Source organism: Gastrolobium bilobum, unplaced genomic scaffold, assembly GCF_033153095.1.
Source record: "Gastrolobium bilobum isolate Gb01-03AN ecotype WA unplaced genomic scaffold, APGP_CSIRO_Gbil_v1 utg7904, whole genome shotgun sequence".
Classification (NCBI taxonomy): Eukaryota; Viridiplantae; Streptophyta; class Magnoliopsida; order Fabales; family Fabaceae; genus Gastrolobium; species Gastrolobium bilobum.
In genome coordinates this window covers 755,513-826,276 of record NW_026899548.1, presented here as the reverse complement: position 1 = coordinate 826,276, position 70,764 = coordinate 755,513, and the positions used below count along the sequence as shown (strand labels likewise).

Below are 70,764 nucleotides of genomic sequence, written 5' to 3'. Positions count from 1 at the left end.
TCTTAATTGATCTAAAGGCAAGGCGTATTCTCTCTGACAATGTTCACAGTGGACATGGTTTCCCTACCTTATCCATTGAAGAACAAAGCGCTGTCATAGAGCTGCCACCGAAATATGGTCCGTTCATTGAGTCAGTGAAGAAGAGAGGCCTGAACATGTCTGAGGTGGTATGTTCTGCTTTCACCATGGGGTGGTTTGGAGAAGCCAGCAGAAGGACCGTTAGGGTCGACTGCTTCATGAAAGAAAGCTCTCCCAATATATGGGTGAGACCTATTACTGGAATCACAATTGTAGCTGATCTTGACAACATGAAGATTGTTGAGTACGGTGACAGAGGCGTTGAACCAGTGCCAACGGCCGAGAATACTGAATACAGGGCTTCATTTCTGAAGCCACCGTTCGGTCCAAAACAGCATAGTATGGCCACCCACCAACCACAAGGTCCAGGCTTCCAGATCAACGGTCATAGTGTTAGGTAATAAGATAGATTATATGATTTTGTTCTATTTATTATTTATTACTGCGTAAGCCATGGTTTGAGATTAACCTATATATTATATATCTCAGCTGGGCCAACTGGAAGTTCCATATAGGATTTGATGTGAGAGCTGGTGCTATAATTTCACTGGCATCAATTTACGATCTGGAGAAGCACAAGTCTCGTCGAGTATTATACAGAGGATACATTTCGGAGTTGTTCGTGCCATACCAAGACCCAACAGAGGAATTTTACTTCAAGACATTCTTTGATGCTGGAGAGTTTGGGTTTGGTCTCTCTACAGTCTCTTTGGAGCCCAACCGCGATTGCCCACCTAATGCACAGTTCATAGATACATATATTCACACAGGTGATGGCAGCCCCAGCCTATTGAAGAACGCTGTCTGTGTATTTGAACAATATGGCGATATCATGTGGCGCCACACAGAAACAGGCATTCCTAATGAACCGGTAAAGTAAAAATCCTTACTACTTACTTATTGAATTAATCTAGCTAGTAACTATATGTCTCTTCTTCTTTTTTCACCTCACGTGTTTTTTTTTTTTTTTTAAACCATTTTATTGTAATTTTTTGACGGAAATAAACGTTATACAAATTGACTTTTGACAGTTCGTGGAGTCTAGAACTGAAGTAAACTTAATAGTAAGATCGGTGGTCACTGTAGGCAACTACGACAATATTATAGATTGGGAGTTCAAAGCAAGTGGCTCGATCAAGCCTGCGGTACGTGTCATTTCACTTTTCATTTGTTTAGATGTTTGCAACTATTTTTATTATTTGTTTTATACGCATATATATATATATATATATATATATATATATAGAGGCAGGATCCTTTGACACCAGTGTCAAATTTAAAGTTTGACACCTCATCTGAGAGCCGTTAGATCAAAAAAGATCAACGACTCTGATTTGTAAGCATGTGACACAAGTTACACTGGTGTAAAATGATCCTAACCCATATATATATATATATATATATATATATACTTTGTCTAAACTCTAATTGCTAGCCTTCTTCAATATATATTTATATATAGATAGCACTGTCTGGTATACTGGAAATTAAGGGAGCGGATATTAAGCACAAGAATGAGATTAAGGAAGAACAACATGGTAGTTTGGTGTCAGCAAACAGCATTGGCATTTACCATGACCACTTCTACATATACCATCTTGACCTTGACATTGATGGAGTAGAAAACTCCTTCGAGAAGACCACTTTGAAGACAGTAAGAGTGACGGATGGAAGTTCAAAGAGAAAGAGCTATTGGACAACTGAGTCTGAATTTGCTAAGACCGAATCTGATGCAAAGATTATAATTGGGGAAACCCCATCTGAGCTTGCAATTGTGAATCCTAACAAGCAGACCTCTGTTGGAAATGATGTCGGATACCGTTTGATTCCAGCACTGCCAGCTCATCCCCTTCTAACGGAGGATGACTACCCTCAAATCCGTGGTGCATTTTCCAATTATAATGTGTGGGTTACTCCTTATAATAGGACTGAGAAGTGGGCTGGTGGACTCTATGTTGATCACAGCAATGGAGAAGATACTTTAGCTGTTTGGACCAAAAAGTATGGTAAAATCATTTTTATTTTTATTTTTATTACCGATTAACTTTTAAATTTTATTTGAAAAACTTTTTGGTGTTGATATGATATTATATGATTGATTGATCTGAACAACTAATTACAGTATTTGTTTGAATTGAAAATAATTGAAGGAACAGAGACATTGTGAACAAGGACATTGTGATGTGGCACGTAGTGGGAATTCATCACGTTCCATACCAGGAAGACTTCCCCATGATGCCATTGTTGAAAACTGGATTTGAGCTGAGGCCAACCAATTTCTTCGAGAGGAATCCGGTTCTTAGGACCCTTTCTCCATACGATGTTACATGGCCGGGTTGCCACAAGTAAAACTATATAATATAGCCCATGTTGCTGATTTGCTTTAGCGTGCTGCAAGCTAGTGTAACAGGAGTGTTGGGAAAGTCTAGAATGTTGTTTGTTTATTTATTGTGGGAGAATAATGTTTTGCCAGCAACTATTTCTATTTGAATAAGCGTTTTACTTGCGAGCTTTAGGGAAAGTCTAAAATGTTGTTCTTTGTGGGAGAATAATGTATTGCCAGCAACTTTTAAATAGATTGAACTATTGATATATCATATAATGTTGTGAGTATTAATATATATACATGGATTGTAAAGAACCTTGGGATATATTATCCAAAAAATTAGCTCAAAGGGTGGAATTATATATATCAACACGCTTCCTCTGAGCTGCTCCACAAGAGAAAGTGGGGGACAGTGAGGCTCTGATATCATGTAAAGAACCTTGGATACACCACTCTAAAAGCTAACTCAAAGGGTAGGAGTGTCCAAGGCCTTATAAACTCCACATTAGTTGCACATACAACCAATATGAGACTATATATATCAACATGGATAATTATCAATTCATTTGACAAGAAACATAAGAATATATATTGGTACAATGTATACATAAATTTAATGCTAACGTTGCTGTGATACTATATTCTTGTATATTCAACTCTTTAGAAGCATACAGATGATGTGTTTATATAATACTCTTCCAGAAAAATCTGAACAAATTCTAGTAGGTAAAAAGCATGATTTTGAACAACAGTTCGGCCAAAATTTCAATTCCATCATCCCTACGTGTTTTATTTATTATCTTACATCATAAGTATAATATAAAAGAAATATAATTATATATTACCACGTATGACCAAAAAAAAAAAAACTATATATTGCCATTAACCAACACGGCCATACGAAACTTACAGACTATAATATATAACGTAAATTGATTATCTTTGTGTGTGTGTGTGTTGTGGAAGTTTTATTGTTTAGAAACATGTTTTGAGTAGATAATTCTTTGTGCTTAACAGCAATAAAATATTATGTTAGGTATTCAATATAATCAGATACTACACACTAGTCAAACGCGTGTTATTTTTTAATAGTTACTCAAAACAAAAAAAATTAGACACTTGGAAGGTCCCTAAGGCATTAATCAAACAATTACCTTTTTAGACACTTGGAAGGTCCCTAAGGCATTAATCAAACAATTACCTTTTCTAGGCAGATTGTCATCTTTATGAATATATTGACTAGGTCTAGGATCTATCCTCACGTTATTCATGCTGGAAATCCTATTCGCTGTCATTCACGTGTCTATTTAACGAAGTGTGCGGAAAATTTACATATGATTTCAAAGAATTCAATCACCCAATGAAATCCATGGGCATTTGGTCTAGTGGTATGATTCTCGCTTTGGGTGCGAGAGGTCCCGAGTTCGATTCTCGGAATGCCCCTTCTGAATGAAGCATTTTGTATAAACAAAATAAATTGACATTAATCATTTTCACTCGCAAACAAAATAAACGAAACAACTTTATCCGTGAAGTAAATAAAACAAGATATATGTAAAAAAAGAAAAAGAAATAAAGATTAAATATAATTATTTTCACTCGCAAACGAAATAAAAGAAGTTACAATTCTTTTATACAAAAAAAAAAACAAAAGTTACAATTCTGCAGTCAATAATATGCCACCCGCTGAAGCTGAAACTCATACTCTTGCAATTCTCTGCGGAATAACTTCTGAAACCCCAACATGGATAACACTCGTGCATAACAGTTGTGTTGCGCTTACAATTATCGTGATTATTTCTAAGGTACGCTGGAAAAAAAAAAGGGGGAAAATAATGAATATTTACTTTATGATCCAATATGCAGCTAACTAGTCTGTCTCTTTATTGTTTTTTGGAATTAATAAGTACATGCTTGTTAGAAACCATAATGTGGTGCTCGAAATATAAAACTGAACTTGTGACACACCATTTTTTTCAACTGTCAAATAACAGTTGAGCAATCAATTATTGTAGATGTTGGTCGCTTTCTTATAATTGAAATACCAGCATTCAATCAGAAGCTTACCAGGTTTGAGTCTGTCCAGCCAAGTTCAATCTCTTTGCATGCAAATCTGCAAGAAAAGCAGCAATACCCATATAGAATTTATTCTGTCTAGTTACAGTACTCATGGGAATGGTAGAAATTTGATACAATAAAAAGATGAAAGGAAAATGGGGAATAAGGCAAAGGCTCACCCCATGGCTAGTAGAGTGAGTGCCCATGTTGTAAATGAAGACATGGCTGCTGCATGTAAGTTGGGAGCATTCCATTGGAAAATGTTATAAAATCCAGTGAGTGAGGTGGTGAACCCCACAACACCAGCAATAAGAGAGAAAATTATGAAGAAACCAGTTGCCAAGTTTCCCATTGGGAAGTATATTGGAAATATGCGAGCAGGAATGGACAAAACAGATGCTGCAAATGCACAGAGCCAAGTCAATTAACTAATTAACCGTATATTTGATTAATGTTGAAAAGAACAAAAAAAAAAAAAAAAAAAAATTCAGCTGATAAAGCACTCCAATTAATTACCTGTTTCGCGTGACATTTGAATCCCATGGTTCACTGCCCAGGAAGCAATTACAAGCACAATGAAGTACAACACTAGATTCAGTGCCAAAAGGATGGAAGCTACCGATTTGGATCCTTCAGAAGCCATGGCCTTTGAAACCCAAACACCAAAAAATTAAAGCAAAACCTGAACTTATTGGTTGTCCTTCTTGGGCTTAGGAGTTCGACATATATATAAGCCTAGACTTATTCCTCACAGTATATTTTCAGAAAATTACTAGGAAAGGTAGTCCAGCTATATGGTTCTTCTTTGCTGTCACCACTCACCATTGAAAAGAACTTTCTTCAACACAAAGAAATGGCTTCTATTCTTTGATCATTTTTTGGTTTTCCTCGTAAGGGGGAAAGGAATTCCCCCCCTCCCCCCATATATTATCATATCCCCATGAGCATAATTAGTTTGCAGCATAAAAAGGGAAAGAACTTTGTCCATTTACATCATTAAGCATCAGAGCGTTGCTTTTTTATTTCTGCGATCATCCCACTTCTAGAATAGATCATACTTAAAGGATCAAAGTAATCCATGTTTTTCATACTGTATGAGGAAATTTTATTAAATTATGCTATCATAACAGTCTACAATGTTGAGATATATAGTCCCACATTTATTTATTGTATGAGCAACTAATCTCACCCTTTGAGCTAAGCTAGCTTTTGGGGTGGTGTATCCCAAGGTTCTTTACATGGTATCAGAGCCTCGCCGCCCCTCACTTTTTCTTGTGACGTTTCTTAGCACAAGTAGGTTAGGCCTGTTGCATTGTCCACTCTTCAAGCCCAATGGGCTCTTGTATGAGGGGGCGTGTTGAGATATATAGTCCCACATTAGTCGTATAAACAACTAATGTAGAGTTTACAAGGCCTTGGACACTCCCACCCTTTGAGCTAGCTTTTGGGGTGGTGTATCCCAAAGTTCTTTACATACAAGATAAACATTGCATAAAATCAGATTGCATGCACGGAACTAACATACAAATATAATCGTCCAAGAAAATGTGCAAGGATGCTTGGCTAGTAAACCAAATGTTTTGTATAACCAACTTAGAGGAGAGTATCATTGACCATGAAGTAAATTTTAGGTTCAGACTTACATCAACATTTTTCCATTATCAAACTTTCGTCTTTAATCAGATCATTTTTCTTCTCTCAATCACTATAGTATGTTAGTGACCTATCTTTCATTGCTACTAAAGGTTGTCCTGGTAGCAGATTTCGATTTCTCCTAAACGCAATACCTGGGTAAATTAATACTTGACATGGCAACAAAAAGTAAAAATAGGAAAAATAACTGACATAGAAAGAAATCATGATCATCATTTTTTATTTTATTTTTGGTAAACATGATCATCATTCTTTATTATATGCTCCTGCTCGCATTTAACTAATAGGAGAATGATCCATTTACAATTTTTTTTTACAAATTACACTAACTATCCAGTCAGACATAATGTAATTTGTAAGAGTTTGTAAAAAAAAAAAAAAGTGTGTAAATATGATCTTCCCCTTACTAATACCCACAAATTGTGGAAATTTAAAATATGTCAGGTTTTATCCTATATAATATCAAAAAAAAATTATATATATCGTGTTAAACTTGAAGTTCAATTTTGAAATACTCTTTGAGTTTGTTTCTTAGTTTGTTTCTGTTGTAAAGAATAGATAATATTGTTTGAGTTTGTTTAGAAACAACTGGTGTATATCTTTCTGTTAGAGGCTGTTTAGATTGTTTTAAGATTGTGGATTGTTGCTCCTTGTATATCTGTTTTGTGTATTTATAAGACCTCAATTGAGGAAAGAAATTCAAGGAAGCAATTTTTCCTGTATCTGATAGTATCCTTTATCTGCTAGTATGTTGAGTATATTTTTTAACATATCGAGTCCGGATTAATATGAGTCAAGCACTGTTATAATATCAAATTTCAAATACTTGATTTCACAGTGGAAATTTTTTTAATCATAATGATGAAAATTAACTCAATTTATTACATTAAGTAGAAAAATGAAGTGACCAAAAAAGGTTAAAAGTTTGTCTTTTTAAATAATGTAATTTATCTTCTTTTAACAATTTATAAAAGGTAATACATAATTATAATATTAAAGTTATACTTTTTTACTCTTCACGTGAACAACAACCAGCTTACTTTCTTGCTAATAATCATAAAGCCATGGGCTGCCCCTTATACCTGTCAATTGATGACATGTTTGAAGCATGCCACGTGTTGAGATATATACCATGTTAATAACTTTGAGGTCACCACCCCAAAAGCTAGCTCAAAGGTGGGAGTGTTCAAGGCCTTATAAAGACCACATTAGTTGCCCACACAATCAATGTGGGACTATATATCTCAACACGCTCCCTCACGCAAGAGCCCTTTAGGCTAGAAACGTAGAAATTGCACAGGCCTATTTTTGGTTTACCTTTTTGTGCTTTTTTTTTATTTTAATTCCACTTTTTAAAGCGGGGGACAGTGAGGCTCTGATACCATGTTAATAACCTTAAGATCACCACCCCAAAAGCTAGCTCAAAGGGTGGGAGTGTTCAAGGCCTTATAAAGGCCATATTAGTTGCCCACACAATCAATGTGAGATTATATATCTCAACACCACTCGTGAACCAGGTCTCCAAAAGCACCAACATCAAAAAGTAAATCCCCATTTATTCAAGGGATTTGCAATTCATCGTGTAACATGATCAGAAAAAATTTCCAACACACAATATTTTGTGGGATTTGTATTTTTTGAAGCAAAAAAAATAAAAAATTACAGCATGCAAAACGAATTTCTATAACATAACACAATCACTTTTCTTACAACATAACTTTTATAAAACCCTTTATTCAGAGGACAAAACAAGTATCTCACAACCCTTTTTTTTCATTTATATTGAAAAGAAATTATTTGGCCAAAAAAAGAAAAGGAATTTTGGGATTTTTTGAAAGCATTGAACATTATTTATGCGGTTTAGCACTCAAAAATCCTGATATTGAACCATTACACATTCTCGTGAACTGCACTCTTGAAAATTCCCTTTAAGTGAAAAAAAAAATATACTCATGACTAGGGTGGTGACGCAGCTGAGTTATATGAAAAAGATACACTAGCACACTGGGACTGTATTGAGGGCCATAAATTTCTCACTGGTGTGTCCAAGCAGGAATAAAAGTCTTTAATTATGAATATTATTTCTATTTTTTATGGAAAAAAAGCTTCTCATGTTGCATGAGAAGTCTCCTCTCATACCACTCTCACTTCGATGTCCGTGCGAATCACTTTTCTATTTATTTTTTTTCCTTTAAGGTGGACCCCACCTCTTTCTCTTTCTATAGGAAAATTTGCATTTCTCGTGCAACATGATAAATTGCAAGCCCATTTTTTATTCATATAAATAATTGTAAGTTGTAAAAAAGCATTATATTTGTATTTTTATCTCATTTACAAAAAAATTTAAATCCATCATTAATTAAGTTATAAAGGAGGCTACGAGAAGGTAGGACTAAAATATTTTAGCTACATAAGGTTCCAAGTTTCTCTTTTGTCCAGCATGGTGCCGGAGGATTAGGATTTTATGGCCAACCCCATAAAATGAGAGTTTTTGGGAGTTTGTTTGGATCTCAGGTCCAGTGGTCCAACTCCAACCCCATATATGGGAATATGAGCGTCCAAAACAATAGTTTTATACTTTCTAATATTTAGGGTACATTTAATAGCGGAAAAGTAAAAAATGAAAATACTTCATACATGGCTGATATATAATACACATTGTTGATTAAAAATATTCTATTTCCTTGACCCGAAATTTTTTTCCCACCTTCTCTCTTTACTACCCTACCAATTATTTTTTTTCTTTTTCAATTTCTTACTTACGTAAGTGATTTGTATTGTCTTACACTATTTAAAGTCAATTAGATGAAGCCAAATAAAGAGATCAATTTTGGGATTAAAAAACTAAGGAAACTTTTGTTTGGTCTGAGTTGCCAATGTCTTGCCAACGCATTGGAGATATCGACATCTTGTATTGCAATTATTTATGATTCCCTTTCAGGGTATAAATGATGCTTGGACGCAAATAGGGGGCATTGGTTTTATAGCCAGCTACGGAGACGTTACTTATTCATAACTGTAAAGAACTTTGGGATACACCACCCCAAAAGTTAGCTCAAAGGGTGGGAGTGCCAAAGGCCTTATAAACTCCACATTAGTTGCACATACAACCAATGTGGGACTATATATCTCAACACGCCCCCTCACACGAGAGCCCATTGGGCTTGAAGAGTGAAAGATGCAACAGGCCCAGCCTACCTGTGCTAAGAAAAACCATAAGAGAAAGTGGGGGACGGTGAGGCTCTGATACCATGTAAAGAACCTTGGGATACACCACCCTAAAAGCTAGCTCTAGGGGTGAGAGTGTCCAAGGCCTTATAAAGGCCATATTAGTTGCTTATTCAATCAATATAGGACTATATATCTCAACACGCCCCCTCACGTAAGAGCCCTCTGGGCTAGAAGCGTGTAAATTGCGCAGGCCCATTTTTGGTTTACCTTTTTGTGCTTTTTTTTTATTTTAATTTCACTTTTTAAAGCGGGGGACGGTGAGGATTCAAGCTCTGATACCATGTAAAGAACTTTGGGATACACCACCCCAAAAGCTAGCTCAAAGGGTGGGAGTGCTCAAGGCCTTATAAACTCCACATTAGTTGCACATACAACCAATGTGGGACTATATATCTCAACAATAACCACAAGCATATGCACAAATGAGTTTTCAAAAAAAAAAAAAGCATATGCACAAATGACCTAGTTTCAGTTTTGGTGATATTGAAACTTCATTGTTTTGTAAATGACTTATCCAACAAAAGAAATGATGATATTATTTGAGTCTTAAAAATTAAAATACAATTTTCGCATCCTTATCCTCGAGTACGCATACAAAGATTATGTAAGTAACGTTATTACATGGGTGTCAAAGCATAATAAATGTGTATAATTTTAGGTAAGATTCAACTCACATTTTTGTGAAAAATTATATATCATTCTACACGTATTTGTTAAATGTCAACGATGGGGTAGATATTCTTAGGTGTAAGAGTTAGAAGTCTTACATTCAATCTTAATCATTGATCCACTTGTATCCAATGACTCACATTACTAAAAAATTAGAGTTCTTAGATATAAATTAATAGGATCAATGGTCAAGATTTAAAGTGTAACTTACATTAATGTAAAATGATCATGACCCGTCAACGATTGTATCCAAAAAAAATGCCAATGATTAATTAAGAGAAGTAGCATAGACACATTATACGTAAATTTAAAACACAACGCAAATAATATAAGGCACATATTTAAAGTCTTTACTATGAAGAAAGTTATCTTTAAGATGATATTTCAAAGGAAAAAAGAAATATCTTTTAAAATTACACAAGTTTGTATGCTTTTAGATGATTTACACAAAGTTTGATTGGTCAGACTTTGTATAAGTCACTAAAAGCACACAATTTGTGTTCTTTTAAAAGACATCCACTTAATTAACCTTGTCTCAAAATCAACAAAGGTTGTCTTTCATTTTAGCAATATAACTTTTGCAATCTCTCTGCAAAGCTTATTTCGGCCACCTACATAAGAATTAATTGAAAAATTTTGCTCACCACTTGCAGGGATATCTTCCAAAGTTTTTCATCTCTCAACTATAAATATATGTTAAATATAATGTACACATCTTCTTTTACATTAATAAATCTTCTTGTACAAAATCTGAATAGAGCATCAAAGTGTCTTGTAGGTATACCTCACCTTATTTCAGTGAAAACTTGTGGATTAAAACTACAATAAATCACTTGTGTAGAAGAATATCAACATAAAACTGAATTTGTTACTTAGTTATAGTCGTTTTCTTTTTTCTTTGATGTATAAAATGTATGTGTAGTTACTTTGTAAAGTTTCAGTTTTTCATAATGAAGTTTTCCATTTTCAAGAATTGTAAGATAGTATACTTGAAATAAAAGGGTATTTGAAATATTATTAAATCGTATTTGAATCTGTACATAGGGGTCTCTATTTATAGAGACTTCTTGACCTAATTTTGACCTAATGGGCTTGGCCCAATATACAAGTAACGGACTAAATAAATACAAATAAATGACTACATAATTACTAATAAATGACTACATAATTACTATTTACAACAGCAATAAATGACTACATAATTACTAATAAATGACTACATAATTACTATTTACAACACTCCCCCTCAAGCTGAGGAATAGATATTTATCATTCCCAGCTTGCTAGCAAGTTCTTGAAATCTATCTGAAGGAAGCCCCTTTGTCAATAGATCAGCTAATTGACGCCCAGTGGGAATGTATGGAGTGGTAATCAACCCGCTATCAAGTTTCTCTTTGATGAAATGACGGTCGACCTCAATATGTTTAGTCCGATCATGTTGAACTGGATTATGAGCTATACAAATAGCGGACTTATTATCACATAGCAGCTTCATAGGTCCCTCACATTTTATTTTTAGATCATCAAGTACAATTTTCAGCCACAGTAACTCGCAAATGCCTTGAGCCATAGCTCGAAATTCAGCTTCTGCACTTGATCTGGCGACCACATCTTGTTTCTTACTTCTCCAAGTCACCAAGTTACCACAAAGAAACATGCAATAACCAGTGGTAGAACGACGGTCAGTCACGGATCCAGCATAATCAGCATCTGTGTAGACTTCTAATGATAGATTGCCATCACGTCGGAATAACAACCCTTTACCAGGAGTACCTTTCAGATACTGAAGAATTCTCTCTACTGCCTGCATATGTTTCTCCTTTGGATCGTGCTTAAACTGACTGACAACACTAACAACATAAGCTAAGTCTGGTCTAGTATGGGCCAAATATATCAATTTCCCAACTAGCCATTGATATTGTCCTTTATCAACTGGAGGACTCTCCTCTTCATAGCCCATCTTGTGATTCTGCTCAATAGGAGTATTAGAGGGTTTACACCCGAGCTTTCCTGCTTCTTTGAGAAGATCAAGAACATATTTCCTCTGGCTGATAAAGATTCCTTTGCTCGAATGAGCTACTTCTATCCCTAGGAAATATCTCAGTTTCCCAAGGTCTTTGACTTCAAACTCAGAGGCAAGCCGTGTTTGCAGAATCTGTCTCTCCACAAAATCATCACCTGTGATAATAATATCATCAACATATACAAGGAGCACAGTAAGCTTCCCATTTTGGGAGTGCTTGAAAAAAAGAGTGTGATCTCCTTGACTTTGTTTATATCCTAAGGTCATCATAACCTTAGTAAACTTTCCAAACCAGGCACGAGGTGACTGCTTCAATCCATACAAGGCCTTTTTTAATTTACAAACTTTATTTTCTCCCTTCACAGAATCAAAACCAGGCGGAATTTCCATGTAGACTTCTTCTTCTAACTCACCATTGAGGAAAGCATTCTTCACATCAAATTGGTTTATATCCCAATTGTAATGGGAAGCAAGGGATAACAAAACTCTCACCGTATTTATCTTTGCAACTGGAGCAAATGTTTCTTCATAATCAATGCCATAGGTTTGAGAGTAACCTTTGGCAACTAATCGAGCTTTGTATCTCTCAAGAGTTCCATCAGAATTATATTTCAGGGCATAAACCCATCTGCACCCTACTGCTTTCTTTCCAGTAGGTCTATCAATAACCTCCCATGTTTTATTTTTCTCCAATGCATTCATCTCCTCTTGCATGGCTTGAGCCCAATTCCTATCTTTCAAGGCTTCATGTACTGATTTTGGGATTGCAATAGAGTCTAGTGCTGAAACAAAGCTTTTGTACTGCACAGAAAGATTAGCAGAGGAAACAAACTGGGAGATAGGGTATTGAGTACAAGAGGGACGGGAGGGACAAGATTTCTTGGGACAAGTTCTTTTTCCTTTTCTAAGAGCAATGGGTAAATCATCAGAATCAGTAGTAATGGGTAAGTCATCATGATCAGAAATATGAGATTCAGGACTTACCAGTGGTTCAGACGATTGAGGTTGCTGCTGAGACAATGTGGGCTGTTTCCTTCTTTCAGGTGTCATAATCTTTCGTATCTCTGGTGTACTTGATGTATCAATCACAGGAGAATCAGTCACAGGAGGATTACTCACAAGAGGATCAGACACAGGAGGAACAGCCAAAGGAGAAACAGACACAGGAGGAACATGACCAGGTGGAGGATACACTGACATAGGTAAAGGAGTAGACACTGATGATTCAAACTCAAAGAAGGGAGGTGATGAGATTTCTGGTGAAGGATTCTCCCCCTGAAGATGAGGACCTTGGAAAAAGGACTCAGATTCCTGAAATGTAACATCCATAGAAACAAAAAATTTCCTACTACTAGGGTGATAGCACTTGTAGCCCTTCTTATCAGGAACATAACCAAGAAAAACACATTTAATAGCCCTAGGGTCCAACTTACTGCGATGATGTTTATGAACATGAACAAAAGTAACACACCCAAACACTCGTGGAGGAAGACTCATCATAGTTGGAATAGAAGGGAAAAAAGAAGTCATAGAGTGAATAGGACTTACATGGTCAAGTACCCGAGTGGGTAAACGGTTGATCAAGAATGCTGCAGTAAGAATAGCATCTCCCCAATAGTATTTGGGTACATGTGTCTGAAACATTAATGCACGAGCCACTTCAAGAAGGTGACGATTTTTTCTTTCAGCAACCTCATTCTGTTGGGGGGTGTCAACACAAGTAAGTTCATGAATCATACCATTATTTCTTATAAATTGGGAAAAGCTATGATTAACATATTCAGTACCATTATCTGTTCTAAGTCTCTTGAGTTTTTTACCAAACTGGGTCTCAATCATTTTATAAAATTGAAAGAACAGTTGTGGTACCTCAGACTTTTCACGCATTAAGTACACCCAAGTTACACGAGTGCAATCATCAATAAAAGAAACAAACCATCTATTTCCAGAACCATGAGGGACTTTAGAGGGACCCCAAACATCAGAATGAATAAGATCAAAAGGTTCAACATTCTTAGTAATACTAGAAGGAAAAGACACACGATGATGCTTAGCAAATTCACAAACATCACAATGAAAAGACTCAACAGATTTAGACAAAAACAATGACAGAAATAAAGATTTGAGTAAACTAAATGGAGGATGACCTAAGCGCTTATGATGAAGCCAAATCAAAGAATCAGCAGTTGATTGACCATGAGACATCAAGATGTGATTTGTTACTTTATTTGCAGGAGATTGTGACACCAGATAGTACAACCCACCTTGCTCTTTAGCACTACCAATCGTCTTCCCCGTGGCGAGATCCTGAAAAACACAATGGGTAGGATAGAAGGTTACAGTACAATTCAAATCTTTTGTAATTTTATGAATAGAAAGAAGATTCGTGGAGAGTTTAGGAACATGAAGAACATCCTTAAGATGTAAGGACTGCTGTAAGTTTATCTCACCAGAACCCGCAACTGATGTATGAGAGTCATCAGCTACGACTATTGTATGAGTTCCAATGGTAGGATGATAAGAGGTAAAGGAGTCAGCACAACAAGCCATATGATCAGTAGCACCAGAATCAACATCCCAAGAATGTTTAAAATCATTACATGAAGAAAGGAAAGAATAAGTTTTGGAGCTCATACCAGTTATAGTCAAAGCACTAGTATCAGATGGCTTACTCATAGAATCAAGAATGGTTCGGAGCCGTTCCAACTCATCTGGACGAAATGCAGGTTGGGTCTTATTAGGTGTAGGAGTTATTTCAGAGGAAGTAAAATGCGCTTGACCACGCAACTTTGCCATCTTTTCTAAGACAGATTGCATTCCATAAAGGCGAAAGCATAAATCCTTGATATGACCTGTTCTTTTACAATAAGAACACCATCGATCATCTCTCTTAGGTCTAGAAGAGGTACCATCATAAAATTTTGAAAAAGAACTCCTTTGAGAAGAGGCCATACTGCACAGAAAATGGTCAAAGAAAAGCTCGAAGAAGCCAAAAAATCACAAATAAATACCAAACGATGTCCGATCAAAGAGAGGAGCACAGATCCAAAAAGAGGATGAAAAACCACCGGGAAAGGGTCCAATCGTGATGAAAAGATGCTGTCTTGTGATGAAGAATAATGGAGACGATGAACAGTAACAGAGATCCAATATAACAGAGATCTTCTCGGTCCAAGAGGTCCCCGGAAAAAATCCGGTGGCGGCTGATGGCGGCGAGAGACTAAAAGAATAAAAGGTTCTTGTTCTAAAGACAATAGGCGCGGAAGCAGAGCCCTCAGGATCGAGAGCTCTGATACCAACTTGAAATAAAAAGGGTATTTGAAATATTATTAAATCGTATTTGAATCTGTACATATGGGTCTCTATTTATAGAGACTTCTTGACCTAATTTTGACCTAATGGGCTTGGCCCAATATACAAGTAACGGACTAAATAAATACAAATAAATGACTACATAATTACTAATAAATGGCTACATAATTACTATTTACAACAGCAATAAATGACTACATAATTACTAATAAATGACTACACAATTACTATTTACAACAAGTATCAGAGCTTCAATGATCATAAGATCACGAGTTTGATCCTCACTGCTTTTCACTTGTGGAAATAAATAAATAAAAAAAGCACAAAAAGGTAAACCAAAAATTAAGCATGTGTAATATCCACACTTCAAGCCCAAAGGGCTCTTGTGTGAGGGAATATATTAGAGAATAATATAAATTATTAAAAAAATTCTCATCCAACACTTTAAAGTTTTGAGTTAAAGTGGTTGTTTATCTACAGCAACCAAAAGGCAAAGCATGATCAACCAAAGGGAATGCAACCGGTGACTGGGTAAGGATAACTTAACTACTAATTAAATTGTCGTTTATCAGTTTATGGACTGCAACGAGTATTCCATCAAAATTTTAAATAAATAAATAACTATTTCTTAGAAAGTAAAAAACAAAAAAGATTCTCGTAGGTTGAACAAACTTTATATTCTCATCCCTCCAATCCCAATGAACCAAAACTAGCGCGCCATTTTTAATTTTGTCTAATAGCGTGGAACGTGGAGATGCTCGCATTATAATTACATTAACAGTCCCTGATAACAATTGTTTTTAATGTAAAAAGGAGTGTTAAAATTCTTAAATTAAATAATAAAAATTATGATTTAGTGATATTTTTATGAATTATCATTTGTGTATTGAAGTAAAATATTTTAATTATTTTTGTATATTTTTAGATAATTGGATCAAGTTTTGGGATAAAATAAAATAAATTTTCTCATACAAGTTATGGTTCTAAACATTAGAACATTTTCCCCATTTTGTTTTCGGGGAAATTATCGTATCAAAGACGATGCAATTGGATTTTGAAGGCTTTTATAGAAGTTATAAACTTTACTTTTATATTTTCAACGAAATCAATATCACATCCATTAAATATATAGTTCAAATTATACCTGAAATACGGAAGCAACATGCATTAGCCTATTGTCTGCCATGCCCACAGGTGGCAAAAAAATACTAAGGGGGTGTTTGGTTCAAGTTTTTGGAGAGGATTACCGGTAATCCTTCTTTGGTAAATGTAATTACCACGTTTGGTAGAAGGAATAAATTACGATCCCCGGATATCCAAGGATTACCGGTAATTTGATTTATAAAGAAAAGTCACTATTCAGATTACCAAAAATAATATGGTAATTCGGAATACCAATCAGAATACCAAGTAAAGGGAAAGCACAACAATAAATTTTGAGACAAAAATACTCCAATACACATAAAAATCTAGACCCAATCTATCAATTACAAAAATAAAAATTGTTTGGGGTTATTTTTGTAAAATAACCTCATATTCCAAGTCATATTTCGTTCTAAACCAAATATGGAATAAGTAATTTTTACCCAATATTCCCGGTAATATTTTGGCGAACCAAACACATCTTTCGTAAGATTCCAAGTAAACTCAATTTCTACTGAATTCTCATTAATCATGATTCCCGGTCACCAAAAAATTTCTCTTGTACCAAACACACCCTAATTGTTGTTCGCCCTAGCGAACATCACCCTTCACCACCCAACTAAGTGCGCATGTAGCAGAGGCATTATTTTTTGGGGCTTTTGGGAGTCAAAGCTGGTGTATTCTTGTAAATGGGCACTTGTCAATTATAAAATAACAAAAAATATGATTTTAAATAACTTTTTCAAAAACAGTGTTACAACTAGGTTTTTTTTGGAGGAGAGGACAACTCATTTGTTCATGAGCGAAGAGGGCAAATGCGCGATTAATTTGTGAAAAAATTGAAATCAATATTTTCCTTTGTGATTCTAATGGAGTTTTTTTTTTTTTTTTAATATTTCTCTTCTTTTTCTTTCCTTTTATAGTTTTTTTAAAAAAATTAGGTTAGGGTTAGATGGAGAATTTGGGAACAGTGACCATTTTGTCACTGTTCATCATAAAATTTACCAAAATGTCACGCGCACAGTAAAAATTCTCAAACTGCCACGCAGGCTAATTCGCTACACAGTTTAGCGAATTAGGCCTGCTGATGTGTCACCTCATCACTGGTCCACGTATTTCGCTACACAGTGTAGCGAAATACATGGTCAAAAGGTCAGCCTGGTCAGTCACCTTTTGGACACGTGTCAAGCCACCCATATTTCGCTACACTGTGTAGCGAAATACGTGGCAACGGTCACCTACTGCATTGCGCATGTCAGACACGTGGTAGCTTTGCACAAATTCGCTACCCAAGGTAGCGAATTATGTGCAAGTTTTTTCCTATATCAATCCCACGGTCCCCACCCCTCCCCCACCATTTCCTCTCATCCTCTCCCTCACTCCCTCTCTCTCTCTAAGTGCTTTCTCTATCTACAAGGTTAGTATCTTTTTTTATTGCTTTTATAATATGTTTGTTTCATTAATTATATTTTTATAAATGTGTTATATTATTTTATATTTATACTTGAAACAATAGATTAGTAAATATGTTATATTATTTAGTGTTTAGGCTTGAAACTTTAGGTTAGTAAATATGTTATAGTATTTAGTGTTGATACTTGAAACTTTAGGTTAGTGAATGTGGTATATTATTTAATGTTGATATTTCCAACCTTAGGCTAGTAAATGTGATAATTCTAAATCATGCATAAATGATTAGGTATAATTTATTTAATTTATTATTTAAGCTTTAATACATGTGTAATGTTATTTAATTTTGGTTTTTGATACCTTAGGCTAGTAAAATGTGTTAATTAATTCCACTCTATAATGCTTAGGCTAACCACTGGCATTTAAGCGTTGGGGACACGACCTCAACTTCCGGATTAACCACTGGCACCATGTTTATATGGATGATGTCAGTGCACGGATTGCTCGGTTGACTGTTGGATTGTCCACCGTAGTTGACTTCTGCATACAATTCAATAAATCTTGACTCGCCGTGTTCAGAAGTGCTTGCATCTACTACTAACGTTACATCTTCATCGTCGACAATTTCCACACCAACCCATTGCACGGGGTTACCCAAGGCACATCTAGCGGTCAACCGAGCAAGAGTTTGACCACGTTGTAATCTCAACTTCTTGTATATTAACTTCTTCAGCTCGTGAAGATTGCATCTTGGGCTTATGCGAAACATTTTTGCATCACCTTCAAACACTTTCCCATTTGGACCAAAGTATTTTCTCCCATTATAATAAACAGTAGCTAATAAATCATTCCTACCCTCACTCATCCTACAAAAATAGAAAAAAACTAAGATTCAACAACAACACAAAAGTAGTAAACCTTAACATAAAAGGAAAATTTTCATAGTGGTGGCTCACACCGAAATGGACTTATTTATAACTCTTAATTCGCTATGGGGGGTAGCAAATTAATGCTCATAATTCGCTATGCCCCCTAGCGAATTAGTGGGGAGATGACACTTGGCAGATATAACATATTTCGCTATGACTCATACCAAAAATAGCCACATAATTCGCTATGTAGTACAACGAATTATGTGGGGAAGTGACACGTGGCCTGACTTTGAGTTGACATGATCTGACCCTTCTGATACATAATTCACCAGACAAGGTAGCGAATTATGTGTCCAACAGGGATGTGACACGTGTCCAAAAGGTGACTGACCAAGCTGACCTTTTGACCACGTATTTCGCTACACTGTGTAGCAAAATACGTGGACCAGTGGGGAGGTGACACATCAGCAGGCCTAATTCGCTACACAGTGTAGCGAATTAGCCTGCGTGGCAGTTTGGAAATTTTTACTGTGCACGTGGCATTCTAGTAAATTTTATGATGAACAGTGGCAAAATGGTCACTGTTCTGAAAATTTGATGTGATTTGATTTATCTTTTCAATACAATATTTTCTTTCAATATTGAGTGAACTATTTTATGCATAATAATAGATGTATGAAAATATGTAATCTTGCTAATTATCTATTTATAATGCTTGAGTTATTCTAAGAGATGCTAAGGCATTAGGTTTTTTGAAAAATAGTAATAGATTAGGATACTAAGAAACTGGATATTAACTAATTGTGTTAAATTGATTGGTGATATTGAGAATTTAAATTAAGTTACATAAGTGAAAATTTGGGGAAATCGAACTTAACCATTTATTCTTGATAACTCTTTGTTTGGTTTTTGTGTTCTTGTTTGTGTTCTTATTTTAAATTTATTAATTCTTGTTTTTTATTTTAATTAATTTAAATTATTATTCCTACAACCAAATCTTAGATTGATCCAACTTAAGTGAAATAGCCATTAGATTTTGAATATCTAATTTTTTTTATAAAAATATTATCTAATGTCAATATTTATCATATTGGATCATCACAAAGCATAAACTAAATGAGCATATTTAATTTTTATTTTTGTTGAATGAAATTTATAGTTTGTTGAGGTTGTCTCCTATCGTGCATCAAGATGTCGACTCATATCCACTTAACACATATAAAATCAATGGGGGTCTTGTTTAAGTAGTGGGAGTATTGAGCAGATATATGTCCAAGCTATGAAAGGAGTGTTGGATTATAGTGAAATGTGTGTTTTGTTATTTTCGTGGTACATCTGACTTTGAGTTATACTATGAAGACATGAATGGCTCAAAGGACAGCCACCATTAGAGCTGGAGATCTTTGTGGATACTGATTGGGGAGGTGACATTAATATCAGAAGGTCTACGAGTGAATACGTTATTTCCTTATTTGATGGAGCTATCAGTTGGATGAGTAAGAGGAATAACACAGTTGTTTTATCGACTATTGAGGTAGAGTACATGACTTTAATACACGTCATCAAGAAAGTTATTTTGTTATACATATTGTGTAAAGAGCTTGACTTTATACAAGAATGAGTGATAATTAAGTGTGATAGTCAGGATGTTACATTATTGTCCAAGAACTCGTGCTTTCATGCAATGCAATGACCAAACACATCGACATACAATACCACTTTATTAGAGAGAAGATAGAAGATAATTAGCATAAAGGTCAATAGTGCTAACTTTTCTAACCAAGGTAGTGAGTTCAGAAAAATTAAAATGGTGAACAACTTTGAAGAAGATTGCAAAGTACTCACCATGTGAGAGAATGTTGAAGTTGACTCCTACTTTGCATCTAGACTATAACTATGTCTCCAGGCCTATTACTTTGTAATTTTCTTTTATTTAGAAATTTGAATTTAGGCTTATGAATAACTATTGCCGATTATAATGACAGACTTGTTGGACCTAGCATTACTTTAGGGTGAAATATGATAAATAACTTTCGCCTCTAACTGGGTGATACCAGATTTAACATGTATAATCTCTCATTACCTATTATATTAATCTGATAGTAATAAAGAAGATAATAAAAAATAAGAATTATAAATCGGTAGTAAGTATTACCCATCGACCTGTCGTTAATAAATGAATACTTAATACAGATTAGCAATTTCTTTTGAATGCATTGAATAAAAGTTGCAACTACAGTTCGTTGTATTTTATACCAATAGCTTTGTATTCTTTTATTAGACAAGGGTATCTCGAGCCATTAATTAGTTCCCGCAAGAATATGGTAAGGATTGAAGCTATGCACTTTGGAAGGGACAGAAATACAAGGATGTGGTTTTTTTTTTTTTTTGAAAATATTTCAATCGGTTCATTGTTTCGCAACTAATCCGATTTAGGACGGGTCTAGGATTAATGCTTTAAACTCCTCCTAAAAATGGTAGGAGAGAGATTCAAACACATGTTCTCACCTCACATGCTTAGCTCCCATGCAACAACTGAACTACTATCATTTGGTTATACAAGAATGTGGTTTGAATTCCATATTAGAGCGTGAGGCATTGGGGTTTTTATTCTTCTTTGGAGAATATAGATGGACTTCAGAATCAAGATTCAAGACCTAGAAATCGTGCGGGACTATCAATAAATGCTACATCCATAATTTCTCTTTCGTCTTTTTATTTTTTAATGCGGACATAGAAAACATATTATTTACGACGGAAAATACTATTTTATTGTTTATAAACAATACTCGTAGTAGGAAATGATTATTTATGGAAACTAAACCTTAATCATGATAAGCTGATCTATGGTTGGTACTATGCCATTTTTATAATTCAAACTTCAAAAGTTGATTCTGCATGTGAAATCACCGATTGATACCCTTGAGGACATGGACATCGTCGATAATTCATTACCATGATTTGACAGAGCGCAATGTTCTGAAACGTTGGAGATTATTATTACATTTAATCCATCATCTATTATGCCTTGCGACGCAACCAAAAACCAATGCAAGTGGTAGCATGTTACGGGGTGGGTGTCACAGTTTAGTGGCATCAAGAAATTTGTGGAATGGTGGGTAACACTTAAACATCAACATGAAGTGTACGGACGAGAAAGGTCTCCGGTCATTATCAAATACTTCCGGTTTGCTAGAAATTAGCACGTCAGTTAATTTGTATTTTTCTATTTTTAAAATTTTAAATATCTAATAAATTATAAAAATATTTAAAAAATAAAAAGTTAGAGAAAAAGAAAAATATATTTGCCAATCGTATAAGTAACTATTTTACTATGAATATAAACAAATCATCCTGACAAACTAAGTAAAAAAGAAAAGTGAACAAACTTAAACAAGTAAAGGGGAAATTCCCTTCATTAAGTAGCATACAATTTTTATACTCCTACCCTATTATATTTTGGGGATATACATTTTTTTTAAGAAAACTTAGTCTAGTGTCAACATAAAATTTTAATATTATTAACAAGAAAGAAAGTATTATATCAGTGAAATATTAAAATGTACTTCAGATTGAGTTAAAAAAAAATTTGTAAAAAAAATAAAGAATCTTAATTGTAAATATTTTTTGTGTCTTAACAAATTAATTAAAATTTAAAATAAATAAGATCACATTTTAATTTAAATTTACATCGAAATTATTACAAATAAATGAAATGAAATGAAATTATACAATTATTACATTTAAATGTGAGCATTTTTATCATGCTTTATAAGATTATAAATATGTTTAACATTTTTAATAAAAATATTTGTTACAAAAATAATAAATTAATTTGAATATATATTAAATATTCATTTAAGGGAGCCACTGAACCTTGACAGTGTAGTTGAAATTGAAGTTACCTACCAACAAAAAGAAAAAGAAAATTGAAGTTGGAACTTGGAAGATGAACGCTGAGGAGAAGAAAGGGAAACAATGAAAATGGGTCAAAACTCAAAAGGTCCAAGTAGCCCATTAGAAATGAACTTGATTCTCACGTGCTACACAAATGAAGATGGCGACGTGTGTGGCGGTCCACTCCGCCAACACCACCATTGCCACCACTTGGAAGCTTCCCACGTTGGCGACGACGAGGCTTGGGTGGCACTGCTGGCAACTACCAAAACATATTTTTGTTTTGTTTTGTTATTTTTTTCCTTTGAAAAACATATTATATTAAATTATATTGTTTTACTTACTAATGTGTATAATTTAACATGAATCCCTATTGGGATAGGATATCGTCATACACAAATAATGTTACGATCATATCTTAATCCTTAATTTTCGTCAATCAACTGTTATCATTTTTCAAATCAATCGTAATATTGTGCGTAACATTATTTGTGTGTTATGTGAAAAAAATAATTATTATTTGTAACGTGCGAGTTTGCTTTTTCAGTTTTTTCAAGAAAAGAAACGCAACTTGGAAAGAGAGAGAGAGAGAGACCCACCGCAACCCACAATAACCGAGGCCTCCCTTCTCTTTCAGTTTTTTCTTCTTGGCTTCTTTGTCTGATAAAACCGTCATCAACCCCCTCTCTCTCTCTCTCTCTCTCCCCTTGGCTACTCTCTTTTTCTTTCATTATTTTCCATTTTATTGTTCTCTTTTCCCTGCAAATATTTAATAATTGATATACGTTGAAGGCATATTTGCTTGAAGAGCTGAAAGATATCATCTTGATCGTTTGATCTATGGAACAGCTTGTTAACTTCATCATTCGGCCACCAAGGTATCAATTTTTTTCCTTCCCTTTATCTCCTTCTCTCTCTTGGCATACCTTTTGAATCAGAAATTTTTTTTAAAAAAATTCCCAGATGCGTATCTGCTTATGCTGGGTATTGTTCATTTGGAAAGGGATGAGATTCAATTCGAAGTTTTAATTTTTACTCTTTGCAAAGCCCCAACTCAGCTTGGAGCAATTGAATTTTACTTTCATTGTTAATTTGCTCAAGTCCTCTTTTTAAAGGGGGAAGAACTCAACTTCATCGAAAACATTTATTTATTTATTTTTTGGTTTGTGGGAGCTATCACATCGTGTCAACTTGGTTTACTGTTTGTTTGGTTGGAAATTTGAGATCTATTTTTAAGCTACCTTGGGAAAGTTCTTTGTCACCTGATATTCAGGTGTTTGTTTTTTATTCCTCCCGCAAAAAAGAAAAGTATTATTTAAATTCTTTTAGCTTATTTTGTTATTGATTTTTTCTTTTGTGTTCTTGAGAATTTGATGCTTTTATCATGTAAGTCCTACTTAGATGGTACCGATGTGATTGACACTCTTGGATAGGCATATCAACTCTTCCTTATCTGAACACACATCTGAAAAGTAGTTGTTGACTGGTTTTTTTATGCCTAATAACATTCGATTTTTTTTTATTTTTTGTGTGTGTATGTGTTCTGTAAGTGAGATCTATAAAATTGAGTGGTAATCGTTAACAATAATTTCCTTAGTCTTGAGAACTCTAGCCTGTTTTAATTGTTCTCCTGGCCTTCCAGTTGTTTCTAGGTTTGTAATTGATTGTTTGAGTAGTATATTGGATTATTTGTTTTCTGCACCTAAGAAAAATATTTTAGGCAAATTAGAATAAAATATATTCTTGCCAAAATAGATATAGAGGTATGGAGACATTGCTTTAAATCAATTTTTTTCAAGAGTAATATAATGAAAAGGCACATCCTTCCAATTTTGAGGATATTAGAAGGAGCCCAGTTGCAATATAGGCGTTGTGACAGAATTATGCATATTATGCACTTGTATGAAATATGCCTGTCGCAGATTAACTACATACTCCTACTTCAGGCCATCTCCGTGCAATTATGGCCTAAAGATGAATTGACTTGTGTTGTTTGCAAGCCTCACTAGTTTAGTCGAACTACTTTCATTTCAAATTTAACTTCAACTTTAAATATTGTATTATTGTGATTGTATGCATTACTTGGATGCAGAGCTGAATATGACCCCAAAAGTGATTTATTGGATCAAGAGTTCATGCTGAAAGGGAAATGGTATCAACGGAAGGATGTAGAGGTAAGGATAAAAGAAATAGGATTCAGCATGGCAGTATAATTTTTTTAGCATTGGCTATGTGGAAATGCATTCAAACATTTTTATCTTATTTCACAGTTCACCAATAATGGATTTAAGAATCTGAACCTTCAATTACAGAATTACTGTCTTCGCCTTCCTAATAATTTTTTCTTAAATTCCTCTAAGTGATCACCATCAGTAGAAAAAATTAGTGGCAAAAGAGAGATCCATTAGGCAGGCCGTTGTTGACTTTGATGAGGATTGTGAACCTGTAAAATTGTTGCAGCACCATTAAATTTGAGAGTAGACTTGATATTGACATATACCCTGGAGGACATGTCAATAATATGATTGAACATTGTTCTAATCATGAAGCTGTAGCTTTTATGTGGAAAGTTGATACAGTTTCATAATTTGTTTCATCCCTCAGTTGTTTTATTGTTCTTCTTGAAAACTGCTACAGGAAGTGTTTCTTACCTAGAATGTCTGGACCAAAGAATGGGTTTGTTACATTTAAACATTGAAACTATATAGTAGGACGAGAAAAAAATATCAAAATAAATTTCAACTGAACTTGTATCTTAAAATAGTGTGGTGATTACTTTGTATAAAATACATGTATGTGATATTCTAAAACTTCTTTTCTTGTTGAATTCACTGATTTTTTCCCTATCATAAATGTTTTTTTTTTATTAATTAAGTCATTCTCTATCTATTTTTGTTGACAACCTGCATGGTCAGCCTATCATGTAATATTTGATATTCTGCAGATAAAAAACAGTCGGGGTGATGTTCTTCAATGCAGCCATTACATTCCCATAGTCAGTCCTGAAGGAAAGCCTCTGCCATGTGTAATATATTGTCATGGAAACAGGTGACCGTGGTTTATATTTTTTGTTTTGGTTAGCAAACAAGTTGTCATTTGGAAAAGTTCCATTGAAACTTCAAATTTTTTCTGGGAATTTCAGATTCTCCTTTAAAGACTGTGTTTTCCTTTTTCCTTTTTTACTTTTTACTATAAAAAACAGGTCTATGTAATCACGTTGTCTGTTATTTGTACAAATGGTTTAGCTTAGTATACATTCATTTTTTTATTCATTATGAGAAAATGGATTTGATTGATTGATACTTGCACTTTGAGAAATTTCAACAATTAATTATTTTGCACATTTTCTACTGGGGTACTATGTATATTTTATAACTAGAAGTTAACTTGCATATGTAATATATTAAGCCCTTTCTTATTCAGTGTTTTTTTTTTTTTTTTTTAATTTAGCTGTATAGATTTAAAGAGGGCGAGCCTAGAGAGTGGTAAAGTTGTTCCTTTGTGACCGAAAGGTTATAGATTCGAATCCGGAAAACAGTCTCTTTGCAGATATGCAAAGTTAAGGCTGCGTATAAAGATTGCTCTCACCCCTACCCTAGCTAGTCGGGGTTTAATGGGGAGTGGTCTTTTTTAGTTGTATAGATTTAAGAGGGCGAGCCTGGAGCAATGGTAAAGTTGTTCCTTTGTGACTGAAAGGTCATAGATTCGAATCTGAGAAACAGTCTCTTTGCAAAGCAAAGGTAAGACTAAGTACAATGATTGCCCTCACTTTTACCTTCAGTAGTCAGGGTTTAATAGGCAGTGGTTTTTTTTTTCCAGCTGTATAGACTTATGCATGTCATAGGTTTGAACCCGTGATTGTATCGAAACTATGTATTTCTTATAAGTAGAAGTTAACTTGCATGCATAATATATCAAGCCTTTTCTTATTCAGTTTTATTTTAAATATTATGTAGCTCTATAGATTTATACATGTCATAGGTTTGACAAGGTGATTGTATTGGAATTGCTGTATTTTCACATTACAATGATAATGTAAAGAACCAATTCAACCCAAAAACTTAAGCTAGTGGGAGGGCTTTTCAATGGTTTATACTATTCTCTAACACGACCCCTCACACGAAAGCCCACTGAGCTTGAAGGGTAGACAATACACAGGCCCACCTACCTGTGTTAAGAAAATTTCACAAGAAAAAGTGGGGGGCGGTGAGGATCGAGCCCGGGACACGAGGCTCTGATACCATGTAAAAAACCAATTCAACCCAAAAGCTTAAGCTTGTGGGTGAGGGCTTTTAATGGTTTATACTATTCTCTAACAGATAATTGTGTAATTTTGAATATAATATTTTTGACTGATAAATAGTATATTCTCTTTACATTCCTTTGTGCATAGGAACAGATATTATAGATGATCCAGCATAAAATTAGAATTAAAAGAAATGATAAATATGAGATTCAATTATACTTATCTAGTTTGCTTGGTCTGATATAGTAGGAACTGTCAAATCTTGTTGGTTGGATTGAATGTTATATGATCTATATAGCACATTTTTTTTCCTTCCAAGTTTAAAACACATTCTGAACTAAAATTATACACTTCCGACTTTGATTATATGAAATTTAGAGGCTCATAAATTTTAATGTCTTATAAGGGGTTCTTCGCTGGTGTATGTTTGTTTGGTGTTGCATAGTTTATAGATTTCAATTATATAGGGCCGTGCTGACTGGGTTCAATGTTTATGACAGTGGATGTAGGGCTGATGCCAGTGAAGCTGCTATAATTTTGCTTCCTTCAAATATTACAGTTTTTGCTTTGGATTTCTCGGGATCTGGACTTTCTGGAGGGGAGCATGTCACTCTAGGCTGGAATGAGGTGAGTGCTTGCTCAATAACCTTTTTAAAAGATATCATATATGGCTGTTTCATCCTTGATATAGTTAAGTCTTATAACTGTGTCATGTATCTACTCTTGTGGGGAGGGGTAATTTTCTCCATCTTTGTCCTGTCATTGTTATGAGTTAATGTGAGAAGCGCAAGAAATGGAAGGGCTAATTGACAAGTTCGTACTTCTTTTTCTGCCTTCTGTGATCTTGCATGCAGATTGGACACAAGACACATTAGTAAAGATAGGTTCAAGAACTCACACTGTTTTTGCAAGTTCAATCCAAAATTATTAGTCCAAGTTAAATTTAGCAAATTTTTTTTTGAGTACTATGTCTATATCATCAGTGGAAAATATAAAACTTGTCATATGCTTGGGCAGGACACTTATCCTTATTTTTTTTTCACAATTTTCTTCTGTCACAGTAGAACAGGAAATATTTTGAGTTTATTCTGTGCTGGGAGTTTACATATGCATTACTGTCATTTGCTTTGTTTTCATTCTTTATTATGAAGTGATTGTTTGTTTGACATTCTTGACTGTTCTCAGAAGGATGATCTGAGGGCAGTGGTCAACTATCTGCGGGATGATGGAAATGTCTCTTTGATTGGATTGTGGGGCCGCTCAATGGGAGCTGTAACTAGGTGGGTTTTCATCATTCATTTTTTCGTTTGAACTTGCATTTGGAATGAGGTTTAGGAAAAGTTTTCTAGTGAACATGCGTTTGTGTAGCACTGTAGCAAGATGTTGTTATTTTTTTCATAGTGATTCAATTCTTGCCGTAAATTGCTACTAAGAAGTTTTCACTAAATTGTTAAATACTTATTCCATTTAGATTTTGTTATTATTTGGAAATGGTTATAGGCAACTAGAATGAATGGATTACTGTCTGTTAGATGGTGACCAAATTGGCTTTCGAAAAGAGGTTTATCTATCATTATATTCTTCAATAATAGATTGTCTATATTCTTCAAATGATTACTGTCTGATAATATATTCATGTATTGCTTAATTGAACTAGGAAAGTAGTTGGCAGTTCCCTATCTGTGCAGACTTGTGGAAATGATCTCTCTCTCTCTTTTGGGGGGGAGGGGGCGGTCAGAAACTTATGTTATTGTTTATTCCCTTCTGATTTGAATGTTTCTCCTTGCTATGTGTATTCAATTTATGAACCCTTCGATTACGTAGCCATTCAATGTTACCATTTTGGCTAATTTATAAGGCTTTTCTTTGTGCCATAATGATTGTTTACTTGCAGTCTTATGTATGGAGCTGAGGATCCTTCAATTGCGGGGATGGTTTTAGACAGTCCCTTCTCTGATTTGGTTGATTTGATGATGGAACTTGTTGATACTTATAAAGTCCGTCTGCCAAAGTTCACTGTGAGTATATGTTACTCCTTTTTTGGGTGAAGATGAGAATACCTCTGATAGAAAGTTATTATTAAAGCTGTGCAAAAGTTTGGTCAAACAAGCTATTAGTATTTCATACGCAGTGTTAGGAATTCTGATAACTTGTAGGAAAACCCATAACATGCCTAGGGTCCTTGAAGCTTCTAACGAAGAGGTTGCATTACCTACTTTCGTTCACTCACACAAACCTTCAATTTATTATGGTAGCTTCTGCCACAAATGATTATTAATATTGTTAAGAGGGTGGCAAATATGTAAAATTTGCTGTGTTCAAGTATATCTAGATCTTATAATGAAAAATTTAAATACATTACATATCTGGCTAGCGCCTGATTTAACGTCATCACTTGTTTTGTTCTTGTCATTCGAATAAATTGTCAGTGCACTCAACCATTTATGGATAAATCATTATTTGTGCAACTAATGAACAAATTGTCAGTGCCATCACTTACTGTGCTGATTTTGTTTCATTTTTCTTGTTGCAGGTGAAGTTTGCAATCCAGTACATGCGAAGAGCAATCCAAAAGAAGGCAAAATTTGACATAATGGATCTCAATACCATTAAGGTGTTTTTCTTTTGATTATTGTAGCTGTTGTTACTTGTTATTATGTATTTATTTTTTGGTAGAAGTTTTCTAATGCAAGAAATTACTATTTCTTGCCTTGTTGTATGAAATGATTGATTGGTTTGATGGAAAAAAAAGTGATAGGCTATTATCCTCTTTGTTTTCCCTCATTATTTTTCAATATAAAAGTTAAATTTGCCACTAGCAGTTGCGCTTAGTTAACAAACTTTGTTTTTTAGCTTGAACTTGAAGAAATTATATAAATACATCTGGTTTCCTTTTTTCTGGGGATACTATACACTTATTAACTTGTCAGAGATATGAATTTTCAAGTTTATACATAATTTACTCAGCAATTCATAAATATATTGCCTACAAATTTGGGCTGAATTTATTGTAAATTAACTCATCAATTGTGATTATAATAGGTGGAGAAACCTTTGCTAGTCAATGGATGAGATTTTAAAGGGGTACATAGTTTCAACTAGTTAAAAGTGCAGAAGAAAATATGCAGTATGAAGGATTTTTTTTGTCATAAATGGGAGGTGTCTTGCATCTTATGCTTGTCTTTCTTGCTTCTTAATTGCTAAACCCAAAATTTATAGAATTTTAATCGGAGTCCTCTTTAAGGTGTGTATTTTCAAAAAAAAATTATGCTAATTGCTAAACCTGTGGATCACAGTACCGTTAATTGAGTACTTGCTAAGGACTAATGATTTGTGTCCCATACACTCTGCGGCCACATGCAACATTAAGTGTTTGTGGGATCCAATTCTGTGCAGATAATGCAAAATAAACAGTCAAAAAATAAAATGATGAGTACAATTTGTTGTCCTCCTGAGCATATATGGCTTCATGGGGCATTCAAAAGCATAGAAATCTTGTAGAAAAACATATATTCTGAACTGAATGCAAAAGTTTATTGAAATATTTGGGGAAAAAGTAATAAAATTGTATTCCTTTTGGTATTACATATTTTTTATAATTCTCCATCATATTAATTCATTATTTATTTGCATTTCAGGTGGCAAAATCTTGTTTTGTACCAGCTCTACTTGGGCATGCTATTGATGATGATTTTATAAACCCTCACCACTCTGATAGTATATTTGAGGCTTATATGGTAAGTATGTCTATAAGAATTTATTATTTTTTATTTATTTTGTAATTTACATAACTAAACTTCCTGTTCTGTTGAGTTAGGCTATGTCCTCATGTCATTTTGTAGGCCTTTAGAGCATGTTTGATGTGTTTGAAACTATAAAATATATCTTGTGCAAGTTTAAAGTTGCTTAGACAGGATGCATTTGGGGTCTCTTATGTTCTTTCTAATTATAATCTATATATGCTATTTCATTTGGTCTTTGTTTTATCTGAAATGAAGTTTTCATGCCCTTTGGATCTTTAGTATGGCTGTCTGTGCTTTGCAGGGAGACAAAAACATAATTAAATTTGAGGGAGATCACAATTCTCCTCGTCCTCAGTTTTACTTTGATTCCATAAACATCTTTTTTCACAATGTTTTGCAACCTCCAGAGGATGAGGTTGGGGAATCAATTTTTGAGACCGTGAACGATTACTTTGGTAAGGTAAAATCAGCAATGCATCCATTGGCTCCATTTTGATATAATTGCAATGTTCCCTCTTGTACATCTTTGTAAAATGACTGTTTTTACTCAGGATGTTTGGAGATCTGTGCATGAATTAGGCTATAGCAATGAATCATCATCCAAAAACAAAGGCATGACTCAAGTACCTAGTTTCCCTTAACTATTTCTTCCGCACTGGTTTCTATGAGGATCTGCTCTTGGTTACTTCTCGTTTTGCAAATCTCTTACTTGTTTTTTTTTTTTTGGTCAGATACAGAATCATCAACTTGCAGTACAATAGATGCCATTAAGCAAGTCCGTTCAAGACGACCGATGAGTAGGATGGAGGTTTGTATTTATTAGCTCTTACTTTATCGTTAGAATAGCATGGAAATATGTTGGCTGAGGAAATGTACCATGTATTTTTAAAAATGTTAAAATATATTTTGGTTTACTATATGTGACACTTATTTATAATTTAGTCCTTATATGAAAAAGTTTTCGATTTAGTCCCTATACATGTAATTGTTTCCAATTTGGTGCTTGCCATCTGTTGCTGTCATAATACAGTCCATTGAAAATGAATGTCATTTATAGTTGCTGGAAATATTATATTTTTTATCCTTATACATGACAATAACTTTTAATTTGGTCCCTATGTTTCATAATTACTGCATGTCAATCTCATGGTGTTATGACAACCATAGACGGCAAAGATGACCTCAAAAATGATTGTACAAAGGGACTAAGTTGAAAACTTTTCCGTATAAGGACCAAATTGAATGAGTTTCATCTATAAGGACCAAAAATACATTTTAACCTTTAAAAAAAATTCTTGTACGAGAGTACTCGCGTGTTGAATATTAAATGTAGATAGTTGCATATTGCAAACAGTAGGGGAGAGTTTTCTAGCGGTTAGCTATAATCCTTTATATCGATACCTGTAAAATGTAACTGCATGGACAGGGAATATTTGGCTGTTTGTGCTATATGATGATTTCAATTTTGTTTAAACTCTTCTAGTGGCGTGTTTTTTAGTTTTTGATTTTTTGAAGTAATATTGTATCATGTATGACTTTACTCAGGTTCCATCTGATATTTCTTCAAAAGATGAGCATCGTGAACATGAGGTACCTCCTTTTCACTTCTTTCCCCTTCTTTTCGCTGTACTGAACTTTCTTTAATTCCTTCTTCATACGCATTGTAAATTTTTTGTACACTGTGGCATGCATGGCTATGGTACATGTGTAGTACAGGATAAGATTATCAGGAATCACACAAAGTGGAATATTGGTGGGTGGTAACTCAATGAGTAACTAGATTACCAAAAAAAAAGAGTGCGTATATGGAATCCTCTCGTTTTCTGTCTTTGCTAAAATTGTTGTAATTGCCACTGCTAAACGTGTAATCATTGTGAGACAACCAAGAAAGTCTCCCAAAAGTACACACCCATCTGTAGGCCCATGGATATGGATCTGACACACTGCTGACATTCAACGGCCTACAGAGAGGTGTGTTTTCAGTATCAAAAGCTTTTCTGTCACCAGCATTCTCTTTCTAAGTTGTTAATCCAATAATGATTTGCTTTAGGGGAATATACAATAAAGTAATGTTTTTGTTCTGGTCCAGTCGGATAGACTTGTCTGGGACTCGCCTTGGACTGCCCATTAGAAACATCTCATCAACTCACTTGAGGACAAGTAGTCCCTTTATACCTGATTATCCTTCACTCCCAGGCATGCTTGATCTTTACAAGCGAGGAGTCATGCAGCCTTATGCCTCAACACGGCCCACAAGGCTGAAAAACAGTTATGGCATCACATAATACATGATAGGGGAATCTTTATCCCACTATATATATCTCCGTTCTTTCTCAAAAGAGTCATCTTCTTCACCATTGTTCTCCTTGCTAAAACTCTGCTGAAATTATCACTCACCAGCCATAACCGAGCTTTATCACCTCCCTGATCCCAGCTTGCCTGAGCTGAGACTCCAACAGTGACCATCTTTGAGTTGTAGTCCATACTGCTGCCTCACTGGTCATTGTTACATCGATCTACTTCACCCTTCAAAGGAAACATTTACTCCCTCACCCCTCTAACAAGTTCAGTTTTGTCTGTAAGATGGGTCACATGCAATGTATGCATGGAATGTGTTTTTAATTGCATGGAATGTGTTTTTATGATATACTGGAACGCTTATGATAAATATAAATACCAAGTGGCATATAATATATACGAAGGGTACTTGCTGGGCTGTTTTCCATTTTTCTCTTCCCGAATATTCTAGTTTCCTTTTTAGGGGTAATCAGTTTCATTTCTTGTTTAACTTTCAAGACAGAAGAAAATTGTTATTCTAAGTTGAGACATAGACCCGCTTCTGACATCTACTCCCCACATCGAAAAAAAATCTTTTACAGTTTAAAAGTTTATAAATCATTTCTTGTTTAACTTTCAATTTTCATAAAAAAGGGGGAAGTTGTGTTAATATAATTTTTATTTCCTTTTTTGTACAAATACAATTTTTATTTTTACACATGGTGGGTGGCCACTACTAGTGTGTACAAACTACCTAGGTGGGGCCAGTGCCTGAGCTTCAAGAATGTGATATATTTAAATATCTAGCTTTATTTACAAAAAAAAAATAAAAAAAAATATCTAGCTTTAGGGGAAAAATACTGAAATAATAAATAAGCAAAAAAGAAGTATGGTCAGAGGAGTAAGGGAAGAGGAGATCAAACACATAAATGAACCAGAGTCTCACATTTTGCATGATAATATTGGACAGCAGGAAAAGAAGTGCGGTGATCTTTCCCCATCGTCCTCATCAATGATAAGCTTTGAATTGTCAAATGGTCATCCCTATGGTCCCCATGTTCCAACCGCGTTGGATGATGATCAGTTTGTGGAATATCCTCTTGATGACCTTGCAGGTTTTCCATCTAGCGCAGAGGAGGAAGAAAGAGTGAGTCAACATGATGGATTTATATAATCTAAATACCTGATGACATAAATGCAGGGATGAACAATTGGATTTTATTTACTTTTGATTTGTCCATGTTATTCAGATGTTCATGGAAGCAGTGATGGAGTCATTGAAGGACCTGGAAGTACGAAATCCACAGGCAGAACAACCACCGGCTAGTACCGTGTCTGTAGGGCCATCAGATAAAGATGACTCACGTGCTTCTTCCCAGGAGATTTCTAAACCTATGGAGACAGAATCCTTATTAGTCAAACACAACACAGATTCAAAATCTAAAACCATTTCCTTTGCATCAGAAGAATGTGTACCTTTGAAAACTGAGTCAAATTCCGTTTCAGTGAACCATTCCCAAAATTTAGCGTCCAAGCAAAGTCCAGTACCAAGTCCTTCATTAGGGGGAGCACTGCAGCTGCCACCGCCGCCATCATCACCATCGGAAACATCATCAGTAACTGAGTCCAGCAATTCAAGTGATTCAGCTCGCTGTGATAGTTCTGCTACTTTACAAAGTTCTTCAGACACTGACATATCGCATAATACGAAAGCCACAGTAACAGTTGTTAGGAATCCTGCAGGCCACGTCATGGACGGCTTAATGCGTCGTTGGGATTTCAATTTTTTTAAAAATAGTCAGAACCGGTAAGATGAGAGATTCTCTTTTATCATGGTTGGCTTTACATTGTTTTTGTAACTATAAAAAATCATAGTTTGTACCAAAGAAATAGGTTGCTCGTGTGTAAATTTAGTGTGTTTAGATTCTTATCTAACAAATCATCCAATATTCTTTGACTGTAAGTGATAATTGGCATTTTTGGTTTTTGTTTTATGAATTTAAAAAGTACATTATCATTTGAACAAAGATTCTGGATGTTCTCATCTTTTATTCTCAGTATTGGCTTCAAGGTTATGCATGATGCTCTTAACAAGATGTGTTTCCCGATGCATTTTCTTAAAAAAAAGACTATTATGAATGTATCCAACCATTGCAGAGAGTGGATTCCCATGTACTTTCTGTTAGGCCTTGAATTTGTACACACCTTGGGATCCAACAAATCTGCATGTAGATTATCCTTTATTTATTCAAACATACAAATTCTAGAACATAGTTGAACTCTGATTTTTTTATTTTTTATTTTTTGATATGCAGCATCTTATTATTTAGTATGCCTCATCCTTTTATTTACCTTTTATTATATTATACAAGTTGCCCGAACACTTGGTGTGTTTGAATTTGAAATACATGGCCTAACAAGTCAATGGCTTGTCGGTTAAATTTTTGGCTAAATTACATGTTACCCCATTGTACTTTGATCACTTTTCAAAAGAGCACCTTCTATTTTTAATTGCTGCAATTAACCTCCATGTACTATGTAATGTATGTAATGTTTACAATTAAGAATATCCGTTAAATTTTTTCAAATCCCGTTAACTATTCACATGTTTCCTTAATGGTTCCCTCATCATCTAATAACCACAAAAGAAAAAACAGAAAAAGAAAAAAGAAAAGAATTCTTAATTAGATAAATGTTGAAAACACTCAAGGTTTGAACCCGATAATTGAAACTATGTTCATCCTTATTACTCGATAGACACTTTTTTTTTGGTCGTACTTTCTCTTCATAATGATGGTAGCATTGCTTCTCATGAACGGTTGAATGACATCGGTTGTCTTTGTCACCTTGGAATAATGCAGTATCTTCCCTCTAGCATCTGCTAACTTAATGTGCAGGAACACTCTTAATTTTGCATTCGAACTGTTGTTCCATTTCTACATCAATAAAGTCTTAATGGGGACAATGTACCCAAAAAAAAAAAGTCTTAATGGGTATTTGTTAAATGATTCAAACAGATAAAATTACTTAAAAAAATCGGTATTAGTGGTTTTCGTAAGATTTGATCGAATATGAATAAGAAAAAGATATTTTAATCTGATAAGTTTAACTAGATAAAACCACTGTTGTTCTGTACTCTGAATAAATACAAATGGGGTTGTCGCATTCTCTAATTTTCACAAAACCGTAACAAGCTTCAACTAAGACAAAGTAGTATCATGAGCATGGTTCGTATTGTTGAATTTTTTGTGAATTTGTCATATTATGTTTGGCTTGACTACAACTTTAACTATCAAGTGGACTTTCAGGGACTCACATAGTCAAAAACTCCAAACCTATAATTGTTTACTTTTGAAATTTTAACAGCCTTTTAATTCTATGGCATTGTTGCATAAGCCCTTAACATCATTTTGCATACTGAATAAGAACTTATTTCATAACAGTTTATGATTACCACTGCATATAATACATGTAGATAAGTATTAGCTGTTTAGAGAAAGTATAGAAAAATATATGAATACCTATTCAATCAAAAGTTAATAAAAAGGTAAATTTATTTAAAAATCATAAACACCAATAACTCATCTCATTGCAAACACATAGGAAAGTTTATAAAAATAGTAACAAAACCAGTTAAATGAGATTTTCTGAGTATATATTGTTAATCTACAAATAAATTTTTATGAGTATATATTGTTAATCTCCATTCTGTTTGAATCCTTCTAGCTCAACGAGCATATGATTTAAAGTCATCTTCATGTACATTTGGTCCTTGGGATTTCAGGTACCTCCACTAGCATCAATCTCATCAATGAAGATTACACAAGGCGGAAGCTTTTTTGCAGCAAAAGAAAGATCCATCACCCTTTGTGCCCCAATACCAACAAACATCTCTTCAATTTCACTTCCACTGTCTGAGAAGAAAGGAACCCCAGCCTCCAGCTTTGCTTTAGTTTCATTATCAGGTTTTTGCGTTTCTCTAATTAAGAATTCTTTTTTTCTTTTTTTTGGGTTATTAGATAATGAGGAAAAGAAGCACGTAATTAGTTAACAGAGTTTGAAATTTTTTAACAGATATATTTAATTGTTAAAATTACATAGTACAAGAAGGTTAAATGCAACAATTAAAAGTAAAAAATGGTCTTTTAAAAAGTGACCAAAGTACAAGGGATAACATGTAATTTAGCCTAAATTTTTTGGCACGGAACGAGTTAATTGACTATTCTATTGCTTAGTATTTTTATTTTTTTTATTCTGAGTATTTTAAAGTCATATATTTGACAGAGTGAAATATTTTAACATATAGTAAATGTAAAACCTAAGGATAATTAAATTTTTTTTAGCTTCACAATTTGTCACATAATTTTTTTTATAGATTTTGTTTATGGGTTTTATTAAGCGGGGAACGAATCCGGAAAACATAAAAGGGGTTGAATGTGAATTTTTTTTATAATCTATTAAATAAAAATATAAGTCAAATTAAAGTTATAAAAATATTTAAATATTAATCGAGAAAAAGTCAAGTAAGCATCAGTGCGTCGCCGAACCACAGCTTCTTCTTCTTCTTCTTTTAATAAAAAACTAAATATATTTATAAAAAATATTAAGAGGGAGGCTAGGGTCCACACTCGCCCTTGAATCTGTCCCTGTCCTTATGAACAATATCTCACGTATAACGTTGATGGATAAAATCAGTTATTTATTTATTTGAACCCCTCGGTTTATAAAACCCACTTAGGTCTCAATTAATTTGGAGACAAGTCGAGCAGGACTCCAACTCCAAGGAGGCATAAGACTCAATCCAAGACTTTACTTAATCGAAACCTTATCTGTTTTATGTTTTAGAATTTAATTTATATGCTCTACAATGATGTGTTGCCACATTATTTATACTCATTGAATGACGTGGCAAAATATATTATATGATGTGTAATTTTTTTTTAAAAACAATGCATCAAAAGGGTTCAATGTTTGTAATTTTAAATGACAAAAGTTATATCATTTTAAAAGAGAGATAGGCAAGGAATGAAAATCATGGAGAGAAAGTGAGTAGTTTTTTTTTTAATTTAAATTTTAAAATAAAAAAATTTATTCTGTGTTTATCTCTCTCTTGAAATGACATAATTTTATGTAATTTAAAATGACAAATATTTTTTTTTTTTTTAAATATATAAAAAGTAAAATCCAGTTTTTACAGAATCTACAAAAGCCACTGGACTGTAATTGCAATCCCTGGTGTGCTTTCTGATTAAGTCTTACCTATGTGCAATAGAATAATAATCCTTGTTAACCTTGATATATTTATAAACAAAAAAAATTAGAAATTAAACATTTTTGAAGCAGGAGCCAGGAAGCAATGTTCTTTCTAACAGATGGAAAAATTCAATAATTTATTTCAAGTATAATATTGAATCTGGAAAAATAATGAATATAACAGATCGAAATTGTTTTACCTATCTTCCATCAATTCCACTGCTGTTTCAATCAGTGACTGAGTTGTTACATTGTGGCGGTTCAGTCCAACAACACCAGAGAAAACATTAAAGCTTTCAAGCTCTGATGTGGTCTCTAAGACACCCTCCAATACCTCCTCCATTCCCAGATCCTTTAAGGTATTTATGTTTTCTGCTTTGTCTTTCATCATCCAAATCGCCAGCTCTATTACGAACCTCCTTATCCTTGGGACCTTAGTTGAGGGACGCTGGTGTTTCTTGAGAATCTGAATTAATTTATTTGCAAGTTCAGCCTCATTGATTCTAGCTTCTTCAAATACTATGCTTGATTCATGAGAAGTCATATATTTGAAAACATTTGCTGCTAGTCCAACCATTACTTCTTGTATCTTGTTTTCTTCTGACATGATTGCCTCAAGTATCTACAGGGTTGAGAAATGGTTACAAAAATGATCGAGATTTTCTTTCTTACGTTTTTCATCTTTGTAAATTTTTAATGGATAAAAACATAATGCAAAGCTCACACAAAATTATAATGGTCAAGAATAACACTTACTGTGGGTGCTGCAGCTGTTGTCCCCTTTAGCTGGTTGAACCATTGTGATCCACTATATGTGCATAAATTTCTTAGAATTCTAGCTGCATTGACACGAAGTAGTGGATCTTTCAATGCTTCTACAAGCCTTTCCAGCACATTCAACTTCAAAATTCGATGACAGTTACTCTTGCTTTCTAATGTAAGCATTGCAAGGGCCTCACCAGCAACAATTGCTACATGTTTCTGATTTTCTGGTGTACTGTGTTTGAAAAATATCTTGAACAATTCTTTAAGTACTCCACCTGTAGCCCCAACTCTTTCCGTTGCATCCTCTTCCAATGCCAGACTAGTTAAAATTTCTATGCTCAGTTTCTGTAGAAGGGGATGTTTCTCTCCATGCCTTAAAATATCTCTAATGTTGCTGAACGTAAAAACTACCTCTGAAATCTCTCTTCGAAGATGTTTCCCAGTGATGCCTATTGTGCTAGCCAGCATCTTCACCAGTTGCAGAGATCTCTTCACTGTCAGAACTTGAGATGGAGTAACATTTTCACTCTTCAGCAACCTTTCTTCAGCATGTGCGAAATCTATGATCTTTGGGAGGAGGCCTCTTGTATTTCCAATCTTTCCACAGTTGTCATGGTCACGTGCAAGTTTTTTCAGTATGAGGAGTCCCAAGTGGTTAAATGACCAGAACCCATAATTTGGATGATCAAATATGAGTTTCTTTTCCCCAATTTCATCAGCTGCAGGAATAAAACTCCTATTAGTTTGCAGAAGAGATGATATTGATTCCATAGCACCTGGTATCCCAGATATGCGGAGAGAGTTCTGCTTTTTGTCAGCTAGTTTTGATATAATCTCTGCAGCTGACATCCTAATTTCTTCATCCTTGTGATCTGTCCAATTCAACATCTCAACTAGTCTCTCTACCACTGATATGGCAATTCCAATCTTTTGAAGCGTGTCATCAGAAAATCTCTCACTGATTGAAAACTGCCTAAGAATTCTTGCTCCAATGAGCTGCTCATCAGGGGAGTTTGAAGCCAAGAGATCCATACCAAAACTCACCATGTCCATTTTCAAGCCATCAAATATGCTTCCATTGACACATCTTGAATATGCATCATAAAAGAACCTTCTAATGGACAACATTCCTGATGGCCCCAATTCACACTCATTGTTTACCTCTTCCAACAGTTTGCAGTAGCTGACTTGCCATTCCCAGTAAGCTTTTTCCATTAGGAACAACAAAGCTTCTGCAAGAGCCAAGGCATAAAAGATATTGAGAGCAGATCGGAGGTTCCTCTTGTCAGTGTCTCCCTTTGCCACTTCTCCATAATCATGCTTGATGAGCTTCATTAATGAGAGAACCACACAAGCTGTTGCAGAAATAAGCTGAAGCCAGTAGAGAAGCCTACTGACATGTCTTGAAAGAAAAACCCATTTAGTATATGGTAGAAGTGGAACTTCTGAGCTAATCCACACCCGAGTTGGTGTCCTTGGGGTATCCCTGTACCGTGGGGTTAACTCAGTAGCCCCATCTGTGACTGTACCAATTGGCCTGAAGAGGCTCTTTATACTTTCAAGGAGGGAATTTGAACTGGACTTCTGCTCCTGGAAATTATTGATTCCAGCTTCAGCTTCAGTAATTGACCATGTGGCTTGGTGCTGCCATTCAAGCTCATGGCTCCTGCTGAAAATCCTAGCCCCCTCAACTACAAGTATAATGGTGATGAACCAGAAGTCGGTTTTGACTAAGGTAATAGCAAAACCACCAAGAAGGACAACGGTTGCCCATATAAAACCAAGTGTTCCCAACCCAGTTGCTGCTTTTTCAAACACAGCAAGCTGGAGAGCAAAGAGGGTCAGCTTCTTTTCTGGTGCTCGAACAGCTGAGGTTGTTGTAGAGACAGGATTGAGATTGCTACTGTCTAACTTCTCGATGCTGCTAAGGCCACGTGGCTCAAACATGGTGGTGCCTATGCTAACGGTTTCGCTGAGCCTGAGCCTTTGGAGTTTACCAACTTGTAGATGAATGCTTCCCTCTCCTTCCACAGAAAGCCTACGATCCATGGTAATGTTATATCGAGCTGCAACTACTGAAAGCAGATGTTTGTATCTATTGAAGTTTGAAGACAATGAGAGATGAATGTTGAAGAGAATTGTGAGCTCAAACGTGAATTTTATACAAGAATGAGAATGGCAAGCGTAGGCGGCACGCTTATTTTGTGCCATGTTGGAAAAAGAGTAACGCTAAGCTTCTCTTAACGCCAATTCTCTCAGTTGGTTATGCTTTTTCAGCACATCTACGTACTAACTTGCGGAAAGGGTTAACTTCCTTCTCTTTCTGTCTCTTGTAAAGGTTGCCTTTTTCTTTTATTTCCAGAAAGTTTCTTGTTAGAAGAATCAAGGTAGGGATAGTACGTCCTAGGCATATTAAGTGCGTAGGTTGTCCTCATCCAAATTATGAAACTCGTCGTTATCCCATTAATATACACATTTTTTTAATTATATATATTGTATTTTATACCTCACCGTCACCGGTTTAGATCGTAGATAGAAGTACATTTTAAAAACAAAAAGTTTATTATTTCATAATTTAGTATTAGGGAAATGTTTTTCTCATTGTCTCATGCAACACACAAAAAAGTGAGTGAGATCCACTAAGAAGATGAGAGAGAAAGGAAAAAAAGTGGGTCACACTCACTTTTTTGTGTGTTGCATGAGACATTGTCTTATACAACATGAGAAAAATATTTCTCTTAGTATTATATATATAAAATTTGAGATAGAATATTATTACTACTAAAGAACGAAACTATTATATCTTAACTGATAATTTTCGTCAATCAACCGTTATCATTTATTACGAATTAATAATTAATTAATAAATTTTCACAGTAACAATATCTTATCCCACATGTACTCTCTTTTCTTCCCTCGCTTCCTAGGTCAAAAGCCTGTGAAACGAGGAGACTTTAATTTGGAACTAGCCAACGTTTAGTCATAGTGTTCTATATTTCTTCGAATCCGACAATGCATCTATGTATATCTCAATCCAAAAGTGTTGACTTGGTTTGGTGAGTTGTAGTTTGCCACCTAATCATCTTATAATAAAACATATAATTGAATAAAGCGTAAGAGCTTATTGTCATTTATTAGTTTCTGATCAGCTGATGATTATGATTTTATTATTAAAGACCAAACGTTCGAGTATCCGTCTCTTCATACATCATCCTCTAATTAGCATATGACTCTTTTCCATTTGTGTGCCTTTGTTGTCTCTTTTCCTTTCAAGAAACTCGGTTTATGGATTACAATTTACAAGAATCCGGTTGTGCCATGCCATGGGTCCCATTGGAGTCCCTGCCCTGCATATACCTTGGATTACACGGGTATTATATTATCCCTCTGACGTGACTCGAAATTTAGAAAACAAGGTTCTTACATTGTTTATGCGTGCTGCCCATTTTGTACACTAGACATGGGAATATTCTTTGTGATCATTCATGATTCATCCCTATCCCCTTGTAACATGGAGCCACAAGCATTCAACTCTATGCACAAAGCATAAACTGCATTGCTTTAATTGTCATTTCTAAGCAATCACTTGGACTGGGTCACATACCAACTGGCCTGTGCGGTCCAATAATTTGTTAGAAAAATAATTCATATTTATTATGAGGTTTTATATATTTCTTGAATGAAAGGGAGAGATAGAGATAGTTCAATTTCAATGTATTCGCTGTCTCCATCTATGCATTGACTCTGATTTCACTCCAAATTTTCTTTCATTCTCTTTCTTGGTGAGAGAACCTACATACAAGATTACACAACGCGTGGGCAAAAGTGAAGAAAATGAAAGCAAAAAGTGAGGAAAGAAATAAGATAAGGACCACATTTAGATTCTTTTCGGGTGCCTTGAACGCATGCATGCCTTGTCTTTTAGCTTGCGAAATATTTTAAGCGTACATTACATGGAAACATAATGACGTTAATGTATTTATTTTGAGTGATTAACGTTTCTCCCGGCAGTCATTTTATAATTGCAGGAGATAATATTATTTTGGAATTTGGGAAAAAAAATCAAGGCATTTTAATAAAATTTATTATAAGTAAAATTTTTAAAATAGCCTATATTTTTTTTCTTAAATTCTAAAATCATTTGGGCTTAGCTTTTATTGGGTGAAAATCCACTGGTGAAGTCCGTTTGATTTTGATCATTATGCAGTTTTTGCAATAGTCTTTTCTAGATTTTTAATTTTATTTTCAACGAGGGACAGGAAACTCAAGAATAAAAGGAGATCATAGGATATAAAACATTTTGGATGAATGTGTATTAAAGGCAGTTCCTATGAAATGTGATATAATGTTTCATTTGATTGCCGTATAACTTTTATTATTTCATGCTGTATATAATATTGTTAAATTGACTAAGGATTAAGAATACTGGCCATCCCAACAATAAATGAAGAGTATAATGTAATACTTTTTGAGAGTTAAGTGCACACAATATGTTCCACATTTCACCTTAAAATTTATCCACGAAAGCCCCATCCCACGATACTAGAAAGAAAAGGTTGGGTTTGGACGAGAGCCAGCTGCATACAACTCTTTGGTTACAAATTGTGGGCCAAAGCGACAAAACAAAGATTCCTAATAACTGCTAAGAGATTGTGCACGAGATTCGGTAAGCGTACACGTGAAGCATCTTAACAAATTAAAATTATGATGTTACCGAGTTTTTTTGTTTTTTTTTAGAAAAAAAAAAGGACCAAATCCAGTTTCTAACAGTCTAGATGAAATTTGAGAGAGACATTACTGAGAAAGAACCGATTATTTTTACTACAATCAGGTAGGGAGGGCTATAGAACTACAATATCATTGTTATGCTGCTCCAAATATGAGGCCAATTATATTCTGCAATAAAGAGAACAGCACAAATATGGTGGCAGCAACTGTACTGCCTTCATTTCATGCTTTCCAGATCTTTCGTTCTATGTTATTAACGAACTAGAGAGCAAGAAAATCATAATTGGACAATGTGGCACCTTCCAACCTTCCAATTGTTGAAGTAAATTGCAAGATCTAATAAAACATCAGCTACAAACTTGTTTACATTTCAATCCCTTTAGCTCTCCAACCGTATGATAGCAATCAAGGTTTTGTCACTCATATATTTTGTTCAATTCAGATGGGTTCGGTGTGGGACAAGAACCCCACATAGCAGTTGCCTGGCACCAACAAGTTGTTGGCCACAGTTTCAAAATATCCAGAATCAATACCAATTACCACCGGCTCCACCTTGAGCAGCAGCAACTTTTCGTGCTATGTATTGAGGCTTTGGCTGAAGCCCATTAGAACCTTCAATCCCATCTTCTGCCCTCTCATTTTTACAGCTTGGGTTTCTTCTGGGATATGAACAGCTTGAAGTAGCATACTGAGCTGAAACAGATGGATTTTTAACCATCTTCCGCTGCTCAGCCTTTGCTGTCACTGCTACCCCACAGTTGTTGTAATGCAATGCTGAACCAACAACTTTTCCAGGCCGTGCAGCAATGCCTGAAGCAAATGAATCACAACAGAAAGAAGCACATTTAAAATCTACTCAATAGAGGCATCTATTAAGTATTAATAAACTTCACAACCAAAAGTGTACACAAGAGAGAGGTGTAAGGGAGAACAAATGTGTTGAGGGTGAGAGCAGAATAGTAACACCTAGGTCTATGAAATCTAATATCTGTAATATAACCATATTCTGTAAGCCATTCTGCTGTTGGATGCCGAATAGTAAATCATCAAAAGAATTTAAAAGAAATTTAATAAAAAACAGCTTTATTTCTTTTAATACAAATCCTTGTGCTTTCAGCCATTCACACATAATTCCCATCACGTGGTAGAAGAAAGAATTAAGAAAAAGTTCACATAAGCAGAAACATATAACAAGCCTCAGCAGGTATCACAACATTCTTTGAAGATAATGCCTGCCGTGCTCATACGAGAAGCAGGAAGTATGAAAGTAAAAGAATGAAATAGAGGAGGAGGAGTAAAATGCATACTAAGATCGGTCATCACACCATGAATATTTTGAGGAGCTTGTAAAGGAAGCCTTGTCACAGGGGTACCACGAGTCCTATCTACAGCTGGCTTCTCAACTTCTTTGATGCAACACTTGGAGAGATTGTCTGTAACCTCAGTCATATTCTGTCTTGAGTTATCTGGATACAACACACACTGCCTGCATTTACAGCCTCAAATCAGCACGGTTGGCCATTCAAGAACAGATAAATGGGTGTGTTGACAAGATAAAAGAGCAATAGCCAAAGAAGAAAGTCACATTTTCCAGAAACATCATTACAAAATTAGGATACCTGGGTAATGATGCATGTTGCCTCTCAGGTGGAGTAACAGTTCCACCTTTTCCATAATGCTCCTCAAGATATGCAAATTGCTTCTTGAAGTGGTCCACAGCACTATTCAATATAGGTTTTGGGGAAAAAAGAGGAAAAAAATAACAAATCAAAAGCTGAACTGACATATGATATAAATTAGGGTTACAAATTTACAAAACCATAAAAGCATGAAATTGTAGTTAAACTTATATTTCAACAAATTTGTAGTTCAGGTAAAGTTTTCAAAAGTATTTATTAACATCAAATTGTTATGTATTTAAAAGAAATGCTTAAGATGTTTGAGGGTCTAGAGCAGAACAACTTAAGCCGATGTTGGACGATGAAAAAACATAAATTGTAGTACCAGAAGATCTTGGATTGTTTATGAGTAACACTAACAATCAAATTTTCTCTTTTGATAAAAGAAGAACTCATTAGAAAGAAAGGTAAATGCAGAAGGGGAGATGAAGAAATCCCCCTAACACCCATATGATATTAGTAAAAGTGTAAAACTAAAATGTTGAGAAAATTATCAAGTGTTATTATTTAGTAACAATATCAGGTGAAATACCGAAGTTTAATGTTTATAAATATACAGATTGCAATGAGTATTCAAACCCATGCAAAAAAAAGAAAAGTGAAACAGAAATATGGGTGCAAGTTTGGACAATAATACCTTGGATACATGAATCCTGTTGGCTCTTCTCCCTCTAGATGTTCCTTTAACATCTTTGGATGGTACTCCAGAATCTCTCGGTATATAAGCTCTCGCACATCTTCCTTTGTTATCCTTCGTCTCTCAAATTCAAATTCTATCTTGGTAACTGGCTGAGCAGAAGGCTCCCTCTCAACCTTGGCCAAGCCTTTAAAATATGGATCAGCTAGAGCCTAACAATTTTATACAAAATATTCCTTGTTAAACCCAAATATGATGGGTGGAAAGTGAATTGGAGATGGATAGAAATTCAACCTCTTCAGCAGTAGGTCGATCCTTAGGTTCAAATGCCAGCATTCTTTCTAGCACACGAAGAGCAAGGGGGTCTGCATTAGGAAACTTGTGGGAGAAAGGAACTGGCTTCTTCTTGCGCATGCTGCTCAAGTATCTCCGAGCTTTCTCATTTCGTACCTGTTAATATACTAGCAAGGATGAATTAAGTAAGAAATAAAACACACAAAATTATTAAAAGGATGGGCAACAAACAACATACCCTAGCAATGGCTTCATGAGATGGTGTTCCTAGAAAATCAGTCATGAGGTCCAATTGATGGACAACATTCTTCCCCGGGAAAAGAGGCTTTCCAGTTAAAAGTTCTGCAAAAATGCAGCCAATGCTCCATATGTCTATGGCTGGTGTATACTGCAAGAAAAAAGTTTATAACCATATACATTGACTAAATGCAAAATAATAAATCACCAATATACAAAAATATCATAGAATTATAAACATTATCCCTCTTCATTTCACAAGCATGAGCAACATCCTATTTGATTCGATTACAAAGTAAACAGTACAAAAGAAATATGCATAAAGTTTGCAACCAAACACTTTCAATTGGAAAATATTAGCATATCAAATAAACAATAATAGGCATTGTTAGAGGGATAAAATAACTTACAGGCTTGACACAAGTACTTTTGTATGTTTAACTTAAACCTTATAAGTTGTCAATAGTAAAAAAAAAAAAAAACCGCTCCCCGTTAAACCCGACTAGCGAGTGTGGGGTGATAAGTTGTCGATAGTATTTTAAAAAAATCATTGTATAATTCAAAAAAAAATTTCCTTAACTCTATAGTTTTGTAGGAGAAAGATCCATTGCATGGCATCAATATTACAAATAAATATTATAATAATAATAATAATAAATATTGTATAAAACACAAAACTCCAAGAGAGAGAGAAGAAGGACAGAGAACTGAGAGGGAGCGGGGGGTGAGGAAAGCGATTGCCCCAGCTTTTATATTCCAAGCAGTGGTAATATCAGATAAATAGATCAATGATCTAAGATCAAAGTGACAACAGATATTAAACCTTGGAGAAAAAGGATCCACACAACTCTGGTGCCCTGTACCACCTTGTTGCAACATAATCCTGTGAGAAAACAAATGGGCATAAGCATGGTGACCTGAGAAGGAGAGCTATGTTGAAGGTGAGTATGCATAGGGGAAAGGATTCCTACTGTCCAGAATATAGCAGTGGGCGTATCATTGAAAGCCACTCTGGCAAGACCAAAGTCGCAAATCTTCAGTTTGCAGTCAGCATTTGCTAAAATGTTTTTTGGCTTTAGATCTCGGTGAAAAACATTTGCTACAAGCCCATTAAAAATTTCAAAATCAGCCACAATGATAATATAATTTAGCAACTAGTTCTCATAATAAAACCTTAACTATGAAAATGCTACATTAGGAAATCTAAAACAAAAAAACTCAATAAATATAAAGATCTTAACCTGTGTGTATATACTTCAAGCCTCGAAGAAGCTGATAGAGAAAAAACTGGTAATGCTCTGGAGTCAAATCATCATTTGCTTTGATGACCTGATGTAAATCAGATTCCATGAGTTCAAAAACAACATATATATCTTTGAATTCCCTTCTAGAAGGAGGTAACAAAATATGCTTGATCTCCACGATATCGGGATGACGTAAGAGTCTAAGAAGCTTGATCTCACGAAGAATCCGGGTGGCATCAGAAACATGTTCAAATATGTCATTGATTTTCTTTATTGCAACCTTTTCTCCAGTGTGTGTATCATATGCAGAGCAAACAACACCATAGCTTCCTTTACCAATCACTTCCTCTATTTTGTATCTACTCCCTTCGCCATATTCTGTAAAGAAGTCTATATCTACAGAGGACTGCATAAACATAACGAATTAAACTTGGTGAAGATACCAAGCAAAGCCAAAGCCAAAGCAATGCATGTGATTTAAATGATATGTATTCCGTAACACAAACTGAAATGAAGGAAAACAGAACGAGGTTCCATATATTTGATTCAAGAAATTTCAAGCTCAGCATCTAAAGTTTGTGTCCATCCATAAACAAAGAAGGGTAAAACTAGCTCAAAACTTTTAGAAGATGAATATCATTGTAGTTAATTTATACAAGACTTAGAAAATCACCCAGAGTACGTTAGACTGGATTCCTCTCCAACAACAATGAAAATTCTCTTTCCAAGAGCTTCTAAATCCAATATTTTGAATTTACTAAAGTATAATTAAGTTTATAAGGATAAAAAGAAAATGAAGCAAACCGCATAGCTACTTGTCGCGATCGGCTTTTCAAGAAACCGATCACAAACCAAAAAAAGACATGTACACAGTTAAAACAAAACGCAGCATACTTGTTCTAGTTTTATTATTTCGTGTTCCGTTTCATTTAAAAGGCTTCGTTGTTCCTATTAATATTGAAACTGAAATGAACAGAGAAACAATAAATAAATTGTTGAAAGAATCCATTGGAATAGTCATCACTCTGCATGTACGGTGGAAACTAAAATAGCGGACAACACATATTAAATGACGGAAAACTTTCTCACAAACCAACACAAAATGTAACCAAGAAAAGCAGCCAAAAAATCCAATACAAATTATGCTACATAAACACACATCTACACATGAGTTTTCATGTATGTCAATTGAGTATCTTTACCTTTTTTCTCTGATCAGGCAGCATCTTGGAAACTAAGCATAAAACTCGTCAATTATTTTAGCCAAAAGTTGCATCCAACAACCCCCCCTAATCGTAACTCAAATTCAGATCACCAAACTCTCACTTCAAGTTCAAAAACCCATAAAATCGACAAACCCAGAAGATAAAATGGCACTAGAATCCCCGGACCACGTGGGGTTAATAAAAATGTAAAAGAAAAACCGCAAGAAGAAAAATGAATAAAATAAGGGAGGAAAAAAAGAGAGAACTTTTGAAGTCAAACTTGAACAGAGCCTAACAAGAATATAGACCCAGTAAAGTTTGAGGGCTAAAAGAACAAGTGCGATTCAAATAAAGGAACATAAACTATAACAGCATTATATTAGAAACGGAAAAGTCGGAAGAGGAAACAACAAAAAAACAACATATACCAAAGACAATTTGGCGGAAGTACCAAAATGTAGCTGAAAATGCCCAGGTTACAGATCAGGTTGGAGCATGAATCATTGTAAGCAATTAAGCTAATATTCAGCGGAAAAAACTAATCATGAAAGATCTACCGTGGCGACAATCACTAACGCGGCTAAATGGAATGAATAATAAATAATAAATAGAGGCACAGATAAGGAAAATGCTTGGGATTTCAGAGCAGAATAAGATTGGGTTTTTTGTTGTGCAGAAAGCAGAAAACTGAAGAAGCAGACTCTGGAGATTAAAATGGAAAATTGGGAGTCAAAAAAACGAAAACTTTCGGATCTCAGAGAGAGAGAGAATCCCAGTGAACTTCAAGTTGAAGAAGGGTGTGGTATATAGCTAAGAAACAGAGACACATAAAGAGAACAAAAATGGAAAATAATATTGTTATAATTCAAAAGATCAGTGTGATTTTAAAGCGACAGGTATTATAAAAGGACATCTTTGCCACTCAAATTTTCTCCTTCTCTTTTTTAATCTTTTTTTTTTTTTTGGTATTTAAATCCTATTTTGGATAAGACGTTATGTGGACAATTCATAGTTGGGTTTTCGTTTTATCATTTAACATAACACAACAAACTTTCCTACTCTTATAACATTTTGTGGGGTCCACACTTTTTAAAACAAAAAAATAAATAAAAAATTAAGGCACGCAAAACGAATCTCTATAACATTACACAATAATTTTTCCTACAACATAATTCTTATAAAACCCTTCATAGTTAATAATAATAACTGGTACATAACTCATTTATGATTTATTAATGAATGAAGCAGAGCCGCAGAGGACAAAAAAAAAAATAATAATCCGAAAAGAAATTTGAGAAATTGAAAATGGATACAAAAAAAAGAAAAAAGAAAAAAAAAACATGATAGGTTATGGGAAACCGTGACCATTTTGCCATGTCGTGCCAAAAAAATTATCAGACTGTCACGCCAACAGTAAATTTTTCTAGAATGCCACGTGGGATAATTCGCTACACTGTATAGCGAATTATGCTTGCAAATAATTCGCTACACAGTGTAGCGAATTATACCACGTCAGAATGCACAGTCAGCAAAAATGACATGTGTCAAGCAGGTAGTAATACCTTGTGTAGCATATTATATTCGCGAAAGATTTTTTTGACATGTGGCACACTTTCGCATGACCGTGTCATAATTCTCTACCACTGGTAGCGAATTTGGTCTGCAATATGACCACGTGTTACGAAATTACTGGCCACGAAATTCGCTCCCAATGATAGCGAATTATGACACGTGACAGTCTGGTAAAAAATACTGTTGGCGTGATATTTTGATAAAAATTTTGACAAAACATGACATTTTGGTCGCTGTTCCCGATTATGGCTGATCACAAAATAAACATTTTCGGGAAAAGAAATATAATTACATAGTTATTAAGATTATGAAAATATGAATTAATTTTTTTGAATAAATAATATCAAATAAATGGAAACTCCTTTGCTATTGTTCATTTTTAAGAGAATATCAGTGCTCTAATAATTTGTGATTAATATTTACATACCTATTTCCCTTACTTATTTATTATTTTTTGTTATCATTTTTTAGTAAATAAGGTATGTGATAAATATTGACTATTAATTATTAAAATAGAAGGTAATGATATCCTTAAAAAAAAAAAAAAACAGAGGCACGAGTGAAACTTTCTTGGTAAATTAGATCATAATAAAAAGTGCGATTATTGGCACTTTAGTATGTTTATTCTTACTCTATTTTCAAGTTTTATTGTATTTTTAATTTTATTTTTAGAAAAAGATCATATCACAATCCCAATTAAACCCTATATATATATATATATATATATATATATATATATATATATATATATATATATATATATATATAATAAATGGAAAACACTGAAGCATGAAGGAAGAGAATCCATGTATAAAGAAAAGCATTACCTTAGCTCCAAAAAAAAAAAAAAAAAGCATTACCTTCACATGGCTTAATGATGCAACAACAAAAAAAGAGAGAGAGATCAGCCACTGATATTGATGACAAAGCATCATCCTACGAAAAAGAAGCCAAAAATGATGAGGATGATAATATAAACCAAACTCGATAATCTAGCTATTCAAATTGTAGATTTCCACTCCTCATAATGCTTTGGGCGGACACTATATACATTATAGACATATCGAATCAAAAAGTTCAAACTCTTCCTCACCTGAAAGAATAACTAAATAACATTTGCAAAAAGGTTTACCATCTATCATTTAACATGACTACAAAAAGTTTTTTACACACACAATATTTTGTGGGGCCCACAGCAAAAAAAAAAAAAACTTCGACACGCAAAACAAATCTCTATAACATAACACAATCATTTTTCCTATAATATAACTCTTATAAAACCCTTTGCAAAATTATAAGTGTGATTTCTTGGTGTATATGCCAATTACGCTTTGAAAAGTTTTATTTAATAAGATAAATGGCTTGCTTTTGATGCAGAGTCTAGCTTCTAGAATTTCATGTGCTTGCTAGCAGAAAATTTAATTTCATCTGCACCACAGCTAGAATGAATTCTGATTGTAAAGTAGCTTATTGATATTTTGTCAATATTATATATTCTAAGGATCGTTTCTTTGCAATATTTTTTTGTAAAGAACCAATTCAAACTAAAATTTTAAGGTGTTGGATGAAGGTCTTTATAATGATTTATATTATTCTTTGCGCTTAAAACGTGAATATTGCATATGCTCATTTTTTTATATAAATTGCAGACGGTGAAGATCGAACTCGTAATTTTATGATCACCGAAGCTATGATATTATGTAAATAACTAATTTAACCCAAAATTTCAAGTTGTTAGATAAAAGCCTTTTTAATGATTTATATTATTCTCTAATATTTATTGATGTCCACCAGATCAACATGACTTATTGTCAAGTATCAGAGGGAAAAATTATAAGAAATATATACAGAAAAAAAGCATAATCAAGTAAGAATTTAACTCATTTTCTAAATAATTTGAGTTATCAGAGTAAAAAAATATTTATATTTTATATTTATATGTCTAAATTGTATTTAAAAAAATAAAATTAAAAAAGTGTGAATAGGTATATTGAAGTGTCCATAACCTCATTCCATTAAAAATATACTGCATTTTAAAGTATTTGCATCTATATTATACAATGCATTATTATCGTAAATGGTGTACACACTACAAAAATCAAAAAAAAAAAAAAACTACGTAATGAGAGATATAGGTATTTAATATATTAAAAAATTTATAAAATATTCAATATTTTTAAGTGATTAAAAACTATCCTATATAAATAAAATATTAAATTATAAATAAAATATAAAAAATAATAGTTTAAATATTATTTTATATGCGACGATATTATTTTTCTTTTGTATACTGATATAATATATATTTATTGGAAAGTATGTTAAATAATATAATATATATGAAACATTTAAGAAGCGAAATAGTATAAGAATATAAGTCAATATAATAAAACGTGTAAAATTTATATTTAAGATAATTTAACGGTAAAATATTATAATAAATATAATCGTGTGGAAAATTAAAATTTTAATGTGTGTAAAATTTCTATTTTATAATTAAAATTACTGTCGTTAATTGAAATTCTATCATTAAAATCCGTTAGGGAATACCTCAAGCAGTGAGGCACTGCCTCACTATCGTACGTGTACAATGGTGAGAAGTATTTCTCGTGATGAAGTTCATGTGTTCACCTATATAATATTGTAGAAGTGGGCCTTGAATGGCTGGCCCAAGTCATCGGGCTATCTGGTCCGGTTAGAACAACTATATTATAATTCTAACTAATCATGTTATAATAGCAATATATTAAGACGATTAAATTAAAAATAATTGAATGTATAAAGACTAAATTGAAATATATCTTTATATAAGGAGAAAATTAGAAGAAAAAAATCAAAAACATATTTCAACAAATGTATAATTGCAAACGTCATTACATTAAATTTAAGATATCTTTATATATAAAAAGTATATAGTCTGGTATTATCATAAGAACAATTTTGCTCTCCCAAAATGAGGGCAGTTTGGTAATATTAATTTTTTAAAAATTTATATATTTTAAAAATGTTTGTCATTTTAAATGATATAAAGTTATGTCATTTTAAGAGAGAGATAGATACAAGAAAAAAAATTTATTTAAAATTTAAATTAAAAAAATTACCCACTTTCTCTCCCATAATTTTCATTTCTTGTGTCTATCTATCTCTTAAAATGACATAACTTATGTCATTTAAAATGACAAATACCAAATCCATTTTAAAATCATATGTAACTTATGATTTCACTAAGAGCCTGTTTGGATCCTCTTATTTTTAAGCTAGAAACTACTTATAAACTAAAGTTAAAAAAAAGAGCTTAAAAAAAGAAGCTAAAAACTGTTTGAAAATTACATAAAAAACTTAGCTTAAAATTTACTTAAAAGCACATATTTCAAGAAAATTATCTCTCTCTCCATCTTTATCACTCTTCATTTTAAAAAAACACACAATTCAAGAAAAAAAAATAAGTTTAAAAAAAAGCTCCTCCTAGAAGTTTTTTTTAGTTTTCAATTTTTTTCTTCATTATAAAAAGAAGAACTTTTCATTATAAGAGTTTTTCTCAAAACCTGTTTGGCTTAACTTATGCTTATAAATAACTTCTAACTTAAAAAAGAGGATCCAAAAACAGGCACTAAGTTATTTACAATTGTTATCAATTTCTTCTGTAGCTAATGAATTCGGTAATCTCTGTGACTGTCTACTTAGAGTGGAGAGAGAAATGAACGGATTGTTATGTAGCAAAGAAACTGACCATCACAAATCCACATTGGTTTGGAAATTTGAAATCCTTACTTGGTTTCTTTTTCCCTTTAACAAGTTTTTTCATGGGATAAATTAATGAGTCTAAATTTGACACACAGTAGTCTTATTTTTTTATAATATTATATAATAATGATGTATCAATACATTATTTTAAAAAATTAAATTTTTTAAGTGATATTTATGATAATTGAATTATTGTCGGTTGAATGTTATTGATGAATATTTTTTTTAGATTATTGTCCCGTTAACTGTTAATTCTAAAATAATCCATGTATTTCTTTAAGTGCTATAATTATACAAAAGCAAAGCAAGTTTGGCTTGACCATGTGGGAAGAGTTTTATGGCTATCAATACAAAGGATCTCATTTATATATAATGTCAAAGTTTTCCTAATACTATTGTCACATGTTAATTTTTAAAATTTTATTTTGTTAATATATATATATATTAAAATTTTGACTTTTCATTCCTTTTGTTTTTATCATTCTTATTTTTTTTTCTATATTTATGTATCGTGCCAAAAATTATATATATATTTTTTAAAGAACTATTAGTATTCTTTTCCTCCATTGATGATGACACCGTCCCCTTCACAAATCCTTTTTGGGCCGAACACCCATGATCCCTGTCTGGTGCACCATGTAAAACTATACTTCTTAGTTCCCAACTTGCTGGAGATATTTATATTCTATCTCCAACTTTTAGTTAAGGCCAGGAGAAAAAGAGGAGGAAAAATAATGTGTTCAAAGCTTAAACTTCTAACTTTATGATTTGTTTCATCTGTTTGTCCTTTCGTAGAAGCCAAACTGCAACATATAAAGAGGCCCAAGTGCCCCATTCCAGCATATTGAGCCGCGGCTGTGAGCTGTGAGTAGAAAACCGTCACATTTTTCAAATAGACAAACAGACAAGTTTCATGTGACGCCTTCCAACTATCCTTTTTCTCAAAAAAAGAAAAAAAGAAAAAAAAAACTATCCTTTTTCTCTTTATAGATTGAGATAAGAATACAGCAGTTTCTGCACTTGTGGACAGATACAGTTAGGTGCCCTCAGCAAAAGACCAAACATTACCGATCCTCCTTTATATCCATTGATTGCGAACCATATTTGACCGCACCCAGCCAAACAAAAATGAAAACAAAACAAAATAAATAACATACAAGAGGCTACCCGGGTTATGAAAAAATATTCCTTTTGCCTATTATAACGTTTGAGCGTTGGCGGACGATAGGGAATGCAAAACTAGATGAATTAACAGTAGAGAAATTCAAAAGATTGTGAAACGAATTTGGCACATTATGATTTTAAAATGAGCTTTGGGGCATTGGATAGGTTAATAATGGGATATCCAATATATATTTTGAGCGTTTCATTATCAATTCCAATCCATCTAATTCATTAAATCTTAATCAATCATTGTCGTTACATTGATTTAATTGGCTCAAGACATGGATGAACTAATAAATGATGAATCCATAAATTATATTACCACTAATAGTGGAGAAGTAACATTTCTATTTCGGGCAATTTGGCCATATTGATGCCGTTGCGCGTCACAACATACAAAAAATGACACTGAAGTGCATCCCGGTAAGCAAAAATGCTTCAGCCACGCACTTCTACAGAAAAAGTATAATATTCTGACCAGAAATCACATCTCAGATGAGGCAAAGCTGTGATTACGATACTAAACATGTGAATATATATGGAAAGAGTTCTAAATATGAGATCCACTTTTTTTTTTGAAAAAAAAAATGCCTCATTTTTCTAAATGGAAGAAACACGAGTGCTTTCTCTTAGGAAATAAGAAAATGATTTCCCTTATAATATACTTCACAAACTAGTTGATAATTAGTTTACTACTGCTACTACAGTGAATGCCTTTGTGAAGTGTGCATGTATAAATATCAACAGACTAGTTAAATGCTTGTTTGTGAGAAATTCAAATTAAATCCCGTTATTTAATTATCTAAAAATAATGTAAAGAAACTGGCTCAAAAGAAAGAAAAAGGGCTAGAAAAACATCCTGTTAATATGAAATTGGAATTAGAATAATTTAGTAACGGCTTTTAAATATGAAATTTTTCTGAAAATCGAAAACCACTAATTTAAGAATTCAATCTAGTCAATGCAATATCACTGGACCACTCCAATTCGAGCATCGCTAATGCTCAGACTTTCTAATCAAAGTTCTTACCGGTTAAAACAAATCCACCGGTACATTTTGGTATAAGAAAAATAATGATAAAGACATAAGATAAATTATAGTTACCAACTTGGTTTTGCAAACAAAATAAAGCACGTAACAAAATAACTCCTGCTATGGTCGATATCACTCGGGCACAAGCGCATCCTCCATAACAACCAGTGAATCTCAAAATTGAAATCACTGCAATCCTCAATCAAAAACTAGCCTAGTAGAAGAATCCTAGGACCTTACCACCAACATTCTTTCTCCTAGCCTCTTCATGATCCATGATGCCAGCAGAGGTAGTCAATACAATATACCCAAACTGCATCATTTGTGCAATGAAAAGGTCAGGGATAACAGGAGGAACCATATGTATTCAACAGAACAGAGTAAACGGTCACATAAAGCTCAATGGTTGATCTGATGACAGGGAGCTAATGTCACAGCAACATTAAAAATATATCAACCTTAATACATAAGCAACCAAAGTCTTGACCGATATAATCATCATAAAAATTTCACAATATAAAAGTAATAAAATCAGCACAAGAAACAAGTAAACTTATTCATATGAAGGATCGTAGTTCTGAGCTAATTTAATACTCTTGACGCAATGATAACACATGACAAAACTGAAATAAGCTCTTATTCGAGATTAAGAAAGAACTGTTTTCATGACACCGTAAAAATATAAGACATCAAGGGGGTATTTAAAGTTCATAGAAAAAAGCTTTTGGACACAGCACGCATAACTAGATAGAAGGTTATAAAAAAGAAGTAAAAAGGGCATTTTGGCGAACGAACCTGTCTTGAGGGTAGAAGCCTAGCAGTCCAACCTTCTACTTCTTTGACACCCACATCAAAACGGGGACTAATAACCCCACACTTATTCAATCTACCGTTCAATTCAACCACAATTTTTCCAGCCCTGTGGTCATCAACATACTCAAACTCTCCAATGTAACCTATATTATAAACCACAAGAATATACCAAATTAAGACACCAAAAAATAACGAAAACTATAAAATTAAGAAGTCCGATTCAATTAGAAAAACTTTGATTATTGAAAATATACCATGCTTCTGCATCACCAAAAGGAACTTGATAATGACTTTGGAGGATGGCCTAATCATGACTTGGCGCTTTCCCCTTTTCTCAGCATTGTACATGCTCTTGAGAGCATCGTTCAAGACACTGACCCTCACCATAGTGACTGAAACACAAATTTCAATAAAAATCAACTATAGCTGACGCAAATCAATGCGATGGTGCTCTAACCTAAATGACATTCGAATGGAATCATTTTTTGAGAAACAAAAGGCAAGAGATCTTACCAACGGAGAAGAGAAGCCTCAGGTAAACGGCGCCGTTGCTTTCCCGTTGAGAACTGAGAATGAGAAGAAACAAAACGCGCAAATCGGAAATAAGAAGGCTCTTGTGTATTTAGGGTTTAGAAGCATCAGCATCATAGCCTCCTTATTGGGCACTGCCCCATGGGTCCTTTTTGGGCCTTCAACAGGTTCTCCTCTAATTTGGACTTTAATTTTTTTTATATTAATTTTAAGCCCTTTCTTTCATTCACCATGCATATTTCATTTCCAAAATGTTACATTATTAAATCATACCTCTTTCTTTAAATAATAATAATAATAATCTTGATGAGTGAAGTTTATATGTAGATAATTAGTCATCTGAAAAAAAAATTAATAAATATATTCCAGTAAAAATAATTGTTTGTCAATTACTTAAAAACATAGGTTAATTTAATTTAAAAGTATATTTTGATCTTAACTTACTGAAATTTAAGGATAATTACATTTTTACGTTAGATATTATTAGAGAAATATGATATAAAATATAAGATCATTAATATATCTTTACCTAATTATTTAAATTTTTGAATTGAAATAATTTCATGGTAGTAGAGTGACCTAATGGTCACGAGTTTGATTCTTATCACTTCTCATTCCATTAATATATAATGTATTAATATATTAGAGAAATATGACATAAAATATAAAATTATTAATTTACCAACATATAATTAGTTGTCTTAATAACATTGTAATTTTCTAGGACTTGGATATAATTTCTGTGTTAGTGTTGCATATAATTTTTGTCATAACGGAATGAATTGTCCACAATTAAATAGTATTTCCGTTGAAATTTTAATTATGTTTTTTCTGTTAAGGTAATTGATTGTAACAAACACTAATTAATATATAGCGGAATGAATGTGAAAAAAGTTATAGAGAAATTTGCCTGATTTTCCCTCTCACTTCTCTCTTCTTCTCTGCACCTATTTTGAATCAAATTGGTGTTTCACTTGAAAGTTTTAATTCTCAGCTAATAATAAAAGCTTAAGTTGTTCGTGATGGCTTAGAGCACGGAGTTAAAAGATTTGCCCAGCTTTTGCCACTCAATAGTGTAGTCACGAATCAGTAAATTTGAAAACGCAATATATGATCTCCCGGTTGGCTTTGTTAGTTATAAGTTGTAACTTGGCGTTGCGTTTAACTGCTCGATCTTGCTAGTGAAACAAAGTCCTATATCTAAAGAAGAAATTTTGCTTTCTTAAATAATTCAGCATGAACTGAAATCAGATTGTAACATAATTGCCTTAAAATATTATTTCTTAGGATATTAAATCACAAATGTCAAACAAACTGAAACCACCAAAAGCAACATTATTACAATGAATCCAGCAACATGATTCATGTTGAACAAGAAAAACAAATACAACATTTATTTTCTTGTAAAATACAACTACGAGGAACGAGTAGCATTTTACATACTCCACTCTGGTACATATTGATATTATACAATCAACACAGAATTCTTCACAGAAGAATATTTCTCACTTAAGATATTTATCAAACCAGTCCAACAAGATTTTATGGGCCTCCTCTGCAGCCTTCACAGCTTCTGGATCATTAGTGTCGTACCTTACAGTCCAACCATGTGGGACTTTAGGAAATATTTTTACATAACTATCAACCTGCACAAAACCAAAATCGGTACATGAGTGATATCTTAAATACAGGAGATATTCGTGAATATGTGCACATTCAATGACCTATGATCTACTCCGACGAGTACAGCATGGAGATCGCAACTAAAAAATGTCAAATCAAATGCCAATTCTGATTGGTCCAATGCACAATTGTACACCTTGTGTACGCAAAGTTTTTCCCAAACATGAACAGCAGAAACAAAATGTGAAAAAAGCTAACCAAACTTAAAACAGTGGCCCTAAGAATGAAGTTAGTTAAACGATAATGGTGACACCCTTCCAAGTAGTTGATGTTTTCAAGAACGGGGTGTTAAAAAAATAGGCATAATTAAACCCAATTTGTGTGTGTGTTTCCACGTACTCGCACTCTCCTACTACATGCCCAACAATTTGAACGATAGATAGGAATCTGAATCAAATAAGTTTTTTCTTCAAATTTCAAAACTCTATTACCATGGCAGTATTAAATGCATTACTATGTTCGAGTACATGGTCTAAGTAAATGCGAAGCTCATTAGAAAGTAGACAGACTTTTCTCTTCACTTCAAAAGCCAAATTATTATTCTAAACGAAAACTAGAGTGATCAGTTATGGATGAAGTTTAATTGCTCATAATAGAAATATAAATAAGTTATATCTACCGAAAGAATGGTGTTGAGATCCAGAGGAAATTGATAATTAACGTATTTCAGTACCCAAGAAATGAGATATTGAGCTGAATGAGATGCAAAAAATGAAATTTGAACAAAGTTAAGCATGTAAAACATCCATTCCAATTATTCGCCACCACAAAATAATATCATAAGTAAACCATCAAGGTAATATAAAATGATGGCAGGTAACCACAAAAGAAAGAAAGATTCATCCAACCCCAGATTTAGCAGTTAGGACTTGTTCAAATTGTTTTATAAGCTCTTGAGGAGTAATTGTGTCAAGCTCAGCTCCAAGTATTGCAATTGGAACATTAACACCTGAAAGTAAGACCAATAACGAACTGTAAGAATATGAACATCTCAGTCACTGCTTTAAGAAATTAACCCGTTTCTGATTGGTTCTTCTTCTTTGCCCTTGTCCAACCATTCGGTAATGATAAGTGAAGGAGTTTGCATGGAAGAAGCTCCAAATAAATAGAATCATAGCATAATCAGTTATACCAACTGAAGTTCAATACACCGTTACAAAAGAATTAATGACAATAGGAAAGGAGTTTCTTTTAAAAAAAATACAAACCACTGTTGTTGCAGTTTTTGCTCATCTTTCAGACAAAAATGTCATCAATGATCCTGAAGCTTTTAAAACATCCATACACTGGGAAGTGACGGTTGGGGACAAGTGTTTCATGGTCTAATCCAAAAAATTTACCAAATCTATTTCTACATTGCAATCAAACATTGGGGACATGTTTTCTTTTGTTTAATTTTTATACAAAAACAGCTGTTCAGCCAAAGGTTCTCTGTAGCATTTTGATTGTAAATTTTCCTAAACTAAAAATAAGTTAATCCAAACATCCACTAAATGTAATGATTATGATATAACAGTAGACGCCAATATAATCTCATAAAAAAGAAAAGAGAAAAGGGAACTAGTCACCTAATAGTTAATATACAGTTAAAATAACTGACAGAATATTATTTATAACTCAGTGACGAAAATATATTTGTTTTAATAAGCAGATTGCTAGCGTGATAATTCACAAGAAGCTGAACATAATTATAGTTATCGTTTTTCCTTACAAGATTATACGGAACCCCTAAACAAAGAATATGGAAAGTAAGAAATCATCTAAATATTTGAAATTCATACCATCGATGTCATCCACAGTGATAAATGACGGATGTAACAGCACAGCAGCTTGGATAAGTCTGGAGTTCCCAAATTCACATACAGCCTTAGCTGGGAGAAAGAAGGAAACATAGCACATTCTGTGAGTTTAACATAGTTGTATTTAAATTTAATTTATATACAACCAATATTACACCTAAGAGTAAGACAAGCTGAAATTGCTATTACACAATAGAAGGGGAAATAAAGAACACAAAATAAGTGGAAGGCACTCACCACCCCAACAAAAACCAGCGGCCCCGATAGCAGAAGCACCGTTATTTTTTAAGGCTTCAATTACGGGTTTTGCAGCTTCAAAGCCTTTGTCCTGTAAGTATAATATGTAAGCATCAGAAAAAGAATACATTACAATTTACAAACAAGTCACAATTATTATACATCTTAATTGAAACAATTCATAATATTACATCTACAAATCCAAACCAACTATAAAGGTGGCAGGCCAATTGGAAAAATTACAATAACATTACATAAGCAGTTTCTTATCCAAAATCAGAGTTATTAAAGTTCCGATAAGGATACCAAAAATTGGATTTCAACAAAAACAAAAAGTTTTCTTAAAAAAAGAAAAAGAACTAACCACTGCATGATCTTTTATCCAAACAGGTAAAGGCCTGTTCACATTATCAAAATCAAAGGGATCACCATTGAAGAAGTCAGGAACCACCACATAGTACCCAGCAGCTGCAACCTTGTCTGCAAGCTTCCTTCACAATAGAGAACGAACTGTATTACTTACCAGGGAAAACACATTACATTTAGCATCATAGACAGAGAACTGGCAAAGAGAATAGATCAGCAGACTGAACCAACCAATTCCTTTGGCGTATAATTCACCAAAACATAAAGAAAATTGCAAGTGAAAAAGGCACATCCCAATAATCAGATAATTATATCACAAATGCATCATCTATGGAGATTAAAAATCTAGATATGATCTAACACACTATATACAGAATCAAATACCATGAAAGGCAATCTACTATTTATCCCTTTCAATTAATATGTACAATATTTTACTGAGTTCTCAGGGATGGATTTCTGATAGGTTAGCCAAACCTTAAAAGTGGCGCTTCATATCCTGCAAGACGAATAAAGGCAATAACTGTTAATAGATGATATGCATGCATTCAATACAATCAATTCATTATGTAAACCACAGCCTCCACAAAATACCAATTTTTTTTATATCTTCAGCTAGGCAAGAAATTATATTAATTATAAATTATTAGAAAGATATAATAAAATGATATAAGTTTGTTCCAAAAACGTTTAAAAATATTAAAGAAATTAATATTTTGAAGTAATTAATTAAAAAAAAATTAGAATTAATACCAAAAATATCGGAGACAAAGAGAATGGCTCGATTCGAGTTAGGGGAGCCAGAGAGATAGGAATTAAGACCAGCAAATTTATGAACATGGCCAGATCCACTAGAGGGGTCCAGGGTTGGTGGGTTTGAACAGCATTCTGGTCCAGCCATTTTTGTTTCTCTCTTGTTGTTCCTGGTCCAGTGAAGTTTTCTATTTATAGACAAACTTAAGACTTTCAATTTTTGAAACATTCCTTTTTTTAATAATATAAATGATTAAAAAAAGTTAACATTTGTTTCAAAGTCAATTTGATTTTTTTCCACCGTTCATTTGATTGGTCTATATTTTTAAATAACATCATACGAATGGTCACCTTTTACTTTGACAGTTGCATAAACTTATATATTTGTCACTATCAATTTAAGGAACTTTATTTTTTTTTTAATTTCTTTTGCATGGTGGATTATAAAGCGATAAAGTTATTCCTATCGAATTTTTTACAAAGTTACATATTTAAGACTCGAATTGTACATCATTAATTAAAAAGAAACAATCTCATATCACTTATCATATACTTAACGAGAATATAAGAAATTTCTTTTTTTTTTTGGAAATAGAATATAAGAAATTTCTAATACTTAAATTTTATCACCTTCTAATTGTTTGATTAAAATTATATGTTTCATCAAATAAGATAATCTAACCTCAATTAAGAATTTAAAGTTCCGATAAAACTTATCTTTATTTTTAAGATAACAATTTATCTTATTATGTATTATTTGAAATTTATAAACTTATTACTTCAATAACAATGTAATATTATTAATATAAATAAAATAAAATTTATATGATATACAATATATAAATTAAATAAAAAATATAAAAATATAAATAAGAGAAATAAAATTTTTAGTAAAAAAATAAATAAAGCAATGAATAATAAAAATAGAAACTGAAAAATATCATGACAAATATAATAAAAGAAGTTTTAATTTATATATGATTATAATTTTTTTAATTAGAGATTACTTCGACCGCTACATATCTAACCTCTGTAGATAATAATAATAATAATAATAAATTAAATAATAATAGCTCAGTTGAAAGTGAGAGTATAGTTTAGATCCTTTCAAATATCATCTTTAACAGATGTTTAAAACATTTAATCATTTACCTGCCTCGAACAAAATTGTCTCTATGAAAAATATATGGAATTTATCATAAATAAAAGAAAATCAGAACGGTCGTTACCAAAGAAAAAGTAGGTAATTAGGGCATCAAAACTAGTGTTGGCTTAGCCTCTCTAGCGTTCGTCCCCCACAACAATATAATTTTATAAAAAATTAAAATAATTATGGAATCATTTGAATAAAAAAATCAAAAGGAAGGCATCAAGTTACGATGGCGGTATAATCTCGCAGAAAAAATAACAATAATGAAGTATGGGGCTTCTTACTTCCTTTTTCTTTTTCTTTTCTTTTTCTGTTGTTTTCCTAATAATGGAAATTAGTAGTTTCAACTTCTTCTTCTTCTTTTTTAAATAAGAAGATCACCTGCATTTATTTATTAAATAATTTATTCCGAAAATATTTCAAAACAACATTTATTTGAAAAAAATTAAATATAATATTTGATACCAAAAGTAAAAAATAGAATGACATAAAATAATTTATTTGATCATATTTTCCTTTATCCATTTTTGAATAAAATCTAAATCTATTATTATTTTTTGCAGTTTCATGTTCATTCAATAAATTTGTAGTATAAAAAATGGATGTTTTTAGGGATAGGATATTGTTACTATTATGTTTTCACCGTTGATTTTCGTCAAGATTATTATTTATTTGTAATTTATAACTAATTAATGAATTTGATTTGTGGAAATAATAATTAATAACTAATTAATGAGTTTGATTTGTGGAAATAATAATCGTTGATTGACGAAAATCAACGGTTAAGATATGATAGTAACATTATTTGGTAGTAAAAACATCATATCTCTATTTTTTATGGATCTGGATCCTCTTATGTGAAAATTCATATGACCATGTCATGAGAGGAATCATAACCATACAAGGGTGGATCAATGGAAATAAAGGAGGAGAGAAAAAAAATGTTAAAATAGATAGTTACGAAATCATAATCATTGATTTATCTTTATATGATTGTAATCTTCCCAGTGACCATATCATGTGAAAAAAGAGGATCCATTTCCATTTTTTATATAAAATTATTGTTATTTTGATTGTTTGCACACTGACCAAAAACTGTATTTAGATTTACTTACTAAAAGTAATTGTGTATAGATATAAAGAAGTCTAAATACAGTTTGTTAACTTAATTTACAATAAAAAATGCAGAGAAATCGAAGTTAACGAATTAAGGTTCCTCTGTTTCAAGATGTAGGCAAACTATTAATTTTATTGATTAGTATAACATTATAAATCGCTTATTAATAAAGAATTGATAAATTTATAAATGAGAGTGAATTAAACAAAATTATGTGTTTGATAAGTAAAATTTAATTTTGGTTCAACTTATCAAGAAAATAAGTCATTTTTCTTAACTCAGTTAACTCCTAATTCATTAGTTAACCCATAATAAGAGGATCTACTCCTAACAAACTTGCGTAAGCTCTGACTTCACCCGGCACTAAAATATATTAAATTACACAACAAATGAAAATAATCACTTAATAAATTCAATAAAAAACCAAAAGGAAGCGTCACTTTAAAATGGCGGTACGACCCCGCAGACAAATAACAAATTAACAATAATCAAGTCTGGGGCTGCTAGCTAAATAATCCAATCTTAAGAATATTTAAAACAAAATTAATTAAAAGAAATTACTTATGACCCCGCATACAAATAACAAATTAACAATAATCAGGTATAGGGCTGCTCACTAAATAAGAATATTTTAAGACTGTTATCAAAACAAAAAAAAAAAAAAAATTAAGACAACATTTGTTAGAAGAAAGAGTAAAATTTAGTTTGGATCCTTAACAAAAGAATACAAACTTCACTTTAGTCTTTTATAAAAAAAAATTAGTCTCTGAATTTTTAAGAAATTAAAAGTGGATCCATTTTAGTTCTTTTGAGAGACTAATATTGGTCTTTTTGAATGTGATAAACTAAAACTTCAATTAAATGGATTCACTTTGAATTTCTTAAAAACATAGGACTAAATTTTTGTTGCAAGAGACTAAAATGAGAATCATATTTTTCTAGGGACAAAAAGAGCTCTGCTCTAAAAGGAATTAATAAATCCAATTAGCTTTTCTTTCTCTCTCTCTCTCGAGTGTCCCTTCTCTGTCGAGAATAATTTTTCATATGACATAAGATTATTTAAGAAAATCTAATTGTATAGATACAAATATGATAACGAAGGAATGCATTAAGACAAAAAAGAAAGTTAATTTATATTTAAATGGTTAAAATCAACCTCACGCAATTGGGTTCATTCCCCTTTATGCCAAAAGACAATAAAACAAAAATTTTCATGATTCATCATATATAAAAATCATAAAATATAATTCACTCATGATTCAATATGATGATGGCTCTGATACCAATTGTCAGAATAATAATTCCTCTTAACCTTATGGTCATAACCTCACCAACAAATCAAGATCCATCTGTCCAAATTAATGTTTGTAAAAATGAAATCTTAAATTTTGTTGGATATTCATCTATAATTGTTTTACAAATGATTGTGGATTCTGGTGTAAAAATGGTTGTATTTCCCTCCCGTAAGTTGTAACATGATATAAATAACGGTTATATTTCTCTTATGTTGCATAAAATAAATAAATTTACAGCACATATAAAGAAGAGGTGGATCTCATCTCTATTTTTTCTCTCTCCTCTTACCTATGGGTCTTATTTGCAATTTTATTTCTATAACATGAGATAACTATTTTCTTACAACATAAGAAAATTATTTTCTATAAATATTTTAGGGTTTAAAGTTACTTTAAATTACTTTATCTAATATTCACCAAAATACACATTAAAAAGTATGTGAAATCCATGGGGTCCCATGTGAAGAGAAGAGAAAAAAAAACATGGGCCCATATACTTTTTAGTGTATATTTTAGTAAACATTAGATAAATTATCTAAAATAACTTTATAAACTTTAAACTCAATATTTTTTTGAAAATATTCCATTCGGTTCATTGCTTTGCAACTAATCTAATTCGGGGCGGGTCCAGGATTAAGGCTTTAAACTCCTCCCAAAGATGTTTAAACTCAATATTTTATCATATTTCTAGCAAATTCAAAAAAGATATATTTTGAACCGAAACTTATAGGTAATATGTTTCCAAATTAGCTTAAAGATTTGTTGTGTTGAGAGATAACTGATGAGCAGAGATTCATTAGTTTTGCGATCAGCCTGCACATTTGTTGATGTCTCTGCGTTGAAACTTCATAAAATAAATTATTGACGAGCAGAGAGATATGGGGGCGGGGATGATAACCATTTTGTGCTCTCACAATGTTTCTGAAAAGAAATAATCATTTTTTATTTCTGTGTCTTGGAATAATTTCGGAGAAAAAAAATGTGTTTGATAACATTTTATTTTTATTCTGAGAATGAGAATTGCGTTTGATAACACAATAAATAATATAATAAAAAATAATTCATATTAAGCATAAATCTTTTTCGATAATCACTTTCGTCTCATATGGCAGCAGCGGTGGTGGTAGTAATGGTGGTGATGGTGGTGGCGGCAGTGGTGGTACTAACAACAGTGGCTGTAGCGATGATGGTGGTGGTGGTGATAATGGTGGTGGTAATAGTGACGACAGTGGCTGCAGCGATGATAGTGGTAATAGTAGTGGTGGTGGTGATGGCAGTGGTTGCGACGATGGTGGTGGTGGTAACGGCTGCGGCAACGGTGATGGTGGTTGTTGACACTGGCGTGGTGGTAGTGACGATGATGAGGTGATGGTAGTGACTGCGATGATGGTGGAAGTGGTCGTGGTCGTGGTGGCGATGGCATGGTGATGGTAGTAGTTGGTGACAGTAGTGGTAGTGAATGTGATGATAATGATGGTGGCGATGACATTGTCGTGGTGGTGGTGGCGGTGGCATCGTCGTGGTGGTGGTGGTGATTGTGACGACGACATTGGTGGTACTTCGGCGGCGGCGACGATGGTTGCGGTAGTCGTGTCGGGATGATGGTGGTGATGGTGATGATGATAGTGGTAGAGAGTGAGTGAAAGAAATAAGTGTTTCTCATTTTATGCCCGGAAATAAAAAAACAAAAAAAAAATTATTCTTTTTTCTGTTCTCCAGCACTCATCTGAGAACAAAAAATAAACTGGTTTTACCAAATGAGTTTTCTATCCATTTCTGTTCTCAAGAACAGAAATTAAAAAAAAATTCCAGGAAGATTGTCATGCATGCCCATGGTCTTGTGATCAACCATTTGATGTCTCTCAGAGAAATTCCATGAAATCACATATTGATGCAAATTTACTTCAGGTAAAAATTTGATAACAAAAAATATAGAGAAATATTATTGTCTAATTTTAGGAGAAAATCTTTCTCTCAAGTTCATTTGATTCTTTTTTAACAATATATTTTTTATTATTGAAAACTCAATCTTGCTCAACACTAGCAGCCACAAAAAATAAAGTATTTTCTTATATAAATAGTTAAAGTTCCATTATGCCACCAAAAATAAAGTTTAATCACAATACAAGTGCCAACTTTAACATATACGTGGGGAGGGGTGGGAAAAAAGAAAGAAAGAAAACTTCCATTATGCTATCTGTAACACTTGATTTCCTTGCCCTTCTTCTCTGATACCATTTCTTCCTCCAGTATTCTGTTTGAACAAATTTCCGGAAAAGCAATGCATTTTTTTTTCTTTCTATATTCCTTAATTTGAGACTTTTAGACTAATTGTCATAAAATAAAGGCTGAATTGTTTCTTTCTATTCCAAATCAAAATAAAAGAATAAAAATAACATAGAATCAAGTAAGGACCTGTTAAGATTCTCGGGATCGAAGGGTTCACCATAAAAAAAGCCAGGAACAACCACATAATACCCAGCAGCTGCAACCTTGTCTGCAAACTTCCTTCACAACAAAGAACACAGAGTATTTCTTAGCAGGGGAACACGTTACATTTGGCATCATGCCGAAAAGGTAGATATCCCAATAAACCAAATAATTATAACACAAACGCATCAACTATGAAAATAAAAATTCTAGTTTTAACCTAATGTTTTTACTTACATGAACCATGACTCTCTAAATTACACTGATATGTTTTTGTCAGTTTTCAGTATTATAAAAAAATCAGAGGATCATTTGATCCTTTCCTTACAGAAATTGAAATCAATCTTTGCCACCTGAATAAATAACATGAGCAAGTAGTTTAAAGAGGACAAGTAAGTTAAGTTAGAATATAATGCAGAATATCTTTTTGATAAAATTCATAAATACTCATTAATCCATACATGAGGAATTGGAACAAAGAAAAGATGAATTTGCTCCCAAGAAAAACCCACCAAGATTCACATAAGCAAAACAAGGGATTTCAATCACCCAATAAAAGCACAAGAGAAAGAATCAAATACGATGAAAGGATATCTACTATTTATCCCTTTCAATTACAAGGTACATTACGTTGACTTTGGACAGATCGAAGGCAAAAGAATGAGTAAATTAGATTCATAAAACAGGAATAACAATTAGTCATATCCTGCAAGAAAAATTGAGCATGTGAAGTAAAAGAAGAATTTAGTTGAAGGCAATTTTCAGTTTAAAGATTACCTCTATAGTCTATAGATTCAACATAATCAATTCAATACATAGACCGCAGCCTTGTCAAAATACTGATTTTTGTCATCTTCAGGTGGACAAGAAAGAAATTACATGCATATAATATATGTAAGAGACATAAAACCTGCAAGAAATTCATAGGCACACAAAGCATAAAAAATATTGAATATCAAAGCAGTATTGTCAAAGACAGCTTCCTCTCCTCACCTTCCAAAAATAAGATGCAGTTCTTTAGTCAGTCCAATGCATTTCATCATGCAAGGAAGACTTTTTTAGTGATTAGATCATGAGCAGGCTTATGTTTAAAAACTTTTAATTTACAAACTACACTATATATTATACATTATATATTATGGGTATTACATATTACTTGAATATGTACTACCCATAATACATAGTATAATTTATAAACAAAAAAATTGTAAATATAACCTACCCATTGAATTATGTGTGCTTGTGCGTGCGTGCATGCGTGTGCGTGCGCATGCTTGTGGAAAATAAAACAATAATGAATTCACTTCAATAGTAAAGGTACAAAATCAGGGGGGAATCACATATATTCGTCTTAGGGTGTGTTTGGTGCAAGGGTATTTGAGAGATTACTGGTAAACCTTCTTTGGTAATGGTATATTACCATGTTTGGTACAAAGATACAAAATCCAGTTCCCGGATATCCAAGGTTTACTAGTAATGTCATTTACAAAGAAAAGTTATTGTTTTGATTACCAAAAATAATATGATAATTCACGATTGCAATGCGAAGGAAAACCAGAACAATTATTTTTTAGACAAAAATACCCCCAACACACATCAAAACCTAGGTCTGGTGTCATTGTTACCCCCAACACACATAAAAAATATTTAGGGGTTATTTTTGTAATATAACATCGTATTCCCAATAATATTTCATTCAAAACCAAACATAGAATCAGTAATCCTTACCCAATATTCCCGGTGATATTTTAGCGAACCAAACAGTTTTTTCATAACATTCCAGGTAAACTCAATTTATACATGAATTCTCATTAATTATGATTCCCAGATATAAAAAAATTTCTCTTATACCAAACACACCTTAATGTAAAAACCGGTATCCCCACGGACAAAGTCAAAAGCACTTCTGATGGTAACGCACAAGAAAGAAGGGAAAGTGGAAATGAGAAAGAAACGGTAAAAATGAGATACCAAAAATTGGAGATGTTGGTGTGAGGAGAGCCAGTGAAGTAGGAATCAAGACCACCTAGTTTCTCAACGTGGCCGGCTCCTCCACTAGGGTTCAGTGTTGTTGGATTTGAGCATATTTTATATATT

At 33.3% G+C, this 70,764-nt stretch overlaps 7 protein-coding genes and 1 non-coding gene across 13 annotated transcripts in view; 3 read left to right on the top strand and 5 right to left on the bottom strand.

Moving 5' to 3' along the window:
- LOC133291313 (primary amine oxidase-like) overlaps positions 1-2,427 on the top strand; it is a 2,737-nt gene extending 310 nt beyond the window's left edge. Inside the window, exons 1-5 of the mRNA XM_061489563.1 lie at positions 1-475; positions 568-949; positions 1,110-1,223; positions 1,541-2,079; positions 2,229-2,427. The exon at positions 1-475 is cut by the window's left edge and continues 310 nt beyond it. Of these exons, the coding sequence (XP_061345547.1) occupies positions 1-475; positions 568-949; positions 1,110-1,223; positions 1,541-2,079; positions 2,229-2,427 (1,709 nt within the window). The remainder of the gene's footprint in view (positions 476-567; positions 950-1,109; positions 1,224-1,540; positions 2,080-2,228) is intronic.
- A 1,348-nt stretch (positions 2,428-3,775) lies between these two features.
- TRNAP-UGG (transfer RNA proline (anticodon UGG)) lies at positions 3,776-3,847 on the top strand. Its single transcript has one exon. It is a non-coding gene; the product is annotated as a tRNA-Pro (tRNA).
- A 256-nt stretch (positions 3,848-4,103) lies between these two features.
- Positions 4,104-5,144, bottom strand: LOC133291342 (membrane protein PM19L). The gene is made up of 4 exons (XM_061489596.1): positions 4,979-5,144; positions 4,642-4,861; positions 4,472-4,517; positions 4,104-4,214 (listed from the first exon to the last, which is right to left on the bottom strand). Exons 1-4 carry the CDS (start codon positions 5,103-5,105, stop codon positions 4,104-4,106), a joined length of 504 nt encoding a protein of 167 aa, XP_061345580.1. The 5' UTR covers positions 5,106-5,144.
- An 18,096-nt stretch (positions 5,145-23,240) lies between these two features.
- Positions 23,241-34,915, top strand: LOC133291265 (uncharacterized). Of its 4 annotated transcripts, none has more exons than XM_061489491.1 (14): positions 23,241-23,550; positions 24,765-24,846; positions 25,617-25,720; positions 27,419-27,545; positions 28,104-28,198; positions 28,813-28,936; positions 29,452-29,532; positions 30,557-30,655; positions 30,963-31,121; positions 31,213-31,273; positions 31,399-31,469; positions 32,207-32,251; positions 33,912-34,085; positions 34,189-34,915. In XM_061489491.1, exons 1-14 carry the CDS (start codon positions 23,513-23,515, stop codon positions 34,747-34,749), a joined length of 1,821 nt encoding a protein of 606 aa, XP_061345475.1. In that variant the 5' UTR covers positions 23,241-23,512; the 3' UTR covers positions 34,750-34,915. The 4 variants fall into 4 exon arrangements, with proteins under 4 accessions (XP_061345475.1, XP_061345473.1, XP_061345472.1 ...); XM_061489489.1 differs by having other exon boundaries at positions 33,909-34,085; XM_061489488.1 differs by having other exon boundaries at positions 31,393-31,469.
- Positions 34,916-36,718: 1,803 nt separating this feature from the next.
- On the bottom strand, positions 36,719-41,167 carry LOC133291341 (uncharacterized). The gene is made up of 3 exons (XM_061489595.1): positions 38,948-41,167; positions 38,392-38,813; positions 36,719-36,938 (listed from the first exon to the last, which is right to left on the bottom strand). The coding sequence occupies exons 1-3, from the start codon at positions 41,165-41,167 to the stop codon at positions 36,719-36,721; spliced, it is 2,862 nt and encodes a 953-aa protein (XP_061345579.1).
- A 2,684-nt stretch (positions 41,168-43,851) lies between these two features.
- Positions 43,852-49,725, bottom strand: LOC133291312 (mitogen-activated protein kinase 15). Of its 2 annotated transcripts, none has more exons than XM_061489561.1 (10): positions 48,978-49,725; positions 47,773-48,181; positions 47,503-47,630; positions 47,355-47,414; positions 46,533-46,682; positions 46,295-46,450; positions 46,001-46,212; positions 45,304-45,405; positions 44,992-45,170; positions 43,852-44,494 (listed from the first exon to the last, which is right to left on the bottom strand). In XM_061489561.1, exons 1-10 carry the CDS (start codon positions 48,999-49,001, stop codon positions 44,211-44,213), a joined length of 1,704 nt encoding a protein of 567 aa, XP_061345545.1. In that variant the 5' UTR covers positions 49,002-49,725; the 3' UTR covers positions 43,852-44,210. The 2 variants fall into 2 exon arrangements, with proteins under 2 accessions (XP_061345545.1, XP_061345546.1); XM_061489562.1 differs by having other exon boundaries at positions 45,010-45,170.
- A 6,637-nt stretch (positions 49,726-56,362) lies between these two features.
- LOC133291281 (small ribosomal subunit protein uS8z/uS8w-like) lies at positions 56,363-57,948 on the bottom strand. Of its 2 annotated transcripts, XM_061489515.1 has the most exons (4): positions 57,820-57,948; positions 57,561-57,698; positions 57,289-57,449; positions 56,365-56,806 (listed from the first exon to the last, which is right to left on the bottom strand). In XM_061489515.1, exons 2-4 carry the CDS (start codon positions 57,691-57,693, stop codon positions 56,708-56,710), a joined length of 393 nt encoding a protein of 130 aa, XP_061345499.1. In that variant the 5' UTR covers positions 57,694-57,698; positions 57,820-57,948; the 3' UTR covers positions 56,365-56,707. The 2 variants fall into 2 exon arrangements, with proteins under 2 accessions (XP_061345500.1, XP_061345499.1); XM_061489516.1 differs by lacking the exon at positions 57,820-57,948 and having other exon boundaries at positions 56,363-56,806; positions 57,561-57,705.
- A 1,394-nt stretch (positions 57,949-59,342) lies between these two features.
- LOC133291301 (endo-1,3;1,4-beta-D-glucanase-like) lies at positions 59,343-62,823 on the bottom strand. Its single transcript, XM_061489541.1, has 7 exons — positions 62,676-62,823; positions 62,400-62,421; positions 61,921-62,047; positions 61,557-61,647; positions 61,302-61,391; positions 60,369-60,469; positions 59,343-59,483 (listed from the first exon to the last, which is right to left on the bottom strand). Exons 1-7 carry the CDS (start codon positions 62,821-62,823, stop codon positions 59,343-59,345), a joined length of 720 nt encoding a protein of 239 aa, XP_061345525.1.
- Positions 62,824-70,764: the final 7,941 nt, after the last annotated feature.

Bases quoted from the DNA above. Each gene is read 5' to 3' on its own strand.
- LOC133291342 (XM_061489596.1), bottom strand. From the start codon at position 5,105: ATGGCTTCTGAAGGATCCAAATCGGTAGCTTCCATCCTTTTGGCACTG. The intron at 4,862-4,978 runs GTAATTAATTGG...GTGCATTTGCAG, and splicing joins TCAAATGTCACGCGAAACAG to CATCTGTTTTGTCCATTCCT. The intron at 4,518-4,641 runs GTGAGCCTTTGC...CTTTTCTTGCAG, and splicing joins CTCACTCTACTAGCCATGGG to ATTTGCATGCAAAGAGATTG.
- LOC133291265 (XM_061489487.1), top strand. From the start codon at position 23,513: ATGGAACAGCTTGTTAACTTCATCATTCGGCCACCAAG. The intron at 23,551-24,764 runs GTATCAATTTTT...ACTTGGATGCAG, and splicing joins TTCATCATTCGGCCACCAAG to AGCTGAATATGACCCCAAAA. The intron at 31,274-31,392 runs GCATGACTCAAG...TTTTTTGGTCAG, and splicing joins ATCATCATCCAAAAACAAAG to ATACAGAATCATCAACTTGC.
- LOC133291341 (XM_061489595.1), bottom strand. From the start codon at position 41,167: ATGGCACAAAATAAGCGTGCCGCCTACGCTTGCCATTCTCATTCTTGT. The intron at 38,814-38,947 runs GTAAGTGTTATT...TCAACCCTGTAG, and splicing joins CAACAGCTGCAGCACCCACA to ATACTTGAGGCAATCATGTC. The intron at 36,939-38,391 runs GTAAAACAATTT...CCCAAAAAAAAG, and splicing joins GTGGAATTGATGGAAGATAG to AAAAAAAGAATTCTTAATTA.
- LOC133291312 (XM_061489561.1), bottom strand. From the start codon at position 49,001: ATGCTGCCTGATCAGAGAAAAAAG. The intron at 47,415-47,502 runs GTAGGAATCCTT...GTTTTCTCACAG, and splicing joins CCACTGCTATATTCTGGACA to GATTATGTTGCAACAAGGTG. The intron at 46,451-46,532 runs GTATGTTGTTTG...GTATATTAACAG, and splicing joins CTCATGAAGCCATTGCTAGG to GTACGAAATGAGAAAGCTCG.
- LOC133291281 (XM_061489515.1), bottom strand. From the start codon at position 57,693: ATGGTGAGGGTCAGTGTCTTGAACGATGCTCTCAAGAGCATGTACAAT. The intron at 57,450-57,560 runs GTATATTTTCAA...TTTATAATATAG, and splicing joins TTTGGTGATGCAGAAGCATG to GTTACATTGGAGAGTTTGAG. The intron at 56,807-57,288 runs GTTCGTTCGCCA...CAAATGATGCAG, and splicing joins GGCTTCTACCCTCAAGACAG to TTTGGGTATATTGTATTGAC.
- LOC133291301 (XM_061489541.1), bottom strand. From the start codon at position 62,823: ATGGCTGGACCAGAATGCTGTTCAAACCCACCAACCCTGGACCCCTCT. The intron at 62,422-62,675 runs GTATTAATTCTA...TTCGTCTTGCAG, and splicing joins CTTTGTCTCCGATATTTTTG to GATATGAAGCGCCACTTTTA. The intron at 61,392-61,556 runs GTGAGTGCCTTC...TCTTTCTCCCAG, and splicing joins CGCTGGTTTTTGTTGGGGTG to CTAAGGCTGTATGTGAATTT.